We start from the raw sequence: 72089 nt of genomic DNA on the forward strand, positions 1-72089 counted from the left end.
CTATCTCCTCCTCCTGGCTCAGGATTTTGGGCTCGTTTTCCGGTGTTTCTTCTGCGTCTTCTTCGGTTTCCTCTCTCTTCACTCTCGATTTGCTTCACGGTTTTATCATCTCAGTGGGCGGGTCTTCCTGAGGGTGATCAAAAAAGATGAGACCGCCGCCCGTATTCCTGTTTGGGGCAGTTCTGCTGCACTGTTTGAATTCTCGCCTTCACAGGTCAAAGGCTGATCGGACGCTTCCTTACAGGGGAGTTCCGTGGGGAAACAGCGATGGGAAAGACAGAGAAGCCGTGCCGCCACCGTTAAGAGTTCCACAGTCGGCGCACCTCGATTGTCCTCAAATTGGTGTGCAAATTGACGTCACCAGTGTACCTCGGCGAGGTCACAATCAATGCGTTTTGGCGTTGTTTTTCCAGACTATCCCTTCATGCACCCCCGTTATGGTCGGAGCGCAACAGCGTCGCAGAGTCTTGGCATCACCACCGTGAAGCAGCAGGATGTCTGGGGCTGCCAGACTGGAGGGCTGCGGCCGCGGGTCCCGGCTTCAGGCCTCTGCATGGGCCTCAACACACAATGGCAAGGGGAGTGAGAGTCAGCTTATTGACGCTGCAGGCAGAGGGGCTGCCACAGTCAGGGGTACGCTGCCGCTAACAGCCGTTCCATTGCCGGCGCTCCCCAATTCCCAACAGCTGCGCCCTCAGGTCATGAAAGTATCTCAATTGTGGGGCTATGATCGCCCCGCTGGTCTTTGCAGATAAAGCCCCCTCTGGGCGTCGACGGTGAATCGGGGTCACAAAATTGCCAAGCCGCCGTGCGTGTCAGATTGAAGGTCCCACCTCGGGCCACAGCAGGATGCAGGCGCATGAGGACGTTAGCGATGGGGTAGGTGGAGTGAGAGGCTTCACTCTACTAGTCGCGCCGCTGACATTTTGTATATCATGGCCGGCACGCACTTTCTCTCTGCAGCCTTGGCACCCTCTCACCGTTATGCCGCTGCACCTGTGATGATGTTCCCACCTTCCCAGGTCTTCAGAGCTTTGTCGGGCAGCGCCGGTGGTGCAAAGTGGCAGCGGCGCCCCACCAGGCGAGAGTGGGTTGGCTGGATCCCATGTGTGGGAGGCTCCGCTACTGTGGGCGCCAGCCTCAGGACTCTGTGTAGGCCACAACTTTAAGATGTTGATCACTCCCGCAGTCTGCACGAACCATGCACCGGAGCAGGCCGGATGGGCTCCGCCGTCGATCCAGCTTCAGGGGCTACTGTCGAGTGTCACGGATAATAGATCAGGATGGTCCAGGGCTAAAACGGGCGATCGAGCACGCGGCCATCTTCAGTCCGGGCTTGGCCACGCCCCCAAGATGCATATTTTTGTAAGCCTTTTGGTTAGCCACCATTGTTTTGATGACTTAACCCTTCTTGGAATCTTAACTGTTTGAGGGCCAAAAGAGGAGTCGAAGAGGAATTCATTATAAATGACTAGACGCAGGTTTGGACTGAAAAACAAAACCAACCTTCTCTAAAATGTTCAAATCAGAAGCATTCTGGAGGAGGGCATGACTAGAATGTGGCCATGAAAGTATGATTGTGTCATGGCTGACCATCTGTTAGTGTCCCAGGCCATAACGTATCCTCAGGATCGAACTAATGCTCTATGGGGGTCCACCTCTCAACCGCCCCAAGTCTGGATAAGATCACACACAGACTAAAGGGTGATTAAGCGGGGGAAGGGAAGGATGGGGACAGCAGGGAGGGAGATCTATAACGAGCCACAAAATGAAATGGAATTACTACTCGTTCTCACACTACTCTCTATATCTATTCTCCCCTGATACCCATACTTCCACTGACCTGTAAAGGAAAATGCACAGGCAGGAAATACAGGGGGTGTTGAGCGGGCACCTCTAATCATCATACACAACACTGCAAGACATAAGGAGGTCTGTCAGAACATGTCCTACAGTCCTACGGATGTATGATAATAACACCACACCATGACCCCCGGGGTAGGCTACCTGTGATAATGAGAAACTAACTGCTGCTTAACCAAGGCACTCTGTCTTAGACCCCCTGTGAAGGAATATAGAAAGGAACAGAACAACGTTGAGCAGCAGCATAAAATAGTTAACGAATCTTCAGTAAATGTACATCAGGCATAGCACTCCAACAGACAGCAGTGTCCACAAATGATACTTGGCATCAAAATACGAAAAGAGTTACGTCACTCTCCCCGTATGATATCACACACTCTATTGTATAGTTAATAGGCTCCACTATATTTATATCTGTTTTCGTGTGGTAAAGACTTTCCCCCGCATGAGCTTTAAATATTGAGGAAAGCTTGCCAACATAGGGAAATCTAAGCACACAAAAATTTAAAACGAACAATGCCAGAGTCTCAGGTCAAAATAAATTAAGGTATCGCAAGAACTCAGAGCATTCAGGAAGTCTCAAAGGAGCAAAGTAAAGTACTTAAGGAATCCAGTTGGGAACAAAAATAAAGCGGTGCGCAAGGCAGTCTTACCCAACCAAGAACCAACTGGAACTGCAGCCAAGAACACTCGAGCACGGTAGAATAATCGGCAGCATCCTTTTCCTGCTGCCTCGCTATGTCCGCATTTCTGTGTCACGTGAGACGCACCACAGACTTGGCGTCTGACGTGACACGCTCTCTTGAGGCTGCCGGGAAATTTAGTCTATTACTGCCTCAGCGCGTGCCTGCGCGATTATAGCTTTTGTGACCTTTAACAGTACATCCCCTTCCCAAAGAGCACAGGTAGGAGCAAGGGCTGTCAGGGCAACGCTTGTAAAAGGCAGCAACCAATCTAGGTGCATGCCCCATGGACTCTGGCTCCCAAGAGTTCTCCTCGGCACCATACCCCTTCCATGCGATCAGGAACCATAGCATGACCTTGGAATCAAGGATCCTCGCCACCTCATATTCCTCCTCCTGATCAACCCATACAGGAGAAGGTCTAGCCTGTGCCGGACCAAACGCAGGTTTCAACAAAGAGACATGAAACACAGGGTGTATTCGCACATGGGAGGGCAAAGCCAAGTTCACGGCCACTGGGTTAATATGTCTCACTACTCTGTAGGGACCTATGTACCTGGGATTGAACATACTATATCGTCTGAAATGGATGTTACGTGTAGAGAGCCACACTAAATCCCCCGTCTTGTACATGTGCCCTGGACGGTGATGTTTGTCAGCTTGTCTTTTGTACACCCTTTAGCATGGTTTAAATGTTTCTTAGTATTCAACAGCACTTTCTGTTTGTGCCCTATCCTCTCCTGCACTTCAGTAATACGTTCACACCTACCAGACGCTATGAAGGTACCAAAAGGAGGGTGGAATCCATAGGTACTATAGAAAGGAGAGTGTTTTGTGGAACTGTGTTGTGCGTTGTTGTATGCTATTTCAGCCAGCCATAACCATCCCAACCAAGCATCTGTGTTGTTGTCGACGTAACTACGCAGGTATTGCTTAAGTGTACAATTCAATCTTTCTGTCTGCCCGTCTGTCTGGGGATGAAAACTAGTAGACAGAGCAGATGATATGTGTAATGCGGAACACCAGACTTTACAGAATTTGGCCGTGAACTTGTAGTGTAGTTCCTATTTTCCCAATAGGCCCTGCGCATTGGAATAACATATAGACGTAGAAGTGCGGTCTTCCAGGTCTCTACTGACTATGTTAAACTTAATTGGGTTTGTTACCAACTAGCTCAGAGGTTACTGGAAACTTTCTTGACTGAATAGGAAGTGATCAGCTTCCCTGGCACAGACAAGAAGGGATTCAGTTTTCCAACAACCGCATAAACATGACAACTTTGCTCCTTAGAATGAGAGTCAATCTCTAGAGTCGTGTGAAACAGTAGACAGTTATTTTACTCAGTCAGTTGTGCAGATTACTTTCACCAAGATGCAGAGAATAGAGAGACGGGCGTTTTCAATAAAAGGTATTATTTATTGAACAGTCTTTCTTCTCGTGCAAGAGAAATGAATTGCCACAATTGCAAGACTTGTTATTATAAAAAAGTGCGTACAGTAAAATGAGGATTGCGAAATAATACTGTAAAAGCATTGATATGGTTTCTTAGCCATACAATGGTTAAAATGAATAAAATATATACATTCATATATACATTTAGCTAACATACTCAACTGGTGCTTCTAACTACGCCTACCCCAGTGTACCTGACCTAAGCTAATACTTGGGAGGGAGTAAGTAAGTAGTAGTTTTAGTTAAGTTGGTTTTGCCAAGGTTTGCTTCAAGAATTCTCTCTAAGGGTTTAGTCAACACCATACCTCTGAAATAGAATGTTGGAGGTCTTGTATCTCCTTCCAGGACTCGATATCCCAGTCACTCGCAAGAGTAGGCTGGATTTTCTCTGGATTTTCTCGGCAGGAGAAAAGACAGCGTCTCTTTCAGCGCGTCGAGGAGGAGGAGGGGCAGCGTCCGTGGGCAGCTTGCATCTGCTGGACTCTGTAAGGGGACAGCTGTTCTGCTCCTATGTTCACCACACCATCGCTATCATCGATGTCATTGAGGCAGCGGTTGCTTAAGGCAACGTTGGTAATATTTATACCTGAAAGGTGCCTTGTTTGACGTACGTTTTTGGACATAAGACGTCAATAAAGATGTCAGTAGGAAGTGATCGTCTCTCAGTACTCATTAGAGTTCTATTACTAATCAAAACATAGCAAGCGGGGTTTTCCCAGGTTGCTGAGTTTTATCTTGTTGAAGAACTCGGAGTGTAATCTAGGAATCATAGATAGTGGCTTCTGCTGTGTCATTTGCTCTAATGAGCTGCAGAGCTGCAGAGGAAGAGATTCTGAAATGTGGCTCTGATCATGTTAGGCCAGAGACGAGTTTCTGAAATATTGCTCTTGATCGTTTATGCCATTATAGGGGTATAAGTGGATTATAGCCGTATAGGGGCATAAGGTCACAGTATTGATCGGGGTCCTAGATTAGAACACGAAACCCACTCCACAAATTTATGTCCATCAAATTACTAAAAACTATAGCAATAAGATGCATGTGTAACATTACCCACCCCCAAATACATATCTGCATTTGAAATGGCGTATTTGAAATACATGGAAATATTGGTACTGTACGTCTTTAAGCATAGAAATCATTCAAAATTGTAGCATATGTAATCAGTGAACGATTTTGCGAAAAAATTACACATGAAATATCTCTTTATACAGAAAAGAAGTGCGAGATAATTTCATCACATAGAAATGCATTTGCTGTAACATGTGCTAGAGGCTGGTGTAAAGTTATTATGTCTCTAGATTTACCTAAAAATAGAAGTTCTGTTCTTTATGAATAGGTCTACTTTAAGCAAAGAATTTTAGTGCCAGAAAAAGGTAAATATTTTGAAAAAGTGTTCAATTAAAATTTTTTGGGATGAACGGGGGAATAGAGTTCCAACGCTTTTCAGTAGTTTTTGTTGATCAAAACTGAAGGCCGAATTCAGAGTTCCTGGGAACGCTGTGTGTCAGAATGTTTTTCAAAAATTATTGTTTCTGTTCGGGGGAGAACATCATATCAGACAGGCTCTTAAAGAATTGGTCTACAAAATCAGGTGACAGTTCGACCAAGTTCGATAGTGCTGTAACTTGGCAGGTGTGAGAATGATTGCTATCATCAAAGTCTGGATCAGCAATGCTCACAGAAGGTCGTACCTGGGTGATGTTGCTTTTATTTCTCGCTCCACTGTTACCACCTAGTCGTAGCACAGGAGTCTCAACGAATGCCGTCATCAGGATTGGTAGCCGCTGGGGACAACACAATGCGTGAGCCGTTACTGGACTTAGCAAAGTATCGATATCCATTGGTACTGCTGATGGAAGTGCAAGACAGGTGTCCAACACGCATTCATCTCCTCATAGCATACATCGAAGCACAGGTAAGATGCAGGTCTGCCATATAGGTCTGAATGAAAGAAACCAGGTCATGTTCAGATCTCTCAGCCTGGCCAATCCAAGGACTCTAGTTATTCGGTCCCGGTAGCGTATTGCTAGGATCGTTTCGTCCATTCCTGCCGGAGTCATGTCTGAGTTTTGGCTTGCCATATCGGAGCAGGAGGGTCAAAAATAAAATGCCTGCTACAAGTCCCAAAAATAGGGGTATGCCGCCAAAGACTGAATGGACAAAATTAGGAATGATTCCTAGAATTGCTTTGAATGGTGTTAACAGTCCCGTAAAAATGGTCTTAAATACGCCTGGGATGCCTATAGCACTAGACATGTTAAGAATTTGGCTAAGCATTTCTGTGAAATGCACAGGGCAATTTGTTGATAAAAGGTCATGAATCTCTGATGTTGTCCTTGCAACTAGGAGATCATACGTCTCTTTTGATGACATGATGGGCACTGTTGTCTGCAAAAGCACAGACTTCATTCTGCTTAAAGTATCAATTCGTATAGAAGAGACATTCAACGAAGGCCATACGGGAGTCTCCGTGTCTCCAGGGCCGTTTGGAAACAATGCTTGCATACAGCATTTGACCATGGAAGTTACAATTAAGAGATATGCTTTCCCTGGCAAAAGGCCACAACAGCTGTGATCCGTTATTAGAATGTAACTCCCATTCGAGAGCTGCTTAAAGAAAGGCTCTATCTGCGTTGCAGGTGTGACATGTTGGTGGCATGAAAGGTTGTTTGAATTTCCTTCACAGGCTCCGTGTAAATTAATACCTTGGCACAAAAGTATACCACTTAGTGAATGTTTGCAGTTTTCACCACTAAGAAATACATTTTTGTTGCTGTCACTATAGCATGTGTGTGTGTATGGTAATTTCCATGCTGACTTAATGTATCCTTTACCCAATCGTTCATACTGGCCAGTAGGTATGTATTCAAGGCAATTTTTAAATCCGAAAGTTGTTATCGGAATTGTGATAATCCCGTGTATTATCCATTCAATGACAGGACTTTCTGACATTGTCAAAGGTAATCTCTCAAGTTTTTCGATGCTCAGGATTGTATAGTCTGCTCCTTTCTGTGCCAAGCTGATTTGTTTATCAGTAAGGTTAAAGATGGAAAACAATGACATTGTGTTGATTAAACGCCAAGGCACATAGCCTGAACGAAGATTTTGCTAACTGTACAATAGAACGCAATTGCGACTGGCCATGCTGTAACATTAGCAAGTCTTTGTCTATTATATCTATGGCAGATGATACAATACTGTCCAGTGAATATATTCTGGAGGACAGAGTCATTAACCCATTGTCCATAACAGAAAGTGATTTTTCCAAATTAATACGATCAATTTCTCGTATTTTTTCAGCTGTTTCAATTTGTGTGACTTTCCAAGCCTCGTTGTAAGCCACATATATACTGGTCGCTATGAAACGCTTTTGACGCTGTTTGCGAGGTCCCAGAATAAAACCGCTCAAATCAGCACCATCTTTAAGTAAAGACAAGTGTTGCTTAATTTCTGCCAGTGTGGATGATCCTAGCCATTCGAGGCAGAGTTTCCCTACACTGTATGTTGTTACTATCCCTGGATGTTGTCTCTGGGAGTATCTAGGGTCTTGTCTGGTCATTGCTAACCCCTGTGTTTTATTCAGGAATCTATTTTGACAGTTATTCGTGTCAATAGGCCAGATTAACCACTTTTTCCAATCAGGATGTGTTCTGTTTAGATGTAAAATTTTAGATACGTCTATCTCAATATCTGTTGTTGCATTATCAGGTATTGGCTTCGGAATAGACGGTTTGTTAAGGTCTTTAATCTTAGCTAGGCCAAGACAGGTTGTTTGTTGAATTGTGTTATTTAAGAACATTATTTGTTCTGGGATCATGCAGGCTCGAAATAATGCTTCTAGACCTTGTACCTGCCACTCTTTTGTACCCCAGATGGATTTTGATTTAATGTTATTTCTCCAATAATCAAAACCAAATGTCATCATTTTTTCATAAAATGCTTCTGAATATATCAAGTTAGTATTTGTCAGCATAGTTTTCAACCCCGTTTTATCCAACAGTTTATAATAAAATGTTTCTGCATTACTGGTGTTAAACCCTGAGAAGTACTGACATTTCTCATAGAATGTTTTCGAACTGCTTTTAGGTGGAGTAGCACAATGTTCCCATTGGTTATATTTAAAAACATTTCTAGGTTGTGCAGGTTTATGCAAGTAATGGTCACCATAATGCGAGAAGCAGTACATCTGTTCATAACTAGACGAACCTTGTAAGTAATCATGTTCTCTAAATCTTGGTGACAACACAAAATCAGACATCATATTATTAATACTTTCAAAATCCCAATTATCAGAAAATGGAAACCTTGATCTGGTGAGGATATTTCAGGATTTCGACCGGACCAAATACTTCATAGTCAGTTTTGTCCCATACTACCCCCCGGGTATTGGAATGACTGTGACATTTACTGTTGACAGTTCTCTTTTCTTCACGTGGGATGATCTGTGTGGTTTTAGGACTAAGTTGATGTTCTGACTTGCTGTGTCCATTGTATTGTAATAAACCTTCCTAAAATTAAAACTAAAATTAGGCATAGTAGGAGTATAAATACCCCTGAAATAATCCAATGCTCAATCAATGGTGCATCCAGATATACTTCTTTGATTTGTTGAAAGAGTTCTGTTGCTTTTTCTTTAAAAGTCTTTGTTTCTGGCATCTCTTCGGGGTCGGTTTGATCTTCAGAAAAGTTATCGAAGTGGATGAAGTAGCCAGAGGCAGTTCTGTCAATTGTTGGAATTGTTCTTTCAATTTGTCTTTCGGTAGCACATTCTGATGCCACGTCATTGTAGACTGGTGTTTCTTGACGAACTGTTTAAATCTGTGTTCCAAGTGGCACGAGTTCCATGGCATTATTGCATAGTCCCTCTCTGTGTACTGCAGGCTTATCGAATGTGATTAGTCTTTCAGTTTGAACCTCTTGGATTGTTGCAAGTTTGGGTATTCTGTTGTTTCTCGGGAGTCCACTGCTCCAGAAGAGACTCCAGCGGATCCAGAACGCCTCAGCCAGACTCATCCTCGACATCCCACGACACAGCCACATCTCCGGACATCTGAGAGACCTGCATTGGCTTCCCGTCAACAAAAGAATCACCTTCCGCCTCCTCACCCACGCACACAAAGCCCTACACGATCAAGGCCCCAGCTACCTCAACAACCGCATCAACTTCTACGCTCCCAAACGACATCTCCGATCAGCCAGCCACGCCCTCGCCGCCGTCCCCCGCATCCGAAGAATGAAAACGGGAGGAAGATCCTTTTCCTACCTGGCCGCCAAGACCTGGAACTCCCTACCGACCGACCTGCGCCTGACCCAAGACCACCTCTCCTTCAGGAAGAAACTCAAGACCTGGCTATTCGAGCAGTAGCAGCACTCCCCCCCCCCCTAGCGCCTTGAGACCCTCCGGGTAAGTAGTGCGCTATATAAATGCCTATGATTGATTGATATGATTGACCGGGCCTACTGTTCATTATAGGCCACATGCTTGTGGTTTTACCAGGTCGATAGATACAACTCTGTTCTCCTTTTTACCAGCAAGGGGCGGTAGTACTACTGATCTTGTTCCGTTGATTGCTAAGACAGGTACTGCTTTTCTGTAAGAAGGCCCAAATTCCTTCTTCACCGCTATTTTTTCTCTGACTAGATCCCCAATCTTTGGAATCCAGACAGGCCTTGCTGGGGCTGGTGGTGCCTCGTCAGTGGTAGCTGGCTGTTGCTTTAACTTTATGTTGCTTAAGGATTTTCTTGTTTCATTCAAGTCCTGTAAAACAGCCAAATGGTCTTTGATGTCAAACTCTGTATTCTTATCTTTTACCACTGATACCTGACTATCTAAGTCCTGAATGTACATTCTAATTCCGAACAATAGTTCATATGGGCTGAAACCTTTTAGAGAATTTCTTGGCAAATTGTTAAGACTGATCTGGACACTTATTAAATGTTTGACCCACCCATCACCCCAACCTAATACCTTCGCTGTTATAGATTGCTTTATGTCCCGGTTTTTTCTTTCTACCACACTGTTCCCTTCGGGGTGTGACGGACAAGAATACCGCAAGCCAACGCCCATGCTGGCCATGGCCTCCTTATAAGCTCGAGAGCTGAAAGCAGGACCCTGATCAGAATGGAACATGGCAATTGCGTATGTGCCGATAAAGACTTGCAGATCTTTTATAACCCTTCTGGCGTCAGCCGAGTGCTGGGGCCCTATTTTTTAAGTGAGTTTAGTCTAAAAATTAATAGGACGCTGGATGGCATGTAGACAGCATTACCCTGTCTATAAATGGTAACCGGGCAACAGACTGAACTCGTTCATTACTGCGATCCCTGTCACAGTTGGGACAGTTCTTCACATATATTTGGTGTTGCACGCTCATCCCCGGCCACCAGTATACTGATTGTAATTCAGTTAGCGATTCCTTGATCTTTTTGTGCCTCGGATCTTCACCCATGTGTGCGTCTGCTATTAATAATTTTCTCCGGTTCATGTTTGGAATTACCCTATCCCCCACTCCAGGGATTCGAGCAAAAGGAACGGAGTTTGCATCAATTTCTATGCATAATTGAGTGGATAGTTCACGGGTAGTGCTGCACAGTCGCCTTCTACGGACGTTTTTACTGCCAGCATGGTTTCCCCGTCTGTGTATTTTTCTGAACGCTTTTTTGTGGCTACGGAAGCCGGTTTAGTTGCTTCCGCTGTGGCTGTATTAGCCAATGAATTCCCTGCAACGTGAACACCATCACTTTGATGACTCAGAGTGTGTATCACGTGAGTCTTCTGTAGTTCTTTCTGTAAAAGAACTACCTGTTTCCAAAGCATTTTATGCTTTATTGTGGCACCTGTGTCATCTTTGTAATCATTTTGAATCCAACTCTGCAACTTATTATTGTAAGAGTTGACGCAAAAATGCGAATCGCACACTATTAGTGTCGGGAATTCACGTTCTGCATTTTCAAGCGCCATCTTTAAAGATCTGATTTCAGCTCTTTGAGCCGAACAGTTTCTAACTGATTCAGTGTTAGTTCTTTTCGGTCGAAATTTACCGCACAGCCAGCGACCTTTAACAATCGCGCAGGCTGCATCGTAGGTTTTGTTCTCTACGTTGTAATGCTGTACGAATCTGTCTGTATAGATTATACAGGCGTACTGTGGGAGAGGCAGAAGTTCGATTGGCAGAGGATATTCTTCTTCATAAGTCAAATCATTCAGTTTTTCGAATTGTGGGGCGAAATAGTATTTCACATCTTCGGCTCCAAGAGAATTTACACACTGTATCCATTTCGGATCCAGTGACACTGTAGGCAGGTTTACTGGGCTGAATAGCGGATTCCGCTGTGAGGACATTAATCCTTTTGCCATGTGCTAGTTCTCGTTCATTTGCTAATGCAGTTTCTACTGCTTTCACAGTATTTTCTGTTGGACTGAATGTTTTTTCTGCTTGTGTGTACAAGTGTGATTTGTAAGCAATTGATACCTTTTCTCCCTCATTAGAGGTCAGGTACGTGAATCTGCATCTTCCTGGGATGACTCGGATTAAAAGATTACGCGTATTGTCACGTGTATCTAATTTTGTTTTTGCTAACATGTCTGTTTGCAGTGATCTCAAAATTTCTGTGTGTTTTTGAGTCCAAGTGATTGGTTTAAAATCAGGTTTAATTAGTTCATAGAGAGGTTTAACCCTCTCCGCATAATTTAGAATGTAAGTTCTTCCGAAATTCAGGAAACCTAGAATCGATTGTAAGTTCTTCAGCGTTTTTGGTGCTTGGAGTACAGCACACTTCTCTAAGAAGTTGTCCGCTAGGCTTTTTCCTTCACTTGATAATTCATATCCTAAAAATAGTACTGTCAGATGGGCAATTCTTGACTTTTTAAAGTTGAATTTGTAACCCTCTGCAGCGAACCCAAGTATTATGGTGTTCACTCTTTTCAAGTGAGTCTCCAAGTCGTCATCGGTTAGATAGATGTCATCGACGTAAGATAATGCCTCATCATCACACATTTGTAGTAACTCTGTTACTCTGGCTGAAAATAGTCCTGGGCTGTTCTTGAATCCCTGTGGGAGCCTACAGAAATTTTTCTGAGACCCCATTACTGAGAAAGCGGTCAAGTATCTGCTTTCTGGTGCAATGTTTTGACAAAAGAAACCATTAGATATTTCTAATGTCGTTTTATATTTTTTCCTAACTATGTTATTCATTAGTGCCGCACTATGCAAATTTTGTACTGCAAATGTTTTGCAACATGCGTTAAGGTGTCTGTAATCCAAGACTAGACGATATGAATCGTCCGGCTTGGAGACAGGAAACAAAGGATTGTTCATTTGAGAGGTGCATGTTTCAATCACCCCCTGGTATTCAAGTTGATCTAAAATCTCCCTGACTTGTTTTTTAGTTTCTTGCTTAAGGGGATACTGCCTTTGTGCAGTCGGTTGACTTTTTAACTGGATTTTGTGAGGAGGAGAGTCCTCAACCCATCCTGCATGATTTTTATATAATGCTGGTGCCTGGGCTACTGCCCATTTCCTTGCATAAGTATATTTAGTGTGAATCGGAATGTGATTCGAGAAGGCAGGCATAATCATTTCTTCGCCACGAGGGCACTCCCTGACAAACTCTGGGGGCCAATCTTTTTCAGCTAACAGAATGTCATAGCCTTTTGAGAGTTTATCCCAAAATAGACCCCTTATTTTCCTAGTCTTATCACCCTCTATACGCAGTCTTATTTCATGGGGCTCGCTAAGTCTGGTGTCGGCAGTTTCTACTTGAATGTATTCATTCGTGTCCACTGTCTCCAGATGACTCATCAGGATCTTGCGTGCTACGGTGATTTCTGCTGCACTGTCCAGCATTGTCTGTGCCCACTCCCCGTTTTTCAACTGTGTCCTCAGTATTCTCGGCATGTTCGATTACTCTAATACTGGCTACCTTCTTTCTTGGAAATTGAGATTTTTTACTTTGAGCAGGTTCCTTGTCTTTGGACTTGGTGTGCTCTCCTGGGTCTGACCGTCCTCTTCTTTCCGATTTCTGAGAAAAAGATCGAGAGGGACGTGTATCAATACTTTGATATCTATCAGGCTTCTTCAAATTATCCCTATTGCTAAGGTTATATCTTTTCTCGGAGGGCTCCCTCTGGGGAGACTGGTGTTCTCAAGTCGGAGTTCTTTCCCTCCGTCGAGGAGACCTTCCTCTGGACTGGAAAACTTTTTCTTTGGGAGTGGATTGTTTATTTCCATCCCAGCTCTTTTTAGGAGTGTTTGAATTATTTTTAATAAATAATTTTTCAGGATTTTCGAGCAGTTGGGGCTTTACTGGTTTTCCACCCAAGCTGTCTCTACCTAGTTCTTCATAACATTTTTCTATAATTCTGGCAAGCTCAATTGGTTGATCTGTTATATCTGTTTCCTTCAACTTCTGGCGGATCGCCACAGATGCTGCTTCTCCTTTTATATTGGCTAATAATATAGCCGAGACCTGCTTGAAGTCTTTCAGTAATTTCATACCAAGAGTTAAAGCAGGTTCTGGACCGTATTTTTTCTGAATCTGTTTTAGCACTTCTGGTATTACCGTCATTGACGGAACACCATGTGTTTTTGTGTAAATGGAAGCAAAGACTGTACCCCAAGTGTCACAGTCCTCCACGTGTGGTGCGACCCCCATTGGAAGGCAGATGGTCAAGATTCTGTGTTTCTCAATAGGGGTAGTATTCGGAAATACTGCCTCTATTCGAGTAATTTTCTGCGCTAACCAGAAGGAATTTGTTCCCGTTTTATGGGTGTTTTACCAAGACATGATTGTATGTTCTGTGGTGTAATTTTATTGGTGTTCCCCTGATGAGGGGTCAGCTGTGGTACATTAACAGCTGTTTGGACTGTTGCAGTCCGCATTACATATTGGACTAATTGTCTATGTATTTTAATTAATGTTTTTAGCTGTACTAACAGCTCTTCTTTTGACATTTTTACAATGTCCGGATGTGGTGTTTAGCTGGGTATAACCGACCACGTTGCTCCTGGTCTACCTAGTGGACCGAGCCTGGTAATATGATCATTGTGTTTTAGGGCGCCTTTAAACCAGAGCAAATGCTCTTGGAATTTTAATGGGATTTCAATCTCCTCGAAAGGAGCGTACTCTTCCGGTGGATCACCTATTTTGTAATAGTGGAACTCGTGTGTTGCAGCGTTTGCTGCTGGAAATTTTTTCCAAGAATAGAATACCTCTGTCTGCCGATATTCGTGTGCCTCAATCACAAAGACGACTGTGCCACCTTGTCAATTAACCAGCCGTGATAAAAGTAGAAGTTATCCATTCTTGGGCCTCCTTGTTCCCTAGCAATTTAACCACATCATTGCTACTGTATATTCCCGCTGTGTGCTGCCATTTGCAAAATCCCATTGTTGGTGACAAGGTCAACTCGTCATAAGCACAGCGCAGGTAACACCCATGACGAGTTGACCTTGTCATATGCATCGAAGGGGTTAAAAGGAAAGTAAAAACACAGGGTGGTAGTGATAAGAGAGAGGATAACTTAAAACATATTGTGCAAGATAATTTTTCTCATCAACCCTTTTATTCTACACTCATTGTCAATGGTATTGTACGCATAAAAGACAACCAACATTCCTAAACCTCTATATTAAAATTTAATTTCATCCCCCCCTTAAAATTAGAATCTGTTATGAGGTGCATTAAAGATTAAAAGGAGTAGGGGGGTGCATTAGCAGGACCCATTTTGATTAAAATTACGGTATGCTAGCAGAATGAATTTTGTAAGTTTTATGTTTAAAGCAGTATTTCCGGGGGTCAAAGTCACCATAATCGCTTGCCTACAGGACCGGACACCTAGCCTATTCCATCCAGCTTGTCTCTGATTACATGATTGGGTGTAGTTGGAAGTTGGGCTTTGTGTATTCCTCCTAGATAGCCACACACAATGGGAGCATAGGTGTGTATCAATGGGCCATCGCTGCCAGGATGGAAGTGAGGAGCTGTACACAGTCTCACCTGCACCTTCACCTGAATAGGCTGTGTCCTCTCCAAACACAAAGGGCAGCATACTCCCCCTGTACTGGAGTTTGGAGCCAGGGCAAGAAGGAGAGACCTTTGTGCACTTTAAAGGCATATCTTTGAAGTCTCCCCCACCTTAAAAGCACCACTGGGTATAAGTACTGGACCTCAAACACCACCACTTCTATACCTTTATGGACTTCTGGATGGATACTCTGCCAGGGAGAAGGACTGCTGTGCTGCTGAAGGATTGCTGCCCTCTTGCTTGTGTGAGAAGGACTGAGCTTGCATCACTTTAACCTGTCTCAGGTACATAACAGGCTTCCAAACTACTTACAGCTGCACCTGGACTCTGCCATCTGTGAGTCTACCCGGCCAAATGGTGCCACTTCAGTCCTGGAGCCCTGGAAGTGGGCCTAGGGTGCTTGCCAGTGAAAACAACAAGTCTTCTCTGCTGTGCGTCACATCCCCGCAGCAGAACTGGAACAGCTCCTTGGTTGTACAATCTTGTGGTGGATATGCTCAACTATCTGCACATCTATTTGTCAGTTTTCAATGTAATCAACCCCCAGAATGATGAATTTCCTATTCAGTGGTACTCTCGTGGCGCTTAATACCCACCCACCTTTGGTATAAATCCACTTAGCTGCAAAACAATGCAGTCTAGTACAATTAATCAAACAATGCACCGAAGCACATTCAATACTGTTACTCTTATCCAAACAAAAAGTCTCTTTGGTCAGCAGTCGTTTCTTTACAGTCGTCGACTGAAGTTCAAACAGATGATGGTACACAAGGTCCTTTTTATTTTGACAATAAACACAAAAGCTGCATTCGACAGTTGTTTCGCCCTCCTGGACTTTTTCAAAGCTGATAAAAGTAATACGAAAACAATTGTCACTGATGTGCTGCAGGTCAGCAAGGAATTCATATCTCTCAAACCACCGTTCCCAAAATGTCTTGTCACGCCAAGAGAAGGTTCATTGATTTTCATGTAAATTTTATATAATGTACTCCAGTAACAAGAGATCCAAACCAATCATATGTTGCATCCCCCCAAAAATACCAATGTATTTATGAGTCGCTGAACCCTGATAAGTCTGCGTGTAACTACTCCATCATGAATCCTCACGGATGCCAAATGTCTCATGCAATTTTTGTCTCCTTGGTTGAATGGCACGTCCCGAGCAGAACCGCAGCATTGCCGCTGCTGCATGGATTGGACACATCACAAAAGACTTGCATCTCTGCCGCAACCTGCATCTTGAATCCGACACATTGCCCTAATAACTGCTGCTGAGCGGCGCCTTTCCCGATGCAAGCTCCTCACATCTCTCATTGAGGGTAGCCTCTATGATAACGTTGAAATTCCACATCGCAAGTTCACCACTCATCAGAACCGATGTATCTCGTCAACTGCGCATCACATCCTTGACACCGGACTTTGCATCGCAAGCCACGTCAATGGGATCCTCAACATCAACACACAACAACCCTGCACTGCAGTCTCACTACATCCCAATACTGATGCATCGCCTTGGCTGCGCAATTCATCTTCGACGTAGATCCACGCAACGCTCCACAACCAGGATTTAAGTACTCTGTTCAGTGAGCCTAACTGGGTCCCTCTAGCCTTCCCACTCTCAATCACGGTCATCCTAAACTTGTGAGATTGACCCTGTCTGTCGCGACCAGATATCCCGCATAGTGCTTTTTGCTTTTGGCTCTATTTTTCACTATAAACCTCAAAATTCTATATCTGCTCTCCTACTAATTGGGTTATTGTCATTTTGGTCTTGTTTTATTTATTAAAATCAGTTATTTTTCTAAACCGGTGGGGAATTATTTTGTGTGGTGTTTCACTATTTTACTGTTTGAAGTGTTGCACAAATACTTTACACGCTGCCTCTAAGTTAAGCCTGACTACCAGAGGGTGAGCTCAGGTTAATTTGGGGTCCGCTTGTACCTTACCCTGACTAAGATTGTGGTTGCTGCTTCACCATGCCCCAGTCAGTCAACGACTCAGTTTGTGACACCATTCACCTCTGAAAGCGGCCTCCTAGCCTGCAGCTCACCTGGAAAATGCCAGACTGGCAAGTAAAGCCCTGGCTTTATGTGTCACACCTAGACCTTGAGCTGTGGTCTCCATGGAAAGCATATGGTAGAAAATTACCGTAAAGTTGTGAATCTGATGCCCTGAGAACAGACTGGTTTTCAAGTCAGGGGTCCTCAGTTGGACCTGACGAATGAATGACAAAGTTACCACCACCAGGATCTCTGCATTACTTGGATTAAATCGGAGATTGGGCAAGCGCATTCAGTCTTGAGTCTTCTTGATACAGAGTCCTGGCGGGCTTAAGCAATTTTTGGCAGGCATAATAAGATTTATCAGGAGTATGAGGGCATTGAAATAGGATACATATTCCATAAGATGCATCAGTAGTACCATACTAGAGGTGGGCGAGCCACAGACGGCAAGGGAATTGGCTCTCAATTGTGCAGCAGGTGCAGTATTCCAGGGCTGTGAGAGGCCCAATGCATCCTAAATATATAGCTTTCTTTTGCTATTCAACCACTTTTTTTGTGGGGGGGGGGGCATTTAATTACTTGTGTGAGGGCCAATTTACATCATTACCATACCACCACCGGAAGAAGATGCCTTTCCCTCTCTCAGCTCAAGGTCTCCTTGCAGTCTTGAGACCAAAAGGAGCTTTCACAAGTTGCACTTCATTCTCAAAGCCCCTGACCTCCACCTTTCAACTGCCCTATGCGGATTCATTTGGGCTGATTGGGCATATTCCCTGGAGTACTGCCGCTGCCCCAACCTCAGTTTGTGCGCAGTAAAAGTTGAACTATCCTTGCGCAGCTGGGTTCTGTACTTCACCTTTGTCTCTGAGAAAACTTTTAAATCTTGGGAGAGAGCTTTGTTTGGCTAATACCTATATCTGCTTTTACAGAGGAGTTGAACCTCTCCTGCATCGTTAAGTCTGGGAAAGCCAGAGATAGCACAAAAATAGAATATTTTCTCTTCTCTTAGTACTTTTTTTCTAGAAAGACTTCTTGAGTTAGCTTGGTTTAATATGTAAAGATTGTATTTATCAGGGTGTACTAACTTAGCTCCTGAAAGAAACACAATGCATCTTGACAACATGCATCAAGTTGCTCAGTAGATGTGTAACCAGGAACCGGGTTTAAAAGCTGGCTTCCCCGCTTGGTCAAATTGAATGATCTTCTGCAAACTTTAGAGCGAAATCTGTGATCAACTTCATTTCAGTGCGTGTGCTTAGTAAAAATCTCACTTATTTAAGTTTTAATAGACAGTAATGTTGCTCTGCCCACAAAAATATTATTGGCTATGTATACTATGCACATGACAAACTGACATCTTTCGCTTACTGATGGCAGTATCCTCAGGACATCATAGGTAGTGAAATGTTCATGTTTAAAAACCTTTACTTTTAATTAATATCAATGCAGTTATGTTACATACTATACTGAAACACAAGTGCTCAAGATGTAATCTAATTTTAATTTTGAAAAGTCTTTATCATGTTTTACTTGACATTTGCTGTGCTTGTTCTTTGGCTCTTAGAGGGAGGCCAGCTTCTGGCTTTCCTCCAGTGGCGGCTTTTCCGCTAAGACGGAGGAGCGTCGCCCCTACTGCTTTTAAGCAGTGCAAATAATGGAAATATATCAGTTTCATTTTATGTTTTTTGTTCTGCTCTGTGGGCGGATGGGGCTGCTCTCCTCTCAGGGCAGGGGAGCAGTGGTTTGCCCACTCCAAGTGCGCAGTTGTTTGGCTGGCCCAATGGGGCCGTCCAAAACAGTCATGCTCACTTTGCATGTTCTCCATACAGGCTGCATTACAGCCTGCATGGAGAACATGCCCAGGCCCCAATTTCTTGGCTGATCGCCGATCCAAAGTGCTCAGACCAATCACAACCCTGCATTGCAGCGTTGTGCATGGTCATGGGAGCCTGGGTGCTTCCTGGTTCTTGTTCGACGCAAGCGGACTCCTGATGCAGAGGAGAGGCGCGGCGCCGCTAAGATAAGTTGGTATTTTTTTTCTTTTTACCCTCTCCTCTCTTCTGCCCTCACCCCCCACCCCCAGTCAGTACCAGACACCACTGCTCGCCTCTCAGTTCGAATTTCCTCTATAATATACAAGCTCACGCTGTTTCAGATGAAACAAGCAGAAGCTCTCAACCTACATATGCCCTCACCAGCCCTTGTATGTTAAACATTCTAAGCATGTTTCCCTACTCATGCAACAAAGCTAAAACTTCAGAAGGATATAACTTACATGCTTCGGGAAGCTCAAAATTAAAACAGCAATAATCTCCACCCATGGATGGTGATTCACTAAAATGCCTGGGGTAGCAGAAGTGACATCACACACCCTTGACCTTAATAACATCACAGGAAGTGACATCATCATGACCTTTGACCTTATATTGTTACAGGAAGTGAGGCTACAACCTTTAGGGTACTTATTTGGTAAACTTTGGGAAGTTTACTCCTTTCTCTTTTTATTATATAAAAGAGTGTGTGTTTGTCTGAAGAGAATATAGTGCTACAGAACATTGATAGTACTGACAGCCTAACTTAGTCACACTACAAAAAGCCATAACTTAAGGGTTCCCCAAGTGAAATGCACAATGCAATATCTATTAATAGAAAGTAGGACGTATTTAAGGTCACATGTATTAATTGATATACACCTTATATTGAATATGATACACCTTATATTAAATGTGAATGTATTATTCTAGATTGCCAATACAATTTAATTGCAAATCATTTTCAAGGCTTTTCCACTTGTGCAACTCACAAAGGTTAAGTTTTTCCCACACACTATTTTTCGTGTATTAATAGAGAAACAATGCGGTAATTTGAGCAAAAATGTGTTTGCTTTGTAGTTAATTTTGATCCAATTAGAAGAATATGCATTGCACTGCTGACATTATTTATTTGACAAAACCTGAATGTAAAGCCCTGGTTGCAGAGAAAGTAAACAGGGCTCATTAAGATGCCCCAACCCTCATATTCCATGGGTGCCCTCTTAGGCAAAACACACCATACAATAGGCTAGTGCCACAATGTTTCAATTAGTGCTGTCCATATACCATAGGTGACCATTATGTCAAATATTACCTCTTGTATATTAGGACCAACATTTGGCCATGGTTGAACTCCCTGCAGTGTGTCATGGTTGTCTTCTATCAAGTAAGGAATTACAATTAGCCAGTGCTAGCATTTTGCAATGAGTACCCCTATGCCAAGAATTTCCCCTGGTACTCTAGCAACAGCATTTTTCCATGGATGTCCCCATTTACCAGGTATAGCTCTAGCATGTTAGTCTCAGTATCATGCTAAGGATTGTCTCTAGTATGGTAGCACAAGCATGTTGCCAGGGGGCTCCATACACCAAGAATTACCTCCAGAATGCCAGAGCCAACTGCAGACTTGCTAGCATAACACCACATTCTCTCTCATACTTACTTACATTAACTCACTCATTCACTCTCACTCAGATATACATTCATAAATTATCACACACTCACTTGGACTTACTCATTCTTTCTCACAAGTCCTAGATATTCTCACATTGACTCACTTATTCTCATTCTAACTTGCATTTAGTTTTACTCATACTTTCGCATTCCCTCAAACTCACTTGCACACAGTCTTACTCTCATGTGTTTATTCACACTTAATCCCAGTCTCTATGTGGCATTAATTCTCATAGTTATGTTCTCTCACTGTAACTCACTCACATATTAATGGCCATTAACACTGCCTCACACTCTCTAACAGTCTGTGTGAGAAGTTAGCCTGGCATATGATGTCCACTATTCTAGTGGGCACCTTGCACCAGTCTAAACGACCCTTATTGATGGTGGTTGTAAAGTCAACCTTATAGACAAGCTATCCTAGTGGTAGCAGGGACCAGCAGTCTTCGGCTAAGACCTCAGAGAGCATGTGAAGCAAGCTGTTTTACCAATTATAATCCCTTGAATACCAAATGAAAGGACACCACACAAGGTATATATCAAATATAAATGTATTTATTTCTAACACAATCCCTCTGAATCGTTATGAGGTCAGAGATCGAAGTACATCACAAGTTACTCAATTAGCATACGATAAGTTGTACAAATACAATTTTGCCCTAGGGGCCTCACAAACCATATACTAAGTGAGTGGTATAAGAACCACTTCAGAAATAGTGAATAGGCTTAGGGCCTAGGGAATCGCTGGGGCTACACTAGACAACCAAAGGTTAGGCAGTAGGAGACCCACGGGAGACGCGTGCAGTATCTAAACACAGTTGCTAGTTACCATTGACTTATAATGGAGAACAAAGAAGTTACAAAGTTACTGTTCAAGGGCACTTCCGGAGGAACTACGACAAAACCCCTTTAAACTAGGGTACTTGGAGAGTCAATACCCACGGGAGCACTGGAGTACTCGAGTTACCTCAACCAGGGAAGCCGGGTGCATAGGTGTCTTTTCGTGTCTGGTTTCGTCGATACTTTCAATGGAGATCTGCAAAAAAAGTGCTGCAGGCGGCCAGTGGAAGAGTGTCCGGGTGGATCCAAGGGTGGATCGAAGAAGTGAAGAACCTGAAAGCAGAGGGGACAGAGTCTGGGTCACTAGCCAGTGACCAGGAAAGAACCAGGAAGGAACCAGGCGATGTCGCGATGATCTCAGTTGAAGAGATAAAGCTTGTCTCTGCAGCCACAAGGACCAGGAGGTGCTGACGAAGACCAGGAGCTGGATTCGAGCTGTCCCACAAAGGATCTCATTGACTGCGGTGTCGGTATCCAGATTGGACCCAAAAAGGCTTGGCAAACGCAGTCCACGCAGGAAGTGAAGATTGGCTTCAGGTCAGACCAGCAAGGTCTGAGGGGCTTATCCTTTGCAGGGAAGCTGGAGCAAGCCTTGAGCAAATAGGAAATCAGTTTAGTTTTAAAGGTTTGTCTTCGGAGGGCTCACTATCCAGCGGGCTAGCAACCGGGAAGACGCATTGAGCTGAAATGCAAGAGCAGGCCCCATGCAACACTCTTGGAGTGTGGAGGGCTGAGCTTCAGTGCAAATGGCGCTCGGGTTTGGGGCTTCTCGTACCCCAATGCACAACTGCAAGGGTACCTAGGTAGTTGCACTGTTAGCAAAATGCAGGATGTCCAGGGTGTCTGGTCCCACATCTCTCTTGTCCGCCACAGGTCTCAGCTTTGCAGTGGATGTGGGTCGGAGTCAGATTAGTCTGAGAGTCTAGTTCCTGTGTCTCTGAGTCTTCGGGTTCCGGCGGGAGCGTCGACAAAGCAGACTGGCAAGTAACTGGTGGTGCCTGTTTGCACAGGTTGGTCACTCCTTGACCACAAGGGAGATGTCTTCAGTCTTTTAGTCGGAATAGAACATCGAAGGTTCAAGAGTTTTGTATCAGAGTTTCGTTCCAGGATAATCTAAAGTCTGTGGACACAGCTCCTATCTTTATACTAAGAAAATGGGCTGGATTACCTGCTAGGTCCCTCCTGTGGGTGGACCTGGGAAGGGGGTGGTTACACCCCTTTCCCTTTGTCCAGTTTCACACCAGAGCGGGCTGGAGTGCCCCAGCAACTGATTTGAACCGGGCTATGCACGGAGCACCTTGTGTGCCCCAGGCAGTGTCTCAAAAAGCATCTTTCCATTCAACCCACCCTGCCCCAATACACTACAGGCTGTCTGGGGAGGTGCTAGCACCTCCCTCGACAGGAAATCTATTGTACAGGCTTCCCTTGCTGGAGTTTCCCCCAGCAGCAGGAGGTCAGACTTGTGTCTGTGGCAGCAGCATCCAATTTGTAATGCTGGGGCTCTGTTTAACTTTAACCGGGTAAAGCAGTAACATACATGTCTTCTCCCTCTAGAAGGGTGGAATGCTACCCCCACCACCAGAACTGGTGGGGGGTAGTATTCCAAAGTGTTTGAGACCTTACACGACATGTTTTGATAAAGCCAAACCAAAGTTAGCATTAACCGCGAGCATTATAATGCACTTAAGAGTATATGGTATGGCTCCACATAGAACAGCTATAAGGAGATGGTTCTGAAAGCTGCAGAGGGGCTCAGCTCCTGCTAGGGCACCCTCTCACATAAAACCAAGCACTCTGCCTCCAGGATTGTCGAGGCCTACCATAGGAGTGACTTATAGGTTACTATGTGCCTATATATAAGGTAGATATAGATATACTATATCTAAGTAAGGGGTGATTACACCACCTTACCAAAGCTGAGTGATCAGCCTGTGGTGTCAGTTTGGATGGCCAACCTGGGGTGGCATAATACATGCTGCAGCCCCTGGTAGGCCTTGGATGCACCTATGCCCTGGATACCTATGGTACACTAAACAGGGGCTCACAAAGGTGACCCAATACCCAATAAGGTATGTACCTAAAGTACATGGTATCAATTTAAAGAGAGAGAACAGCTGGGCTGTGGGTCTGATTAGCAGGCCCACAGCCACACTAAAGTCAAAAACCTAGAGAATCACAGCAATAAGTGGGGGTGACCATAGGAAGTAGACCCTACTCTCCTACACTGGGTACCTATGGTACACTATACATGGACTCACAAAGGTGACCCAATACCCAATCAGGTATGTACCTAAAATACATGGAGTCCATTTTATAGGGAGAGCACATAGCCTGGGGCCCTGAATAGCAGGCTCCCAGGCCAACTAAGTCGAAAACCAGCAAAACACTAGGCAAAAAGTTGGGGTAACCATATAGTCAGATATCCACCTTCCTACAGTCTGCATACTCATTCTTATTCATTCTCACTAACAAACCCTCACTACCAGTACCTTTCTCACTCACTAATGCTCACTCACTCTAACTCACGTTAAGACTCGGCCTCACTGCTTTTTCACTCACCACCAGTAACTCACTCTCTCTATCACTATAACACACACATCCTCACACACACTCTATCTCACACAAATGCACTCTCACCTGCACACATAAACACAACATACATTTAAAGGCATTTACCTTACCTCAGCTATCAGTGAATATCTTGTTCCAACTCTTTGCAGTACTTTATTTTATTACTCTGACAGAAAATAAAAAGCTATTAATTATAAGTATACTAAAAATGGGCAGAAAACAAGGAGGTGGAGCCCGATAACCTTGAGGAAGATTACTGATTACACTAGTTCTTTCTTGCATGTTTCCCTCTCCCTACCTCTGTCTGTTTCTGATTTTTCTCACACCAGTCTCTCTTCATTACTTCTCTTACTACTGTCTCCTTATCTTCCACTCCCTTTGAACTGTGTGTCGCACCTAAGTATGGGCGAATTTTGCGAATCTCACGTTCGTGAATTTTGCGGATTTGCGAACTCGCAATCCGCAAAATCCGCGAATTCTCGCGAATTTGCGGATGTTTTTTTTTGTGTGTTCGCAAGGATTTCTGCCAGTTCGCGAGGGTTTTGTACCAGTTCGCAATTGCGAATTAACATTTCGGCTTGCAACGGTCGCGATTATGTTGTTTCTACGTCTGGTTCATCATCACAGGTTCCCAGCACCCTCTGTTTCACCACTGCCACCCTCTGTTACATCAATGCCACCCTCTGGTTCATCATCATTGTAGATTATGGGGGGGGAAGCAAGCACACCAGCCCTGCTTCAACTGACATGAATTAATTTGGGGTTAGTTTATTAATGTGTCACTGTTTTAAAATTCCAGTCTGGCACCTGCTTCCTTATCTGTAATTTGCTTTCTGTTGCAGTGCATTTTTTTTTCCAGGACCTTTGTGGCCTACTTGTAGCTATTCTATGAGCCTGCTGTGAGGGTCAGAGCAGGGTCATACAATTGTTGCAACTAGCAACTGAATTCTGGAGGGGCCCCAGTCAGGAAGCACTACAGGGAATTGTTACTAATGATGAGTTTGAACTCTTGCACCTGCCGAGTGCTTTCAGTTTTGCAAAACCCGTTTTACTGCAATTTTGCGGGATTTGCGGGGCACGAACACTCGCGAGATCGGATTCGGAAGCCGCGAATTCGTGCGAATATGCAATTTGTTTTTTTGCGGCGTGTTAGTTCGCAAGGTTTTGTGCGTTTTTGCGAGCCGCTAGTAGCGCAAGGCGGGAAGTTACCCTCGCGGTCGTTCAAGGGCGCGGCCATCTTGTTTGCCTGACGTATTTCCGTTTCCGGGCGCGAAGTGTAATCTCGCAAAGTGTGCGGCTCGCCAGTACAGTTTCGCGAGTGTTCGCAAGGAAAATCTCGCGCGAACTTACCCGCGCGGTCGTGAACGGGCGCGGCCATCTTGTTTCTCATTCATTGCTATGGTTCTGGGCATGGTCTTTGTATCCTCTCTAAATCTCTGCCATCCTTTGCTTGTTTGAAGTTTTTTTTGATCTATTTTACTTATTATCTATCCCTCTATTTTTCTAGCCCTATATTTTTGTGTTTACTGCTACTTTTGGTTAATTTTAAACTACTTTTTTAAACTCTTTTCTTTTCTTCTCTTCCCTATTCTATTTTCTTTATTCCTTTCCGCCCAGACCATGGTGAAGGGAGCCGGGAAGCATCCCGAGAAGGGGAAGGGTCCCGCACCCCGTGTCCGGCTCCCGTGCGGGCGTTTGAGGGGGGAGGAGGTCGTACCCAAGGAGATCTTTACCCCGGAGGAGGTGGGCCAACTCATTTTTTATGTTCAGCGCCGCCTCCCCAGGACCATCATGGGAGGCGGCAAGATCAGCGCCGGGTACGGGGTCCGGGAGCGCCGGAAGCGGTGGGAGAAGGTGTGCCAGGCCATTTACCACCACTCTCGGGTCTGGCGCACCTACAACCAGGCCACCCACCGCTGGAGGGATGTCCTGACCCGTGAGCGAGATCTGCTCGACCTCCTTGGCCTTGAGATCCCCGGGCTTGGTGAGTAGTAGTAGCTATTTCTTTACTACTATGTTTTCTCATGCTGTGTTATTATATTGCAAATTTTTGTTTTTTACCAAGAGCAATAATGCTGCTCATTACATTGTAGGTAAATTATATTTCAAAATCTTCTGTGCATTTCAGGTACACTGCTCTCCTTCTTCTCAGTAGTGTTGCTACTATGCTTATTTGTTTTAGATTTTGTGTTCATTTCATTGGCCTGTGAAATTATGTATGAGTGTAGTTTAAAGAACTGCGTAATGCTAGTACACACTAAGGTTCAGATTTTTAATTACCGGCGCATCCCTGCAAAGTAGCAGGGATGCGCCAGTAATTGTGCGTCACGCCACCATCACCCATGGTGCGCCGTATTTACAATGCGGTAAATAGAGTGAGCAACCCAGTAAACCTTTGGGGGCTTTGGTAAAAATATTGGATGGGTAAAATTGCCTCCAAAGGAGTTTGTTATCTTTGGTTGAGTTGACTTAATTAAGAGACTGAGTTAAATGCAGGTAACTTAATTATCCTGAGCAAAATTAAATCCAGTTAATTTTAAAAAAAAAACATATTCATACACTTATGACTGGTTAAACATGACAATACTTTACAGTGAGACAAAAACAAATAGACATGTGTATAGGCAAAAAAGCAAATTTTATCAAAATTAGGACACAAAGGGAAATATACAATGCAAAAGGAAATATGCAAAACAGGGATACAGGATATATGTCTGAAAATAAATCAAGATCTCTGTAAGGCCTGTTAGCCGCCTATCCAAAATACAGATTAAAAGAATTTCCTTTTGGATAAAGCTGAGAGTCGACGTTTCGGTCTTTATGGACAACTCTTCAAGACCATCATCAGGACAGTAGACAGTAAATATTGTAACTCCCTTAAAATGGTAGTTTTGCTCCGTGTATTTGGAGAGAAGGCGCTATGTAGGGCAGCAGAGTTACGGCGGTTAGATTCTGACTACGCGGATGCTTTTCGAACAGACTTGTCCTTGTCGAATGCATCACTAACTGAGGCCCCCTCTGACACTTTTGCGAGGAGCGAGCACAAAGAAGGAAACCTTTGTTAGCAACTCTGAATGCGCTTAAAGATTGTTCCACTTTGATCCATGTATACGTTCTGAAATTTTCCTTGCGACCCTCGTGCAAGTGTATATAAGATTCGCCCAAGGAAGCGTTAAGAAGTCTTGAAATAGACACAACGTTTCTGCCCTACATAGCGCCTTCTCTCCAAATACACGGAGCAAAACTACCATTTTAAGGGAGTTACAATATTTACTGTCTACTGTCCTGATGATGGTCTTGAAGAGTTGTCCATAAAGACCGAAACGTCGACTCTCAGCTTTATCCAAAAGGAAATTCTTTTAATCTGTATTTTGGATAGGCGGCTAACAGGCCTTACAGAGATCTTGATTTATTTTCAGACATATATCCTGTATCCCTGTTTTGCATATTTCCTTTTGCATTGTATATTTCCCTTTGTGTATGAATATGTTTTTTAAAAAAAATTAACTGGAATTAATTTTGCTCAGGATAATTAAGTTACCTGCATTTAATTAAGTCAACTCAACCAAAGATAACAAACTCCTTTGGAGGCAATTTTACCCATCCTGTATTTACAATGCGGCGCACCATGGGCCCAAAACGTCACCAAAGCGTTACGCATCTGTGCCGTAAAGGCGGCGCATTGCTGGAGTTGCGTCGCAACGATGGTGCAGCTCCATCAATGCTCTGGGGTGCCCTATCTCCCCAATGCTGCGTCAAGCCGTACGTCTGCTTCAAGCAGGTGCAGGGTTTGAGTCACGCATCATTGTCCTCAAAGTGACTGATTGAAATCTTGTAGATTTCCCTCAGCCACTTTTAGGATGCGTTCCTGCGCAGGAACGCCCTCCCTTGCGCCGGAACGCCCCCTATTGGCGCAGGGCTTTACAACGTGATGCATCTCCCATATGTGTCACGTTGTTAATATACGCCGCACCATTGCGCCTCTTTTGTGCTGCCGCTGCGTCACAAAAGTCACGCAGCAATGGAGCAAAAGAGCCGCAAGGGGCTTCTAAATCAGCCCCTACAGACTCAAGTCCAGTCCTTCCTTTGTACACATGGCGATAAGAAGAAATAGTGGTGGTGGATTGATAGTTTGAGTATTTTAATGACTGGTTAATGTAGTAGGAAACTTTAGTGTTGTCGCTGATCTTCAATCACGATGGACTTTGGCTGTCACTTCGCGTGCTGCGGACTGCTGCCTGCCAATCCTAGGCAAACCTTTTTAGTACTTTGTTTAGTGAGTTACATAAGGTAATTTCCAATTCGACGGTCCGCAAATCAAGCAATACTAAAGTAATAACGTAGTCGACCACATGAGATTGGTCAATAATATATCCCGTGGAGTAGTTGTCTATTTGCTATTTCGCCCAAATTTTTTGTTAGTTCTTTTGAAATGTTTGATTTGGTTGACAAATATCATCCATGTTTTCTGTTTTTCTTTCTTTCATGTTGTACATCAGCTTCCCCCAGGGGCAAGAGGAGGACACAGGAGGAGGAGGAGGGTGCTGTTGACGATGCAGGCCAGGACCGGGCAGGAGAGGGCTCCTTTGCTGGCCCCAGTAAGTTTTAATTTTAATATAGAGTACTTATTTTTTCCTAGCGTTCCTCATTCGATTTTTTCTAAATCGTCTTTGATCTTCTTGTAGACAGGATCTAAATTCTTATCCTGCCTCGACTTTGACTCCGTGTGGTATTACTAGATTATTCTTATTAGTCTGTCTGTGTAGCTAACTAAGATTGCACATTTGGCATTTCCATTGGACTCCCATTCTAGTCAGCAATAGCTCTATGCACTGAGTGCAGTCCTCTGGGATTGTCCATAATGTCTTTTCAAGTATTCTAAATGTTTATGCTTTGACAATTGCCAACAATAAAAAGGTGAATGACCACCAAGAAAGAATAAGATACTACTTTACTTTTGGTTTGGATAGGAGGAGAATCCATTCTACTACTGTTGCAGGGACAAATCTGCACAAACGGAACTATGGACACTAAATAATGCATTGCTTAGCTTATCAATTATAATAGGTGCTGTTAGACTTTCCACATACCTCAGTGATAACAGACTTTGTAGTTGAACTCCCAATCTCCTTACTGACTAGATAGTGTGGCAGAGTCATTTAGCCCCCAAAGTCACTGATGGCAGAGGCACAGACTTATGCTTGCAAAAATTCCAAAACCTTTAGCTCATCCACTCTAGTCTGGAGGACCAAAAACCACAGAGTCTATTTGAGTTTAAAAGCTTTATTAAAAGTAAACACATTTATTGAAATCAAGTTTGTCATAAAAGTAAACGTTTAACTGGAAATGGAAAAGTGCTTAGTGCTGACGATTAATTGGACACATTTCTTGTGGTCGAGCCGAGCTCTCACCTGGGTTGAACTTGATCCTGCTCGTGTTCTTAGAAGTCAAGCTTCTGTCTGTTAGGAGAAAAAGTGGTGCGTGTTAAAAATAAAAAGCAAGCATTCATCAGTTGTGCCAAAAAGTGCAGCAAGACAACAGCCTTCCCTGGAAAAAGGGACATTTTTACTTTACAGTAGACAGTCACAAATTATTAATTTGTATACTGTTTTTTTCACATTTCTTTCTTCCTCCTAGACCAAATATTATATAGTAGTGAGTGGTGTATTCTAACATTATTAAATGTACTTTGTAGGTGGAACATCTGGAGGCGGGGCCAGCGTCGAGGTGGTGGTGGCATTGGACGAGGACAACTCTGGGGAGGAGGCGGTGGAAGTGCCGGACAAATCTGTGGGGGATGACACGGTGGTGGCGTGCAGAGGTAAGCTAAACATTCCTTACTCATTTGAGATTGAAGACTGCAGAGTGTGCTTTCTGCACGGGTGTATTAGAAATAAACCAGGTAGTAGCCTCCTCTAAATGTACTTCGACTTAGCTGTGAAGTTTTTGGCGAGAAGAATCCCAATCAGATCTGAGGTGAACTTGATGGAAGGGATGAACGAAAAGCGAAAGAAGGGTGTAAGTAAGTGTGGAAGGACGAGAAATGTAATGATGACTGGCAAAGAAGAATGATATGTGTTTGCTTGGTCCCCGAGGTGGCTGGGAAGGAAAGAATATGGTATGGTGCATGGCTGGGTGAATGATGAAGCAAGGATGGGTGTAAGGAGAACAGCCTGGGTGGGTGAAACAGAAACTGTATGTGTGCATATACTTTGAATGGATGGATGCCTGGATCATTCATGGTACTATCTGACTCTTAGATAGCATATGTGTATCTAGAGAGAGTAGACGGTCACTGGATGAACTAAGTGTTACTTTGAAGAGCATGTAACACCGCACCCGCACGTCCGTTCCAGTGTAGGAAAGGCAAGGAAAAGAAGTTGTAATTTTGTCCAAATACTACCATGAATAGTAGCAGTAGTTTGTATTGCAACTGCAAGCACAGCATATATCCGGTTATTACGGTGGACACTCCCTACCTCTCTTAATAACTTTAGTTTAGTAGTAGTACGTCATTCATGTGTGGGGGTATCACTGTTCACTCAATAATAAGCAAAGCACCTAAAGTCATCCCATATGTCATCAAATACATCCCATGTGAAGTGATAGATAATCAGATTATTTAGCTTCTTTATTTTCCTTTTCCAATACTCATTTGCACTGTAGGGTGAAAGCTAAATTAATTAAGCAGTAGCCCTTTTAACAGAGTATTTTCAGTGCCACCCGTACTAGAAAAGTAAGAGCTTCACCACCTGCATGTACTGGACCGGTACAGTAACGCAAGTCTGTCTCACTCACCATGGTGTGCGTCTGTTTTTCTCGGGTGCAAGTTCACTGCGCTGGCATTATGCCGGCTTGCATAAGATAACGTACCAATTTTCCTAAACAAGAGAGAAGAAGAAGAATAAGACTGGTGTACTGTCATAGTCGACTGTAATGGAAGTCCATAGTGCTTGTAGAATTTGTTCCTTAAACTCCCACTAATGTTAGAGCAAGGATGAAGAAGTCGGAGGTTACATAGATACTGTCCTCAATAGTTATGTACTGTGCTTTCAATTTGCTACTTGTACTGTGACAACTTTCTGCTCAATCATTTTGTGTTAATCTTAAGGAGCATTGGTTACAGACTATGTCTTTCTTTCTTCATGTAGTTGCTCCTTCCAAATCCAAGACACCATCAAGGAGGGAGGAGCTGGCTCGAATGGCCCGGCAACGGAGGCTGGATGCCACTGTCGCTGAATATCGGCGGCTGGTGGCCCTGGAGGAGGAGGAGATGCAGTCTGGTACAACAACAACGTCCACTGGGACAGCTGCATCCTCCTCCGTGCGGGCTGCCAGCCAGCGCAGTGCTCCAGTGTTACGGAGCCGGGCTACCAAAGCCAAATGCCAACGCCGAGCAGCAAAGACAGCAGCTGCCCCCCATAGGATTTGCAAGGCACACCGGCGCCACTTATCCCTCAGACTGTCCTACCTGGAGCAGGAGGTCCTGAACTATAAGAACTTGGTGGAGGGCCTCCGCTTCGAACTTGCCACCCTCCGCAAGGAGCATGATGCCCTGGCTGCTAAAGCCAACAGCACCCTGCCATAGTGTCCCTTGCCCCTTTTTTAGAGACTTTTGGGGGTGGGAATTGGGAGTTGGGTTTTTTGGGGACTTTTGAAGGACAATCGTTGGGGTTAGGGAGGGTCTTGCGGGAGATTATTTTGTTAGGGCTATAAAAATATACTTTTTGAAACTTTATCTGACCATACCTGTTTTTTACTGCTTTTGAGTCTGGTGGGTGGGGGTTTAACAGTAAGTTTGTTTTCCTGAATAGTCCTAGGACTTTAGTAGTACTACCGTCAATCTCTCGTCTCTCCTAATACTCCATTATACTACCTCCAACCAAACGCCTATCTTACCTGTAATTTCTGTTTGCAAGTAGAGCTAGGCCCAGGGCTGGCTCCACGGGAAACAGCGAATAAGGTTGGCAATCCTGGGCGGATAAAATTTCCTCATAGCGGTGGTACTAGTGGTGTGACACAGTGGCAGTTGCATGCCTATGAAAAAAAAGAAAATGAAATCTGGTTTGTCCTCCTGAGCAATACAACGGTACAATAGAGAATATAGCAGGTGACAGTACACTAGAACAGTGCCACATTGTAGCCTAACAAATGGTAAAGTATAACTACTAATTTGGTTGAAGTTCTTTGACATTAGCCATGGGTCTTTGTCAAGCAGAGTAAGAATATATCCTCGGATTTCTTCACCAGCCTGTTGGTATCACCTTATCCTCCCCAGCAAGTGTGTGGATTTATTGCTGTAATGCTGTAATTTAGTCACACATCAATCAAAACCACACAGCCCGGGGGAAGAGGGTTAGGGTTTGAAAAATGGATGGGTACGGGGGTTTTTGGGAAAGGTTTTGGGAGACAAGAAAAAATAGCACAGCATGGACAAAGAATTGTGAACATAAACAAATCTTTGGGTACAAACCTATCCATCAATCTTTGAAAGTGCATGCACTACTGCATGCATGTCAGTGAAAAGTAAGTAGTACTTTCGACAACTGTGGAAGAAAGAATGCGACAGTACAGGGCGTGTGTGGAAATATTGATAACTATATTCAAGATAAGGTCTCTGTTGCCAGATACCTGAGAGCCTTCCTGGTCTCTATAAATCCATTCACAACACTCAATGGGGTTGGTCAGGAAGGTATAGTAGATAGAAAAGGAGAAATTGCTCTTTTTCTAGGTGTCCCCTCACTCACCAGGGTTGCCCCTTAGTGACATGCTTCATCATTGGGGCCATCCCAGTCCTCTACGGGCTGGGGCGTGCTGCGACTTGCAAATTACGTAGGAGCACTTACAAATGACTATGTGTGGTGCAGATGTGATAGTGGAGTGGACTAAGTGATGTGTTAAAGGATCAATTTAGAAGCAGAGAGAGATCCAAGAAATGCAGTCACAGTCATAGAAAGAAACAATGGATACTGTATCTGTATGTTGTTGTAGTTGTCCTGTTGAATTTGGTAAGTAAGTTGCATGCAGAAGAAAATTCCTCTTATTAGCGGCACTCCTCCATTCCATCTGACGCTTCGTCCATCAATGTTGGTGACCAGAAGACACCCTGTCCACTGCCTGCCTGGCGGATGCTGAATTGCGGCTCGCTAATGTGAAGCCTGACTCCATCCTTTTTTCCCCATTGCACAGACTGAAACCCGGCCTGTAATTATTCAACGAAAAACAGGAAGTGATATAATATTACAACACCACTGATAAATAAATATAAGGTATGTAGGCTGTGGAGTGCAAAAAGTCACACTTTGATTTTCCTAGTAGACAGTACAATATTTTTGAAAGTGCGTACTCTGTCTGAGTCACCTTTTGAAGGATAACTAAGTATGGGCAAATTAATGTAGCGGATCTTTCCTCTCAAGCTAGGTGTACTGTAAACTGTGTTTTAGAACAAAATTAGATCTTCCCAGCAATGCTCCCACCCAGACCCTTACTAAAGCCAGTCGCAAAAATGTAGAAGACCCCCAATCAAATCTCAAAAAACGAGGCCTAGCAGAAAACTGGTGACAAAACGTACTTTGAAAGTAAAAGTAGGCCCAAATACCCCCTTACCCACCGTGGATTGCATTCAAACCACTTGCAAGCAACCAAGCAAAAGTATCCATAGCCAGCATCGCTCCAAGACTCGAAAACCTCCCCACCCAAACACATGCAATAGAAATACTGCTAACCCTAACGAACCCTAAGTTAAGAATAGTGGCAAAGGCTTTCTTTAACTATGCCAAATCCCCCTTTTCCAACCATGGATTTTCTTCAAATGACTTGCAACCAAAATTACACATTCTCACAAGTGCTCTAAGACCCCAGAACTCAGTTGAAAAAATCTAGAACACCCCGAAACACATGCAATCCTGCTGCTAGGGCTAACCCTAACGAACCCTAAGTTACAAAAAGTGCCAAAAGGCTTTTCCGCGTGGATTTTGTTCCCAGGAATGCCCCAAGACCCGCCAACCCACCCGCCAAACAGCATAACACCCCCAAACAGGCCAAAAGCAACATCTCCTACTTACAATATTTCTCGGCCTTCGGTCCAAACGTGCTGTGTAGCTAGGCCATAAGTCCGGTTTGCCACCACGGATTTCCTGAAAAGCAAATGCAATCAAGATTAGAGTGTCCCAGCAGTGCTCCCAGACCCCGAAACCCACCCACAAACACCAGGAAGCCCCCCAAACAGGCCCCCGAAAACGCTACATTGAGCAAAATGTCAGAAACAGCAAAAAAAATCGGCGTGGATTTTGTCCCAACCACTTCTACCCGGTATTAGACCTTCCCAGGAATGCCCCAAGACCCGCCAACTCACCTGCCAAAAAGCATAACACCCCCAAACAGGCCAAAAGCAACATCTCCTACTTACAATATTTCTCGGCCTTCGGTCCAAATGCGCTGTGTAGCTAGGCCATAAGTCCGGTTTGCCACCACGGATTTCCTGAAAAGCGAATGCAATCAAGATTAGAGTGTCCCAGCAGTGCTCCCAGACCACGAAACCCACCCACAAACACCAGGAAGCCCCCCAAACAGGCCCCCGAAAACGCTACATTGAGCAAAATGTCAGAAATAGAAGAAAAAAAAAACGGCGTGGATTTTGTCCAAACCACTTTTATCCGGTATTAGAGCTTCCCAGCAATGGCCCCAGAGCCGTCAACCCAGGAGAAAATGAGTAAAAGACCCCCAAACAGCCAAAGAGCAAAAGTACAAAAATGGGGACTTAGTCATTTTTTTCCAAATTTCCCAAATCACTCCCCGCGCTCTCTGCAGCTAGGCCCTAACTCCCCTCTGCCACCATGGATTTGCTTCAAACCTCTTGCAAAGTAAAGTATCCATAGCCAGCAGTGCTCCCAGACCCCGAAACCCACCCACAAAAACCAGGAAGGCCCCCAAACAGGCCCCCGAAAAAGCTACATTGAGCAAAATGTCAGAAATAGCAACAACAAAAAATTCGGCGTGGATTTTGTCCCAACCACTTCTACCCGGTATTAGACCTTCCCAGGAATGCCCCAAGACCCGCCAACCCACCCGCCAAAAAGCATAACACCCCCAAACAGGCCAAAAGCAACATCTCCTACTTACAATATTTCTCGGCCTTCGGTCCAAACGTGCTGTGTAGCTAGGCCATAAGTCCGGTTTGCCACCACGGATTTCCTGAAAAGCAAATGCAATCAAGATTAGAGTGTCCCAGCAGTGCTCCCAGACCCCGAAACCCACCCACAAACACCAAGAAGCCCCCCAAACAGGCCCCGAAAACGCTACATTGAGCAAAATGTCAGAAATAGAAAAAAAAAAATTGGCGTGGATTTTGTCCCAACCACTTCTACCCGGTATTAGACCTTCCCAGGAATGCCCCATGACCCGCCAACCCACCTGCCAAAAAGCATAACACCCCCAAACAGGCCAAAAGCAACATCTCCTTCTTACAATATTTCTCGGCCTTCGGTCCAAACGCGCTGTGTAGCTAGGCCATAAGTCCGGTTTGCCACCACGGATTTCCTGAAAAGCGAATGCAATCAAGATTAGAGTGTCCCAGCAGTGCTCCCAGACCCCGAAACCCACCCACAAACACCAGGAAGCCCCCCAAACAGGCCCCCGAAAACGCTACATTGAGTAAAATGTCAGAAATAGAAAAAAAAAATTGGCGTGGATTTTGTCCAAACCACATTTTTTTCCGGTATTAGAGCTTCCCAGCAATGGCCCCAGAGCCGTCAACCCAGGAGAAAACGAGTAAAAGACCCCCAAACAGCCAAAGAGCAAAAGTACAAAAATGGGGACTTAGTCATTTTTTTCCAAATTTCCCAAAATACTCCGCGTGCGCTCTGCAGCTAGGCCCTAACTCCCCTCTGCCACCATGGATTTGCTTAAACCTCTTGCAAAGTAAAGCATCCATAGCCAGCAGTGCTCCCAGACCCCGAAACCCACCCACAAACACCAGGAAGGCCCCCAAACAGGCCCCCGGAAACGCTACATTGAGCAAAATGTCAGAAATAGCAACAACAAAAAATCGGCGTGGATTTTGTCCCAACCACTTCTACACAGTATTAGACCTTCCCAGGAATGCCCCAAGACCCGCCAACCCACCCGCCAAAAAGCATAACACCCCCAAACAGGCCAAAAGCATTATCTCCTACTTACAATATTTCTCGGCCTTCGGTCCAAACGCGCTGTGTAGCTAGGCCATAAATCCGGATTGCCACCACGGATTTCCTGAAAAGCAAATGCAATCAAGATTAGAGTGTCCCAGCATTGCTCCCAGACCCCGAAACCCACCCACAAACACCAGGAAGCCCCCCCAAACAGGCCCCCGAAAACGCTAAATTGAGCAAAATGTCAGAAATAGCAACAAAAAAAAATCGGCGTGGATTTTGTCCAAACCACTTTTATCCGGTATTAGACTTCCCAGCAATGGCCCCAGAGCCGTCAACCCAGGAGAAAACGAGTAAAAGACCCCCAAACAGCCAAAGAGCAAAAGTACAAAAATGGGGACTTAGTCATTTTTTTCCAAATTTCCCAAATCACTCCGCGCGCGCTCTGCAGCTAGGCCCTAACTCCCCTCTGCCACCATGGATTTGCTTCAAACCTCTTGCAAAGTAAAGTATCCATAGCCAGCAGTGCTCCCAGACCCCGAAACCCACCCACAAACACCAGGAAGGCCCCCAAACAGGCCCCCGAAAACGCTACATTGAGCAAAATGTCAGAAATAGCAACAACAAAAAATCGGCGTGGATTTTGTCCCAACCACTTCTACACAGTATTAGACCTTCCCAGGAATGCCCCAAGACCCGCCAACCCACCCGCCAAAAAGCATAACACCCCCAAACAGGCCAAAAGCATTATCTCCTACTTACAATATTTCTCGGCCTTCGGTCCAAACGCGCTGTGTAGCTAGGCCATAAATCCGGATTGCCACCACGGATTTCCTGAAAAGCAAATGCAATCAAGATTAGAGTGTCCCAGCATTGCTCCCAGACCCCGAAACCCACCCACAAACACCAGGAAGCCCCCCCAAACAGGCCCCCGAAAACGCTAAATTGAGCAAAATGTCAGAAATAGCAACAACAAAAAATCGGCGTGGATTTTGTCCAAACCACTTTTATCCGGTATTAGACTTCCCAGCAATGGCCCCAGAGCCGTCAACCCAGGAGAAAACGAGTAAAAGACCCCCAAACAGCCAAAGAGCAAAAGTACAAAAATGGGGACTTAGTCATTTTTTTCCAAATTTCCCAAATCACTCCGCGCGCGCTCTGCAGCTAGGCCCTAACTCCCCTCGGCCACCATGGATTTGCTTCAAACCTCTTGCAAAGTAAAGTATCCATAGCCAGCAGTGCTCCCAGACCCCGAAACCCACCCACAAACACCAGGAAGGCCCCCAAACAGGCCCCCGAAAACACTACATTGAGCAAAATGTCAGAAATAGCAACAACAAAAAATCGGCGTGGATTTTGTCCCAACCACTTCTACACAGTATTAGACCTTTCCAGGAATGCCCCAAGACCCGCCAACCCACCCGCCAAAAAGCATAACACCCCCAAACAGGCCAAAAGCAACATCTCCTACTTACAATATTTCTCGGCCTTCAGTCCAAACGTGCTGTGTAGCTAGGCCATAAGTCCGGTTTGCCTCCACGGATTTCCTGAAAAGCAAATGCAATCAAGATTAGAGTGTCCCAGCAGTGCTCCCAGACCCCGAAACCCACCCACAAACACCAGGAAGCCCCCCAAACAGGCCCCCGAAAACGCTACATTGAGCAAAATGTCAGAAATAGCAACAAAAAAATCGGCGTGGATTTTGTCTCAACCACTTCTACCCGGTATTATACCTTCCCAGGAATGCCCCAAGACCCGCCAACCCACCCGCCAAAAAGCATAACACATCCAAACAGGCCAAAAGCAACATCTCCTACTTACAATATTTCTCGGCCTTCGGTCCAAACGTGCTGTGTAGCTAGGCCATAAGTCCGGTTTGCCACCACGGATTTCCTGAAAAGCAAATGCAATCAAGATTAGAGTGTCCCAGCAGTGCTCCCAGACCCCGAAACCCACCCACAAACACCAGGAAGCCCCCCCAAACAGGCCCCTGAAAATGCTACATTGAGCAAAATGTCAGAAATAGCAAAAGAAATCTGCATGGATTTTGTCCCAACCACTTCTACCCGGTATTAGACCTTCCCAGGAATGCCCCAAGACCCGCCAACCCACCCGCCAAAAAGCATAACACCCCCAAACAGGCTAAAAGCAACATCTCCTACTTACAATATTTCTCGGCCTTCGGTCCAAACGCGCTGTGTAGCTAGGCCATAAGTCCGGTTTGCCACCACGGATTTCCTGAAAAGCAAATGCAATCAAGATTAGAGTGTCCCAGCAGTGCTCCCAGACCCCGAAACCCACCCACAAAAACCAGGAAGCCCCCCAAACAGGCCCCCGAAAATGCTACATTGAGCAAAATGTCAGAAATAGCACCAAAAAAAAATCGGCGTGGATTTTGTCCAAACCACTTTTATCCGGTATTAGAGCTTCCCAGCAATGGCCCCAGAGCCGTCAACCCAGGAGAAAATGAGTAAAAGACCCCCAAACAGCCAAAGAGCAAAAGTACAAAAATGGGGACTTAGTCATTTTTTTCCAAATTTCCCAAATCACTCCGCGCGCTCTCTGCAGCTAGGCCCTAACTCCCCTCTGCCACCATGGATTTGCTTCAAACCTCTTGCAAAGTAAAGTATCCATAGCCAGCAGTGCTCCCAGACCCCGAAACCCACCCACAAAAACCAGGAAGGCCCCCAAACAGACCCCCGAAAAAGCTACATTGAGCAAAATGTCAGAAATAGCAACAACAAAAAAATCGGCGTGGATTTTGTCCCAACCACTTCTACCCGGTATTAGACCTTCCCAGGAATGCCCCAAGACCCGCCAACCCACCCGCCAAAAAGCATAACACCCCCAAACAGGCCAAAAGCAACATCTCCTACTTACAATATTTCTCGGCCTTCGGTCCAAACGTGCTGTGTAGCTAGGCCATAAGTCCGGTTTTCCACCACGGATTTCCTGAAAAGCAAATGCAATCAAGATTAGAGTGTCCCAGCAGTGCTCCCAGACCCCGAAACCCACCCACAAACACCAGGAAGCCCCCCAAACAGGCCCCGAAAACGCTACATTGAGCAAAATGTCAGAAATAGAAAAAAAAATCGGCGTGGATTTTGTCCCAACCACTTCTACCCGGTATTAGACCTTCCCAGGAATGCCCCAAGACCCGCCAACCCACCTGCCAAAAAGCACTAACCCCCAAACAGGCCAAAAGCAACATCTCCTACTTACAATATTTCTCGCCCTTCGGTCCAAACGCGCTGTGTAGCTAGGCCATAAGTCCGGTTTGCCACCACGGATTTCCTGAAAAGCGAATGCAATCAAGATTAGAGTGTCCCAGCATTGCTCCCAGACCCCGAAACCCACCCACAAACACCAGGAAGCCCCCCAAACAGGCCCCCGAAAATGCTACATTGAGCAAAATGTCAGAAATAGCAAAAAAAAAATAGGCGTGGATTTTGTCCAAACCACTTTTATCCGGTATTAGAGCTTCCCAGCAATGGCCCCAGAGCCGTCAACCCAGGAGAAAACGAGTAAAAGACCCCCAAACAGCCAAAGAGCAAAAGTACAAAAATGGGGACTTAGTCATTTTTTTCCAAATTTCCCAAATCACTCCGCGCGCGCTCTGCAGCTAGGCCCTAACTCCCCTCTGCCACCATGGATTTGCTTCAAACCTCTTGCAAAGTAAAGTATCCATAGCCAGCAGTGCTCCCAGACCCCGAAACCCACCCACAAACACCAGGAAGGCCCCCAAACAGGCCCCCGAATACGCTACATTGAGCAAAATGTCAGAAATAGCAACAACAAAAAATCGGCGTGGATTTTGTCCCAACCACTTCTACCCAGTATTAGACCTTCCCAGGAATGCCCCAAGACTCGCCAACCCACCCGCCAAAAAGCATAACACCCCCAAACAGGCCAAAAGCAACATCTCCTACTTACAATATTTCTCGGCCTTCGGTCCAAACGTGCTGTGTAGCTAGGCCATAAGTCCGGTTTGCCACCACGGATTTCCTGAAAAGCAAATGCAATCAAGATTAGAGTGTCCCAGCAGTGCTCCCAGACCCCGAAACCCACCCACAAACACCAGGAAGCCCCCCAAACAGGCCCCCGAAAATGGTACATTGAGCAAAATGTCAGAAATAGCAAAAAAAATCGGCGTGGATTTTGTCCCAACCACTTCTACCCGGTATTAGACCTTCCCAGGAATGCCCCAAGACCCGCCAACCCACCCGCCAAAAAGCATAACACCCCCAAACAGGCCAAAAGCAACATCTCCTACTTACAATATTTCTCGGCCTTCGGTCCAAACGCGCTGTGTAGCTAGGCCATAAGTCCGGTTTGCCACCACGGATTTCCTGAAAAGCAAATGCAATCAAGATTAGAGTGTCCCAGCAGTGCTCCCAGACCCCGAAACCCACCCACAAACACCAGGAAGCCCCCCAAACAGGCCCCCGAAAACGCTACAATGAGCAAAATGTTAGAAATAGCACAAAAAAAAACGGCGTGGATTTTGTCCAAACCACTTTTATCCGGTATTAGAGCTTCCCAGCAATGGCCCCAGAGCCGTCAACCCAGGAGAAAACGAGTAAAAGACCCCCAAACAGCCAAAGAGCAAAAGTACAAAAATGGGGACTTAGTCATTTTTTTCCAAATTTCCCAAATCACTCCGCGCGCGCTCTGCAGCTAGGCCCTAACTCCCCTCTGCCACCATGGATTTGCTTCAAACCTCTTGCAAAGTAAAGTATCCATAGCCAGCAGTGCTCCCAGACCCCGAAACCCACCCACAAACACCAGGAAGCCCCAAAACAGGCCCCCGAAAATGCTACATTGAGCAAAATGTCAGAAATAGCAACAACAAAAATCGGCGTGGATTTTGTCCCAACCACTTCTACCCGGTATTAGACCTTCCCAGGAATGCCCCAAGACCCGCCAACCCACCCGCCAAAAAGCATAACACCCCCAAATAGGCCAAAAGCAACATCTCCTACTTACAATATTTCTCGGCCTTCGGTCCAAACGCGCTGTGTAGCTAGGCCATAAGTCTGGTTTGCCACCACGGATTTCCTGAAAAGCAAATGCAATCAAGATTAGAGTGTCCCAGCAGTGCTCCCAGACCCCGAAACCCACCCACAAACACCAGGAAGCCCCCCAAACAGGCCCCCAAAAATGCTACATTGAGCAAAATGTCAGAAATAGCAACAACAAAAAATCGGCGTGGATTTTGTCCAAACCACTTTTATCCGGTATTAGAGCTTCCCAGCAATGGCCCCAAAGCCGTCAACCCAGGAGAAAACGAGTAAAAGACCCCCAAACAGCCAAAGAGCAAAAGTACAAAAATGGGGACCTAGTCATTTTTTTCCAAATTTCCCAAATCACTCCGCGCGCGCTCTGCAGCTAGGCCCTAACTCCACTCTGCCACCATGGATTTGCTTCAAACCTCTTGCAAAGTAAAGTATCCATAGCCAGCAGTGCTCCCAGACCCCGAAACCCACCCACAAACACCAGGAAGGCCCCCAAACAGGCCCCCGAAAACGCTACATTGAGCAAAATGTCAGAAATAGCAACAACAACAAAATCGGCGTGGATTTTGTCCCAACCACTTCTACCCGGTATTAGACCTTCCCAGGAATGCCCCAAGACCCGCCAAAAAGCATAACACCCCCAAACAGGCCAAAAGCAACATCTCCTACTTACAATATTTCTCGGCCTTCGGTCCAAACGTGCTGTGTAGCTAGGCCATAAGTCCGGTTTGCCACCACGGATTTCCTGAAAAGCAAATGCAATCAAGATTAGAGTGTCCCAGCAGTGCTCCCAGACCCCGAAACCCACCCACAAACACCAGGAAGCCCCCCAAACAGGCCCCTGAAAATGCTACATTGAGCAAAATGTCAGAAATAGCAAAACAAATCGGCGTGGATTTTGTCCCAACCACTTCTACCCAGTATTAGACCTTCCCAGGAATGCCCCAAGACCCGCCAACCCACCCGCCAAAAAGCATAACACCCCCAAACAGGCCAAAAGCAACATCTCCTACTTACAATATTTCTCGGCCTTCGGTCCAAACGCGCTGTGTAGCTAGGCCATAAGTCCGGTTTGCCACCACGGATTTCCTGAAAAGCAAATGCAATCAAGATTAGAGTGTCCCAGCAGTGCTCCCAGACCCCGAAACCCACCCACAAACACCAGGAAGCCCCCCAAACAGGCCCCCGAAAACGCTACATTGAGCAAAATGTCAGAAATAGAAAAAAAAAATCGCCGTGGATTTTGTCCAAACCACTTTTATCCGGTATTAGAGCTTCCCAGCAATGGCCCCAGAGCCGTCAACCCAGGAGAAAACGAGTAAAAGACCCCCAAACAGCCAAAGAGCAAAAGTACAAAAATGGGGACTTAGTCATTTTTTTCCAAATTTCCCAAATCACTCCGCGTAGCTCTGCAGCTAGGCCCTAACTCCCCTCTGCCACCATGGATTTGCTTCAAACCTCTTGCAAAGTAAAGTATCCATAGCCAGCAGTGCTCCCAGACCCCGAAACCCACCCACAAACACCAGGAAGGCCCCCAAACAGGCCCCCGAAAACGCTACATTGAGCAAAATGTCAGAAATAGCAACAACAACAAAATCGGCGTGGATTTTGTCCCAACCACTTCTACCCGGTATTAGACCTTCCCAGGAATGCCCCAAGACCCGCCAACCCACCCGCCAAAAAGCATAACACCCCCAAACAGGCCAAAAGCAACATCTCCTACTTACAATATTTCTCGGCCTTCGGTCCAAACGTGCTGTGTAGCTAGGCCATAAGTCCGGTTTGCCACCACGGATTTCCTGAAAAGCAAATGCAATCAAGATTAGAGTGTCCCAGCAGTGCTCCCAGACCCCGAAACCCACCCACATACACCAGGAAGCCCCCCAAACAGGCCCCCGAAAATGGTACATTGAGCAAAATGTCAGAAATAGCAAAAAAAATCGGCGTGGATTTTGTCCCAACCACTTCTACCCGGTATTAGACCTTCCCAGGAATGCCCCAAGACCCGCCAACCCACCTGCCAAAAAGCATAACACCCCCAAACAGGCCAAAAGCAACATCTCCTACTTACAATATTTCTCGGCCTTCGGTCCAAACGCGCTGTGTAGCTAGGCCATAAGTCCGGTTTGCCACCACGGATTTCCTGAAAAGCAAATGCAATCAAGATTAGAGTGTCCCAGCAGTGCTCCCAGACCCCGAAACCCACCCACAAACACCAGGAAGCCCCCCAAACAGGCCCCCGAAAACGCTACAATGAGCAAAATGTTAGAAATAGCACCAAAAAAAAAACGCCGTGGATTTTGTCCAAACCACTTTTATCCGGTATTAGAGCTTCCCAGCAATGGCCCCAGAGCCGTCAACCCAGGAGAAAATGAGTAAAAGACCCCCAAACAGCCAAAGAGCAAAAGTACAAAAATGGGGACTTAGTCATTTTTTTCCAAATTTTCCAAATCACTCCGCGCGCGCTCTGTAGCTAGGCCCTAACTCCCCTCTGCCACCATGGATTTGCTTCAAACCTCTTGCAAAGTAAAGTATCCATAGCCAGCAGTGCTCCCAGACCCCGAAACCCACCCACAAACACCAGGAAAGCCCCCAAACAGGCCCCCGAAAATGCTACATTGAGCAAAATGTCAGAAATAGCAACAACAAAAAATCGACGTGGATTTTGTCCCAACCACTTCTACCCGGTAGTAGACCTTCCCAGGAATGCCCCAAGACCCGCCAACCCACCCGCCAAAAAGCATAACACCCCCAAACAGGCCAAAAGCAACATCTCCTACTTACAATATTTCTCGGCCTTCGGTCCAAACGCGCTGTGTAGCTAGGCCATAAGTCCGGTTTGCCACCACGGATTTCCTGAAAAGCAAATGCAATCAAGATTAGAGTGTCCCAGCAGTGCTCCCAGACCCCGAAACCCACCCACAAACACCAGGAAGCCCCCCAAACAGGCCCCCAAAAATGCTACATTGAGCAAAATGTCAGAAATAGCAACAACAAAAAATCGGCGTGGATTTTGTCCAAACCACTTTTATCCGGTATTAGAGCTTCCCAGCAATGGCCCCAGAGCCGTCAACCCAGGAGAAAACGAGTAAAAGACCCCCAAACAGCCAAAGAGCAAAAGTACAAAAATGGGGACTTAGTCATTTTTTTCCAAATTTCCCAAATCACTCCGCGCGCGCTCTGCAGCTAGGCCCTAACTCCCCTCTGCCACCATGGATTTGCTTCAAACCTCTTGCAAAGTAAAGTATCCATAGCCAGCAGTGCTCCCAGACCCCGAAACCCACCCACAAACACCAGGAAGCCCCCAAACAGGCCCCCGAAAATGCTACATTGAGCAAAATGTCAGAAATAGCAACAACAAAAATCGGCGTGGATTTTGTCCCAACCACTTCTACCCGGTAGTAGACCTTCCCAGGAATGCCCCAAGACCCGTCAACCCACCCGCCAAAAAGCATAACACCCCCAAACAGGCCAAAAGCAACATCTCCTACTTACAATATTTCTCGGCCTTCGGTCCAAACGCGCTGTGTAGCTAGGCCATAAGTCCGGTTTGCCACCACGGATTTCCTGAAAAGCAAATGCAATCAAGATTAGAGTGTCCCAGCAGTGCTCCCAGACCCCGAAACCCACCCACAAACACCAGGAAGCCCCCCAAACAGGCCCCCAAATATGCTACATTGAGCAAAATGTCAGAAATAGCACCAACAAAAAATCGGCGTGGATTTTGTCCAAACCACTTTTATCCGGTATTAGAGCTTCCCAGCAATGGCCCCAGAGCCGTCAACCCAGGAGAAAACGAGTAAAAGACCCCCAAACAGCCAGAGAGCAAAAGTACAAAAATGGGGACTTAGTCATTTTTTTCCAAATTTCCCAAATCACTCCGCGCGCGCTCTGCAGCTAGGCCCTACCTCCCCTCTGCCACCATGGATTTGCCTCAAACCTCTTGCAAAGTAAAGTATCCATAGCCAGCAGTGCTCCCAGACCCCGAAACCCACCCACAAACACCAGGAAGCCCCCCAAACAGGCCCCCGAAAACGCTACATTGAGCAAAATGTCAGAAATAGCAACAACAAAAAATCGGCGTGGATTTTGTCCCAACCACTTTTACCCGGTATTAGAGCTTCCCAGCAATGGCCCCAGAGCCGTCAACCCAGGAGAAAACGAGTAAAAGACCCCCAAACAGCCAAAGAGCAAAAGTACAAAAATGGGGACTTAGTCATTTTTTTCCAAATTTCCCAAATCACTCCGTGCGCGCTCTGCAGCTAGGGCCTAACTCCCCTCTGCCACCATGGATTTGCTTCAAACCTCTTGCAAAGTAAAGTATCCATAGCCAGCAGTGCTCCCAGACCCCGAAACCCACCTACAAACACCAGGAAGCCCCCCAAACAGGCCCCCGAAAATGCTACATTGAGCAAAATGTCAGAAATAGCAACAAAAAAAATCGGCGTGGATTTTGTCCCAACCACTTCTACCCGGTATTAGACCTTCCCAGGAATGCCCCAAGACTCGCCAACCCACCCGCCAAAAAGCATAACACCCCCAAACAGGCCAAAAGCAACATCTCCTACTTACAATATTTCTCGGCCTTCGGTCCAAACGCGCTGTGTAGCTAGGCCATAAGTCCGGTTTGCCACCACGGATTTCCTGAAAAGCAAATGCAATCAAGATTAGAGTGTCCCAGCAGTGCTCCCAGACCCCGAAACTGACCCACAAACAGCCGGAACCCCCCCAAAGAGCACCTCAAAGGCAAGCAAGTGAGCAAAAACACCAAAAAAATTCCGCCTCGGATTTGGGCCAAACCACTTTTATCCGGTATTAGAGCTTCCCAGCAATGGCCCCAGAGCTGTCAACTCACCTGCAAAGAGGTAGAACAACACCCCCACAAGTGCTGAGTCTTTCTTCATTGGGCGTAAACCAGCCCTCTGCTTTGATGGAAATAGGAGTCTGGAGGAGGAGGATAGAGGAGCATGTTCTTGTGAACTTGTGAACCTGAGGAATGCAGACTGTGGCACCTTCAAATCAATTAGCAAACAAGTGAAGACAGTTGTGCTGATGGGCTTGTTTTTGTGATTATGTGATTAAAGTTTGAATTATATTAACTGTGCACAACAAAGAAAGACAGACACACAGGAATAAAAGTGAATAAGGACGAAAAAGAAAGTTATTGATTCGTTGTCTCATTTTCAGGGCTCGGTATCACGGTCCATGAATAAGAATAAGGCTTCGCCATCAAACTCTGCGAATTCAGGCAGGGTGAGCTCAGTGTCACCTGACAGAGAAGAAATTCCCTCATCTATGTTGCTGTCCGCCTCGTCTTCATCCGGCACGCTTTCTCGTTCTCTGAAATCTGGTGGTATGAGGTGCTAATTCATCTTGATCATTGTTAACCTCTCCACATTTTTGAGCGAGAGGCGGCTCCGTTTGGAAGATACAATGCCACCAGCAGCACTGAAAACACGTTCAGAAGACACGCTTGCGAGTGGGCAAGACAAGTAGTTTAAAGCCAGGTTGGAGAGCTGTGGCCACAATTCTTTTTTCCCATGCCAATACGCCAATGGGTCAGCATTAACATAGACCTCTGTTGAGTCATTCAGATAGTCCTTCACCATCGAATCAAGGTTCTCCTCCAAGGTTCCTCCACTTTGCTTAGCTGTTGCCGTGACCTTTTGAGAACCAAACCCAAGCCGAGCTAGCCAATCCTCTTCAGCCTCCAATGTTACTGTTGTGTCTGGTGGTGCAGATGATCCGGTTGCTGGTCTCTTTAACGGCTGAGAGGTCACTTGTGCCGCAGCCACAGGTGCAGAAGTGGATTGTTGTGACTGGGGATGGCCTGCTGATGCTGATGTACTGCCTTTTCCTTCAATTTGCTGCCGTTCTCTTTCAAACCTCTTGGCTGAGGAGGCTATCCACTGTTTGTACTTTATAACATCTTCATCAGCAAAAGGAAAGAATGCTTGGCCTGCCAGCGCCTTTTTGTAGCGTGGATCCAGAATAGTAGCACAAATGTAATGCTGGTTTGAGTGGATCATTTTAAGACGTTCATCACCTGGTAGGTGCTCTAATAATTCCGAAAGGAGCAACGATGGATCCATCGCTTGTCCACAGATAAACAAGGCCTTAACGAGGATATCCCATGGCATTCGCTGTAGGACATCAGGGTCCTTGTCCGTTCCCTCCTACACACCACTCGCCCTACACACAGGCTATATTATTGTGAATCTTCCAGCTGTGTCATTTCAACATTAGTCCCTGTTGCCAATAATACACTAGAGGCAATGCAACGCCATACACCAAATAACATACCCCACGTGCTATGTTTAGCACCCTATGTGTGCATACTCACCACTACGTAGAATTCCACAATGGACTTACAACCACACTGTTCTATACATGCCCGAGGCGCACTCTACTCCCAAGATACAAGATGGCCTACGCAATACACTTCCCAACTAGGCTACTTAACAGTACAATAGTAGTCTTTTTGCAAAAACCATAAGCACATATGCGACTAAGGTTACGTGATTTGGTAAAATATATGGGGGATGTTTTATCCCTTAAGTATGTAATCTATAGGCACGACCTAAATCCATCATGCCACCAACATTACGGGATACGTAATTAAGTACCGCTCCAATATGGCCGCCACATTACACCCCTTAACCACGTGACCTACTAAGGAGGCGGAGACGCGTCGGAACACGCCGACCTGTCATACGCGCTTTAAATTACCCCGGCCGCCGAGCTCACTCATCTACTCGAGCTCGGCGGAGAAGGGTAGGTCGATCTGCGCGGATACAGGATGATTGAGGTGAGTCTCAATAGACAGGGGTTCTGCCAAGGGTAACACTTAGGAAGTCCTGCGCTCCTTGGAGACACATTTTCTAAGCCTAAACCAATCCTCATTCCCTGGCGCCATGTTACTTTATTTCCTCAGCATAAACCTTGGGCTCTCCCTGATGCCTAAATCCCGCCGACCCCTCATGTGGCATGTAGTCCTCAACCTTTAGGTGAGTGGGACTTACGTGTTTTCCCATTTATTTACACTTTTGGGACACAGTGTGTGTTTGTTTTGGTTTAGATGCATGTATTTACATATGGTGTTGCGAATAACATACTTGCTCGTTTTTTATAAAACAGGAGTAGCCAAATCCTCAGAATCTGCGGTTAATTAATTTTTTAAGTCTCTTCTAAAAAACTGGTTTTAACTTGTTGCTTTTAGCCCACATTTCACCACCAACCTCCTCACAGGCTCAACAGTTGTGTGTGCTTCTCACTGGGCACTCTGCACACAGACTTTGTTGCAAGGCATGCTTCCTCAACTCTAAAAGCATGCTTTACTATTTAAACACTCTGGCATTGACTGGAATTACTGACATGCACAGCAGCATTTAATGTTTTTCCTGTTTTCTCTCCCTTATGTCCAGGCATAGGAGTACCCACAGAGGTAACATAAGACATACATGACACTAGCATGTTTGACACTGCACATTTATACGGTCCTGATGAATCGCGGGTGACTAGACCCACAGCGTGAAACATGTCGACCCTCATCACCTTTAGCCTCATCTAGGGTCACCTGACCTAACCTGTTGACTCTTAGTGAGCCTAACCCCTCGTTTTAACTGCAGCCAGGGGACCCCCAGAATAAATTGAATTCCGGTACCCCTTGCTACATTTGAATACCCCGCACACCACCACACCTAGCTCGGTCCACACACCCCCACCTCACCATAAGGCAGTTGGAAAAAGATCTCCGCCAAAGAGCCCCTCTTTGAGGTGAGCCCGTCGGGGATTGCACCGCCTCCCCGACGAGGAGCAACTGCCGATGATGAAGCATGACATCCTTCGGGGTGTGTGAGGCCATTATATCCAACAAAATGGATGCCCCAGGATGTTACTCTAACATCTGTGGTCATGCCAGCTAAACACTTCCCACACTTCCCATAGGAACAGTACAGCGACCTCTTTTGTTTCCCTAATAATTTCGCAGCCAGAACAAAAGGGTCTTGGTTTTTTTCATCTTTTTCAAACACAGAACACACCTCCTTCAGTTGGTGCTCCAGCATGTACAACAATGGGATAGCTTTTCTCAAATTACAGTCCTCCTTGCTGACTGCACGCGTGAAGAACTCAAAAGGACGAAGCATGCGTGTCAGGCTTTTAACTATGTTCCATTGCGCCGCACCCATCCTCAGGTCTTCCTTCTGAGCTGTACCCTCTGTTAAGAAATAGTGATCGAGTATCGTATACTGCTCATACAGATGCTCAAGCATGTAGAAGGTTGAGTTCCAACGTGTTACCACCTCCTGGATGAGTGCTTTCACTGGCATTTGACGTTCATATAGCAGGCTCCTCAGATGCTTCCGGGCCTTAAAAGAATGGCTGAAATGGTTGCACATTTTTCGGCAGGTGTCCAGTACGCTGCACTGTCTTTATCACCCAAGAATTTTTTGACAACCAGGTTTATACAGTGCGCCAAACACGGCACTCTGAAATAGTCACCCAGCTGCATGGCCTTAACTATATTGGCGCCATTGTCCGTGGAAACATAACCAACCTGGCGTTTTTTCTGGGGACAGCCAGTCAAGGACCTTTGTGTTAAAGACATCCAAAACGTTTTGTGCTGTGTGACGTTTCTCCAAACCAAACATGGCTAGTGTTGCATGTTTCCGAGCAGCTTTAAAAACAATGTCCGGGTCAATACCGGCGTTTAGCTTTGCTTTAGCCCCTGAAAAAGAGACCCAGTGTGCAGTGATGCACATGTAATCAGCGCCTGCACCACTGGTCCACATGTCTGTTGTCAGATGTATAGTGTGAACAGCACTCTTCTGCAAAGCTGCCCCAATCACCTCCAGAACATCTTCATGTAGTGCTGGAACCGCAACTCGGGCAAAACAGAACCGGCTAGGAACCTTCCATTTAGGGCAGAGCGCTGCCACTAATTCCTGAAAAACAAACCCTTCTACAAAAGAAAAAGGGAGAAGGTCCAGAGCTAGCATTTTAGCCAGCTTAGTGTTATACAGACGTGTCAGTGGGTGGTTGCGTTCATATTGCGCTTCTGTAAACAACATCTTTTTAATGTTGCCCTGGACCAAGGATTTACGGAATGATGATGATGATATCTTCGACCCAGTTACGCTCGCTGATGAACTTTTTCGCATTGGTGTCTCACTCTCTCCCACACTCTTAGTGTGGCTCACATGGGGTGTGCTGCTGACAGGGGTACTGGGTGTAAGTGAAGTGTTTGAATCGTCTTCTTCCTCCTCGTCATCATCAGATGAAAAATCAACGTTTTCATTACGTGCAATTCGGGCTTCCTTGATCGCCTCTAGGTGCGCAAACCATTGGACAGTGTGCGTTCTCCTAAGATGACCTCTCTGGCCTCCGGTACCATAGTTGGTACCAAACTTACCACGACTAACTCGAAGCTTACAAATGCTACAAATGGCTATGTTTTCCTTTTTTGGGCAAACACTAAAGAAGTCCCAAACTGGAGACTTGAAATGTCTTTGGGGGCCGGAGGAGGCGGCGATACTGGTGGTGGTGGTCCTGCTGCTAATGCCAGATGAAGTGGAGGATGTGGATTGCTGAACTTCAGTACATTTTGCACTTTCACCACCACTAATTGAGGTCGAGGTGGATGGATGTCCCTTCTTGCGAGGAAGAAATATGGAAGCGGTAGGTGTTGGTGTACTAATTAACTCCAAATCCAATGATTGTTGTATTTCCATTGCCTCCTCGTCGACATCATCATCATGCTCAGCAGCTTCTCGGGATAGGGTCAAAATGTCTCTTTGCTGCATGCCCGCTGGGGCTGCAGTGACCTTTATGATGACTGGCTCGTCGTCATCGTGAGAGGCTTCATCAGCAGCAGTATCCGTCTTTTCTTGTTGAGCCTCATCACACTCCATAGCTATGAGTTTTTCGACGACCTTCTTTTTACGCTTAGGTACCTTTGTCAGATGATGGTGTGCCTCACTCTCAGACGGCAGTGGTGCTGGTTCCCAATTAGGATCCGTTTCATCAGAAGGAGGTGGGCTTGAAGAAGATGTAGACACCAACCTTGATCTTTTCCTTGCTAGGGATGTGGAAGACAATGAATGATCATCAGGAGGAGTGGCTTCCAATGATACCTCGGCTTGATTGTCGATTTCCTGATGTGCCCCTACTTCGGGAGGAACAACTATTGTGGGCACTTGTGACCCTCCATGCACCTCTGCTTGCGCATCTCCTTTTGCTGCCTCTCCTTCCACATCTACTTGGGCTTGCACATGGTGTTGTTGTTGCGGCTGTGGCTTTCAACACTTGTCAGATGAGTTACAACAACCTGTGTTGATTCAGGGACATTGCTGCTACTTTCTTGCGATGAGCCAACATCACTGGTCGATGGTGATTGGAGAAGTACACTGACTGCCTCTGAAGCACTCAAGGGCTTTGACTTAAGTTGGCGTGGTGGTGGAGGCACTGAACCCAATGGAGCGGGGGTGCTGCTCCCAGCTTGGTCCCCAGCAGATCCTGCTGCTGCTGCAGGCGTACTTTTTTTTATGCTCCCAAAAAACGCGGCGGCCGGCACACCAGCCTCCTTGGTAACTTGCTTCTTCTGCTCCTTACTAGCAACTTTCTTGCTAGAGGAGCTACGGAGACCTTTTTTTGGGGCCATCTTCTTCAGAGCAGGTCAGACAGCAGGCCGCAGTTGCACGAATTGTAGAGTTGTCTGAGGCCAGACGTGACGTCGCGTGACGTTATGCTGCACACACACACCGCTGCAGGACTTCTTCCTGGCACTGGTGGTTCTCTTGAGTCTTGTGCACCTAAAAGCAATGGAAGACAGAGGAACATCAGTTCAGTTATACACCCCAAAAAAATCGAAAAAACCCAGAAAAATCAGCACAATCCCATGCCCTCCATGATGCTTAAATTCAAGACACCCCACAGAAAGACTAGGCACATGCAACACTCACTAGTCACTACCCCTGGTGAAAAGGCGACAACAACAGGCCAAAAAAACAAAAATCACAGAAAAATCAGCACAATCCCAAGCCATCCAGCCCCTCCATGATGTTTAAATTCAAGACAATCCACAGAAAGACTAGGCCCATGCACCACTCACTACCCCTGGGCCTAATGGATGAAAGCTAGGCAAAATGGGTGCAGGCTTGAGAACACTGCCTGCATTCTGAAGGACTGGGCTATTCTAAGGCCCAGCGGTGCCAGGGGACAACACCTGAAACCTTCGTGGGTTACCTATTCCGGCGTACAAATGACAGAGACACGGGACTAGGAGACTGCTTCAAATTGCCACTGTGGAACGCTCCTTTTATACATATTTCTGTCATAGCACAACATGGTGAACAAAAGGTTACAACTCAGTTCCCACAGTAAACTTCAAAAGGGTCGCTTTCATGTATTCAGAGTCCGGGAATATAATTACAGTAGCATCGCCGGTTCCCAACTGTAAAAGTACGTTTCTCATCATTAGTACATTCCATTCCGGCTGTAAACGAATTAAGGAAGAAGTCAGAAACAGGTGCAAGGGAAGACAAAGATAGTCCACAGATTGAAAAGAGTGTAAGGAGGGTGGTATCGGAAACACGATTGCAGGATCAAAGGAGACATGCCTAATGAATGCACAGCTGAAACAATAGACCGGCACGGCAAGATGAGCCTTGAGCGGGGCCATCTGCCTTTGCCGTATCATCCCCCTCGTCATAAATACACCCTCAAAGGAACACGTGTCTTCTGCAAGAGCTTGGGAATCCCAGGGTCACGAAGCGGACAGTGTCCGTTTGCTGGCTACTTGAGGGCAAGAGACAAAATGGCTGCCGTATCTAAAATGGAACCCGTGGGCTCAGATGAAGAAACCCACGAATAAGACGAACGGTTCAGATCAGCGTAGCGAAAACGCGTACACCCACTAAACTCGTCATTTGCGGTTCATAGATACCAAACTCATCCATATTCGAACGAGTCGAAAACACCACTTTAATCGTCACGGAACCTCAATTCAAAATGGCCCCCTCCATCACAGCACAAGGCCAGAGCCTGTAGCAGCACTCAAAATGGCCCCCAACCACATGGCCTGTCCACAATAGGCCAAAAAAACGAAAATCACAGAAAAATCAGCACAATCCCATGCCATCCAGCCCCTCCATGATGTTTAAATTCAAGACAACCCACAGAAAGACTAGGCCCATGCACCACTCACTACCCCTGGGCATAATGGATGAAAACTAGGCAAAATGGGTGCAGGGCAGGCCTGAGAACACTGCCTGCATTCAAAATGCCCCCCTCCATCGCAGCACATGGCCAGGGCCTGTAGCAGCACTCAAAATGGCCCCCAACCACATGGCCTGTCCACAACAGGCCAAAAAAACGAAAATCACAGAAAAATCAGCACAATCCCATGCCATCCAGCCCCTCCATGATGTTTAAATTCAAGACAACCCACAGAAAGACTAGGCCCATGCACCACTCACTGCCCCTGGGCATAATGGATGAAAGCTAGGCAAAATGGGTGCAGGCCTGAGAACACTGCCTGCATTCAAAATGGCCCCCTCCATCACAGCACATAGCCAGGGCCTGTAGCAGCACTCAAAATGGCCCCCAACCACATGGCCTGTCCACAACAGGCCAAAAAAACGAAAATCACAGAAAAATCAGCACAATCCCAAGCCATCCAGCCCCTCCATGATGTTTACATTCAAGACAACCCACAGAAAGACTAGGCACATGCACCACTCACTACCCCCTGGTGAAAAGGCCACAACAGGCCAAAAAAACGAAAATCGCAGAAAAATCAGCACAATCCCATGCCATCCAGCCCCTCCATGATGTTTAAATTCAAGACAACCCACAGAAAGACTAGGCCCATGCACCACTCACTACCCCTGGGCATAATGGATGAAAGCTAGGCAAAATGGGTGCAGGCCTGAGAACACTGCCTGCATTCAAAATGGCCCCCTCCATCACAGCACATGGCCAGGGCCTGTAGCAGCACTCAAAATGACCCCCAACCACATGGCCTGTCCACAACAGGACAAAAAAACGAAAATAACAGAAAAATCAGCACAATCCCATGCCATCCAGCCCCTCTATGATGTTTAAATTCAAGACAACCCACAGAAAGACTAGGCACATGCACCACTCACTACCCCCTGGTGAAAAGGCCACAACAGGCCAAAAAAACGAAAATCGCAGAAAAATCAGCACAATCCCATGCCATCCAGCCCCTCCATGATGTTTAAATTCAAGACAACCCACAGAAAGACTAGGCCCATGCACCACTCACTACCCCTGGGCATAATGGATGAAAGCTAGGCAAAATGGGTGCAGGCCTGAGAACACTGCCTGCATTCAAAATGGCCCCCTCCATCACAGCACATGGCCAGGGCCTGTAGCAGCACTCAAAATGGCCCCCAACCACAATGCCTGTCCACAACAGGCCAAAAAAACGAAAATCACAGAAAAATCAGCACAATCCCAAGCCATCCAGCCCCTCCATGATGTTTAAATTCAAGACAACCCACAGAAAGACTAGGCACATGCACCACTCACTACCCCCTGGTGAAAAGGCCACAACAGGCCAAAAAAAGAAAATCGCAGAAAAATCAGCACAATCCCATACCATCCAGCCCTTCCATGATGTTTAAATTCAAGACAACCCACAGAAAGACTAGGCCCGTGCACCACTCACTACCCCTGGGCATAATGGATGAAAGCTAGGCAAAATGGGTGCAGGCCTGAGAACACTGCCTGCATTCAAAATGGCCCCCTCCATCACAGCACATGACCAGGGCCTGTAGCAGCACTCAAAATGGCCCCCAACCACATGGCCTGTCCACAACAGGCCAAAAAAACGAAAATCACAGAAAAATCAGCACAATCCCATGCAATCCAGCCCCTCCATGATGTTTAAATTCAAGACTACCCACAGAAAGACTAGGCCCATGCACCACTCACTACCCCTGCTCATAATGGATGAAAGCTAGGCAAAAATGGGTGCAGGCCTGAGAACACTGCCTGCATTCAAAATGGCCCCCTCCATCACAGCACATGGCCAGGGCCTGTAGCAGCACTCAAAATGGCCCCCAACCACATGGCCTGTCCACAACAGACCAAAAAAAACGAAAATCAGAGAAAAATCAGCACAATCCCATGCCATCCAGCCCCTCCATGATGTTTAAATTCAAGACAACCCACAGAAAGACTAGGCACATGCACCACTCACTACCCCGGGTGCAAAGGCCACAACAGGCCAAAAAAACGAAAATCACAGAAAAATCAGCACAACCCCAAGCCATCAGCCCCTCCATGATGTTTAAATTGAAAACACCCCACAGAAAGACTCAGTGCACCCACCACTGAGTACCCCTGGGCAAAAGGCCCCAAAACAGCCCAAAAATCGAAAATTCCAAAATTGTAGTTGCAGCAACTGTAATGCCCCAAACAAACTTACTTGTGAAATTTCTAATCCAACAGTGAGCCAAAGAAAGTCAAAAAGGCCTCAAATCCAAATATCCAGCAGCATCCACAAAAAGTAATCCTTCCAGCTCCAGATCCAAATGAAAAGTGACCAGGAGATGGACAAAGCACTGGGAGGAGCCTGCTGGACAGGAACAGGAAGTTGAAGACTGTGGGGCACTTCCTTCCTCCCACCCCCTCCCCTCCCCAAAATGGACTCCTCGCAAAAAAAGTGCAGGCAAATGTCAACCTGAGGAGTTATTCAGATAAAAATCATCATTTCCAGAAGGTTTATGCTGCTTGCTGGTGGATTTCTTGTGCAGAATTGCAAATTTTATATTTTTGCGCGTGCGAGATTGTTGCTGCTCGCCGCATCTCCAAGCTCGCAATTGTGAAGTACCGCGATACGTGATCAAGGCGTACTCGTGTTGACAAACTCTCGCTGTGCAAGTTGGCAAGCCGCGATTACGTAATCGCGCTCGCCAAATTCCCGCGGGATCCCGCAGCAAGATCCAAAATGGCGCAGCACTCGCAAAATATCAAGAAAAATAACTCGGCAAACGCTGAATGACGGAAAGTAAACGCCGTGCGCCGCAAAATTGTATCACCAAGAAAAAAAAAATCCGCTGCGTGCGAATTTGCGGATTTTGCGGGAAATCCGCAAATCTCGCGGATTGCGAATTTACCGAAAATCCGCAAAATCCCGAGCGTAACGGATTTTCCGCCCATGCTTAGTCGCACCTTTCTCTCACCTATCACCCCTTTCTCTTAGATGTCTCTTTTTTACATGTCCACCCATCAGCTCTCTTTCTAGACTTTCTCTTTGGCACACCTGTCTCTTCCTCTAATTCTCTCTTTCTTATCTGCACCTTTCACATTTTCCGACTGCCTCTTCCCATGCAGGCAGTTAAGAAAGCAGGCATGTGCTGTATGAAGTGACTTGGGGGAAGAGCAGTTGAAGCCTGTGGCCACAGCCTTTTATATGAGTGTGTCCACTATTATTGAAGGCCGCTTTTATTCGAACAAGCTGGGCTAACACTCACATCCTTCCGATGAGCCGTACATGCTACTGTGCCCTAAAAACCATTCTAAAATGTACTACTAATCCTTCCCACCTCCCCAAACATTTTCACACCCCAACATTCCAACCCCCTTAACCAAATGTTATGATTTAACTTTCTTGTGTGCTCAAAAGGGGCGTGGCTTGGCTGGCTGCAAGATGCCCGCACTCTGAGTGGGCTCTGCCTGCCAAGCTTTTCTATCCAGCATCATGCTGCGGACTGGGGTGGCTCTAACCATCCACCCCTGCCGATCCTGACCCCCTGCATTACTGGGCTCCTGTTGATCCTCTTGCCGGCATCCGCGCTCTTTCAGGCACCGAGCTACTGATGGCGACATTGTCCTGTGCGTGTCTGCCAGGCCTCCCTAGCGGCGCGCAACCTGGGGCTCCAGCGAGGTGCTGTGGAGACGCGATCCTGCTTGGACTGCATCGCCGATGCTGGGGCGTCTCATCACCGATTCCTGCTGCCCATCGGATGTCTTGGCCTGGTAGGGCAGTGCAGTGTGTGTGGCGGTTGGCTGCGGGGTTGGAAGTGCGTGTGTCGTACCGAGGGGGCCTGAGGTCGCATCCCTCGCTGGTGAGTGCTAGCTTTGGCGCTTATACCCTAACTGCCTTTCCCGTTTGGACCCAGGCCCCACGACATGGGCCGCACACTCCGCACATCTCCTCGCTGCTCTCTGACCTCCCCCAGTTGTGTGAGCCCATCGCTGCAGCCTTGACGACCTGACCTCATTGCATCAGGGCCCTCCGGTTTTCCACTTGCTGCGGTGGGGGGGCCACCCTGTGACTGTGGGCTCTTTTCCGGGGTGCCACTTTCGCCGCTTTTGACCTCCAGGCCGCCTCCTGTTTGCTTCACTGCCCTGTGACCTGCTACCTCACCACGTCATTCTCTAGTGGGGACCCGAGCTTGCTCCTCCTCCCCTCTACCTCTGATGGTCATCTTCCACGGACTCCGGCTGTGGTGCTGCACTGCCCCTCATTTTGAGTACGCGCTGGCTGCTTTGGTGCTTCGCCCAGCGTGCCCCTCATTTGCTGCTCCTGCCTGTGTGTACTAGTGCCGCTGGTTTGCATCCTTCCTTCTTCGCAGCCCCTTGTCTGGGTATTGGCTCTAGCTGTGCTCGCCAGTCGCCTCCTCCACCGCGTTTATGCTTCTGAACGGCCTTGTCGTGCCATGGACTTCTTACCTGCATCTGCCCCTCGGTGTGGTCCGGGGTGACTCGGCTGGTTGGGGCGGCTCAGGCATGGGAAAGGTGGACCCCAAAAAGCCCAAGCTGGTATTTGACCTGTGCAGATCACCTCGGCAAGACGGCGCTGCTCTGGACATTGGTGAACTTTCTTCCTCATCGGAAACCTGCCATACGCATGAAGATGACCTTAAAACGTTCATGCCATATATGAAGGCTTCAGTTTCAGGCATCGCTGCTCACCTTGACCAGCTGGCAGCCCGTCTGGACACAGTCAAGGCCAGGGTGGACTCTCATGATGCACAGCTGGCCCAGGCGGAGGCGAGGGTCTCGGATTTTGAGGAAGCCATGGCTGGGGATCATCAGAAGCTCCTCCAGAAGGATGAAGTGTTGGAACTTATCAAAAACAAAAATGAGGATTTGGAAGTGTGCTCCTACAGGAGTAATCTTCACTTCAAGGGTGTGCCCGAATCCTGCAACATCAGAAAAATGGAGGACTTTGTCGAGCAACTTCCTCGAGAGAACTTTGGTGATGTTCTGTCCTCCGTCTTTATTGCTGAGCGGGTGCACTGCTCGTTGGGTCCACAGCCGCCCCCCGGCCTGCCTGCTCGCCCAATCTTCGCTAAATTGCATAACTTTAGGGACCGTGATGGGATCCTCCGTGCTGCCCGGGATAAAGTGAGATCCGCCATCAGGGAAATTCTCTTGCCCTTTACCCTGACTACACAATGGCAGTGCAGGCCGCCTGACACAAATTCCTCCCGGCCAAGAGGTTGCTCCAGAAACATGAAGTCTCCTACTCCCACGCCTATTCAGCCACACTGCGTGTCAAAAGTGGTGCTCATATGCATATTTTCACCGAGCCGAAAGCTGCCCTGGCCTATGCGAAGAAACTGGACAAGCAGCAGAGCTTGCCTCCACCTAGTTCCAGCCAGAAGATGGGGTGGCACGAGTGATAATGACTGACTCTCACCATTGTTCCCCTCTTGACTTCACCTTTTGCAATTACTGATGGCCCTCGAATGTTCATTGTTGTTTATTTTCTGCTATGCTTTGTTGTGATTTTCCCTTGGTGCAGGGAATGCTGCACTGTATGGTCTCTTGTACTACAATAATTATTGTCCGCTTTTCTCTGTGGCTTGGCCACCCTGTACTTGTGGCGGGAGTGTACACCTGGTAAAGAAATGCCCCCATGGGATGACTCCATTTTGTCCTTGTGAGTTTTCCTTCCCCAGTTGGGGTTTCCTTGGATGGGTGGGATTGGGATCTCAACCTGATTGGGGGGTTGGAGTGGGTGGCGGCTTGGAGGGGTGCTATGCACTTTGGTATTGCTTCTTTTTGTTCTTCCTTTTCCCTGTTGGGATTCTCCTGGGTGGGCGGGGATGGTTTTTCAACCAAATTAAGGGGATAGGGTGGGTGGTTCATTGGGGTTGCTGCCTCCTCCTCGAGGCTTGTTGTTTTTTTTTATTATGATCTTCTCTGTTATATGTCATTTGTTGCTTTGACTTCAGCACTGCACATCCCTTTCTGATCACATCTGACTTTCTCTTTGCATCTGTTTTTATCCGTCATTTGCTTCCCTGGCATAGCGATATGATGGACATCACACTCTGGACGTGGAGCGTCCGCAGTCTCAATGACCATCGTAAGGCCTGTTTAGTACATGCCCACCTCACCCGTCATCAGGTTTGAAGTCTGTTTTATCCAGGAGACCCACCTGCTGCCCGCCAATTCTCCAGGCTTCTCTCTAGATATTGGGGCGAAACTCACTCCTCCTTCTATCCTTGTTATTCTCGCTGGGTTTCCTTCTTATTGCGTAAAGGCCTTCCCTGGCATACATCTCAGGTCATTGTGGATCCTGGGGGGCGGTTTGTTATTTTATGTGGCACCCTCCTTGCCCAACCCCTGATTCTTGCAGCGATATATGGCTCCAACTCTGATGACCCTGACATCTTTGCACAGGTTCCACTCCGGATCTCCGACCGACCCCTGCCCTCACCACGTCTTTAACAAGGCCGACGCTGTCATCGCAACCCACCTGCGGGACATCATCAACACCTCCTTCAACACCGGCACCTTCCCGGAGAGCTGGAAGCACGCCAAACTCAGCGCTCTACTAAAGAAGCCATCAGCCGACCCCACCGACCTCAAGAACTACCGCCCCATCTCGCTGCTCCCGTTCCCTGCAAAAGTCATAGAGAAGACCGTCAACAAGCAGCTGGCCGCCTTCCTCGAGATGAACGGATCCCTCGACCTCTCGCAGTCTGGCTTTCGGGCCAACCACAGCACCGAGACCGCCCTGATCGCAGCCACCGATGACATCCGAGCCCTGCTTGACAACGGAGAAACAGCAGCCCTCATCCTCCTAGACCTCTCCGCGGCCTTCGACACTGTCTGCCACCGTACACTAGTGCAGCGCCTCAGCAACGTCGGAATCCAGGAGAAGGCACTGGAGTGGATCATCTCCTTCCTCGCCGGAAGGACACAGAGAGTCCGCCTCCCCCCGTTCAGATCAGAAGCCACCGAAGTCATCTGCGGCGTTCCTCAAGGCTCCCCACTCAGTCCAACCCTCTTCAACGTCTACATGAGCCCCCTCGCAGACATCGCACGCCAGCACAACTTCAACATCATCTCCTACGCCGACGACACCCAGGTGATTCTCTCCCTCACCAATGACCCCGCCACCGCCAGAGCCAACCTCCGCGAAGGGATGAAAGAGGTAGCCGAATGGATGAAGAACAGCCGCCTGAAACTGAACTCGGACAAGACGGAAGTCCACATCCTGGGATCTTCACCCTCCGCCTGGGACGACTCCTGGTGGCCCCCCGCCCTAGGCAACGCACCCAAACCAACAGACCACGCACGCAACCTGGGCTTCATCCTGGACTCCTCCCTCACCATGATCAGACAGGTCAACGCCGTCTCCTCGTCGTGCTTCAACATCCTGCGCATGTGATAGAGCGCGCAGGTCACCCGGCTATACAGACTGCCAGATTATAACGCATTCAGGCCCATGTATGCGTTCTCAATACCCCAATTTACAAGTCGGGTGATTTTACACACTACTATCAGCCTTGTGGGTGTGTCTCCTATGACACTTCTAACATGATACCTGACTTACCACAGGTATTTACTCCTCCTAATGGACCAGGAGCACGAGAATAGGTGATAGGATTTCAATCTATAACACTCTATTTATTCAATCAAACATTTGATGTATTTTAAAATGACCACAGACACCTTAGGTATTTCAAGGGTTTTTATATAGTAATTTAAAGAGACAGAATTATGAGACAGATGCTGATAAGGACATCAGTGAGCAATATCAAGAAGATGAAGTAGCCATGCAACAAGGCTAACACCATTTATGGGATACCAGAGTTTCTAATGGTAGGGTAACAGGGAACATGCTAAAATTTAGACTTAAACTAGGGACGACAAGTTCAAACCACACAAGTCAGTGAATTTATATAGCCTATGAGTAATGCAGCCCTACTCCTATTCTGTCTAGCTAAAGTCTTATTGCGATTTCTAAAGTTTACCACGCATTAATAATTCAAGGAAAACAGTTCAAATATCATCTAAGAGAAGGGAAACATAGGAACATGCTATAAAACAATTTGCAAATGCATCAGATGAAAGACCAGAGCAAAAACATGTGCATAGAGGCTTTATTAAGAGCAAAGAAAAAGGGATAGAATGACGGACACCCACAGGTAATATTTACCTAGGCAAGAATGAAGACTAACCCTGGCCACGGGTCAGTTTCGGGAAGGACGAGGACAAGGACCCTCAAGGAAATTAGGATACCAGTAGGTGAGCAGGTTGCAGCTCACGGAAAACCAGGACAGGATACCCCTCAGGTTCTGGTTCAGGACTGGGCTCACCAAAGGGCACGACCAACCCCCACAGCTTCTGAAGCAACGCCTGCGTTACCCCTTCACTGCACGGAATCCGCCAATAACCCCGATTGGGTTTTTGAATCCCCAGTTAAAGTGCTTCGCCAGCACTTAAGACTATTTCCACCCCTTGGAGTTTGTGGAAAATTCGGACAGAGCGCTCCGCAGCTCTCTGTATCAATCACCTATAGAGTCGTGGGGTCAGTGACAGGTCTGCTACTCGGACAAGTCGGACAATTTCTCCCTAACTGACTAGGCTAGTTATACTCTTCTGGGGTTCCCAGACCACCCACAAATGTTGCAATATTTGGGTCCCAACTTGTGATTGGTCAGGAGAAATGGTTAGGTCACCTTTACCTCCCCAAATTCTGTATTCCCACAATGAATATTAATTTTTAATACCCGCCCTCCTGTGTACAGGTTCCCAAGCATAGGAATATGGAAAAACAATGGTTTACTACATCAATTGATACAATGTTGCAAAGCCTCAAGGTAAGGTCCGCATCTAGGTAGGTTTCCCAGGCGCATCTTGCTTCAGGAGCCAGCTGGCTGAGATTTGCTTCTGCGCAGTAGGGATTTTCCCTTGTCACGTGTTGGGGTCGGGACGGGATTCAAGATGGAGTCGGACTCTCATACTCAAGCCAATGTATGCGTGTTACATGAACAGTAAGCGAAAACAAATTAATACCACAGCAAAACAGAACACACTGTACACCATGTTTTCCTACACTGCACCCCTTACTGTGTAATATCTATAGCATTTAATGATTAGTGCAAAATAGACAGTAATGCGAAGCTGCATCAGCAAGCGCATGGCATGGTTAAAACAAGCGGGCAGGTCAGCTACACTGCGCATGAGCGGACTTTTCCCTCCAAAAATGCGAGTGCGTCACGTCACATGGGTATGACCGACGCATGCGCAGACTCAATTTCTGCAAAGCGGCCATTTTTAGAATGCAAGCGGTGTTACTATTAGTAAACACATAGGCAAGCGTCTCTGGGATACCCGCGTGTACTGGGAAAGTGGATTATTAATGACAAACAAAAATGGTTTAGTTTTATTACAAGTGTACTCGAGGTTCATACATAGAGCTTGTTGCGTTAGGCGCAAACTTCCACTCCATCAATCCCCTCTTTGATGATATTTACTATCATCACTACTTAATGGAAACAGATGCCAACTTTCATTTTACATGTCACTCATTTCAATATCCACAAACTTATTATTATGTCGTTTGTCTGCAGCTTTATTTGGGTGGGATTCTCTAGCTTTTTTATAGATCTGACTCCTTAATTATTCTAATTCCAGTTTCCACATTTCGCCTCACTCCCCTCCTATTTACAGTGTACCTTTTTCTGCATTTCTGGCATTTACAGCAAATTATTATAATGAACACAATCAAACTTATTCCAGCTATTGGCATCAGTACTTTACCTACTAGACTACGGCCTACATTAGTAAACCAACTACCTACAGACGAGAGACCATCAGTTAGTATCTTCCAGGCACTGTCAACCTCCAATGGTTTGAGTTCTTTTTCCAAATTAGTTATATTTTGCACATATTTTTTAATTTCAACACTTTTGTCTGGAATGTAAGTGCAACAATGTTGCGCCCTCAGCATTCTACAGACTCCGCCCTCTTTTGCCAATAAGGTATCAAGAGCAAGACGATTTTGTAAAACCATTGATCTGATCGCAACCATTTCAGTATTGACCAGCAGGAATCCAGCAGCAGTGTCAGTTGATAACCGATCCACTACTGTAGACAATTTGCAGATACGGTGAGTATTCAGAACTACCCCCATTCCAGGTATCAGTGCACTAAAAATATCACCTATAATTTCTCCTACACACTCACGCTTACTACGCACTAAGCCATTAGTGTCTTCATTGCTTCCAGCAGCGTTATTCACATGGTATATCTTCGGGAAGACAATGCCAAAATAGCAGCTTCCATACCAGTGATCCGGCAATTTGAAATAAGCCTTGTTCCCACATATATAATAAATTCCGGGAAACACAGGTTCTGACCTATTTTTGAAACCCCAACCTCCAATTACCTTGTAATTATGGTCGCATTCGCTGGAACCGATGAATACATTGTTATAGTAACTAGTCTTTTCACTATGAAGACAAAGTTTCCCCTTTCGTTCAAAATCCAACAACATCGCAGGATTCGCATCGCCATTTGAGGTGCCTTCCATGTTTTCAGCCCATTTAGGGGTTTTCTGTTTCTCATCATTAGCCTTTCTTTGGAAACTCTCCCTTCTCTTTTCTGCCATTTTTAAAAACATATTTTCCTGCTCTTGCAATGAGCAAGTAAAATTTTCTCTTCGAGCTTCATGTAAGTCTATGTCACCTATAGTCAGGAAGTATTCTCCCATGTATCTAGTTACCTCGCTTTTAATATGCACAACGTTTAGGTTCCCTCGAACAGGTAGTTCAGAAAAAATCACGTCAGTGTTTGAATAGTAGTACTGTAATGTGCTTCTATAAAACAAGCTTGCTAATATACTACAGGAAATCCCATAAGTCAAGGGCAAATGGTGATAAGTCACTCCTTCAGCTACAGAGGTAGGTAGCTTCATACAGACATAACAATCTTCTATTTCCATAGCTTCTACGTAATGCACTAAAAGATTTGCAAAGACATTTAGATGTGATCGATTTCTCATGTGGTGAAAATGTAGTTCATCCTCATCTGGTGCTTCTAAGTCATGTCGTGTTTGTCTTAGGCTAACAGAGTTGTCCAGTCTTTCTACACTTCGTGGTGTCTCTTCAGTATTTACAACTACTGGATTCGAGTTCATTGGTTTAGTAGGGTACAGGTTAGGGTCTTTACTTATCATGAAAGGTATAATGACTGTTAGTCCTATCCAGATTATTATAACTATTGCTACACTGCATAGGCATATTTTACAGCAAGTTTTGCAACAATTCCTTACTGGTCTCCCATTTACACTTGAATCAGACATTTTGGTTTCAGGGACTTTTTAACCCCTCTTTGTTTCGTTTCAAGAGGATAACACAGTATCACCTTTCAGGGTGGGTCCTCTACTTCAGAGCGGTGATCCTCTACAGAATCGTGATCACTTTGGTCACTTTCTTCAGGGTCATCAACTTCTTCCAACACCAAATAAGTCCATTCAGGACTTTGATAGTTCTTGTTGGATTTCTTGAACCTGATACTGCGTCTATTTTGTTGTGCCTCTTCCTTTTGTCTTTCGCTTGCAGCTTTTTTTCTGTCTTCTAATTTTTCTTCTACAGTCTTTAGTCTTAATTTCAGTCTCTTTATATATCTTGGTTTTGCCTGTTTTCTAGGCCTCTTAGTGGTCGAGGATACTTGGCCGTCCTCGGGAATTCCCCTGTTTTCACTTTGGTGTGGCACTATTGTGTTGGCAATGTCTTTTACCTCTCCTGTCTGACTAGGTCCAGGTCTTTCATCAGTTTCTTCTGCCTGGTTTCTAAACTGGCCTTGTTCAGGTATGGTCTGTATTTGATCTTGATCTTCAACCAGCTTAGGCTCTGGTTCCTGAACACGTTCGTCTGTTCCTATCTGTTCCTGTTCATGCACTTCTTCCCCTTGATTTTCTTCCGCATGAACTTCAACTTTAACCACTATCTGTCCCTTTCCAGCTTCTGAAGTCTCTGGAGGAGTGTCAACGACTTGGTCTGTCCCTACTTGGCCTATTTCCTGATCAGGTCTGATGTGATTCTCGTTGACCTGACCTTCTCCTTCCTGTCCTGTCTCACCCTCACTATCCCACTCTCTGTCTAAGTAGGAATATTTTCTGGTTCTTATTGGATCAAGAATCAGGTCGTCTGCTGGATACCACTCGTCTTGGCTGGTGCCGGTTTGTATCACTTCAGCTAGGTCTGGACCCTCATCTGGAGTCTCTTCAGCTATATCACCCCCAGCTTCAGCCGTCTCCTCCTGGGCTACCTTCTGTGGCTGGCATGAATCCACTTCGGCACTCCAGCACACTTTACAGCTGTGGTAGTCACAAGGATCACTTGCCTATTTTTCCCCCACTTTGGTCCAAGGCAATTCTTCCGGGTGTGTTTCTTCAACACCACCCAATCTCCAGGTCTGATTTTATGGACTGGAGTGGTTGGCCATTCATCAGCAGTCTCTCCAATCTGGTGAGAGATAGAACGCACTTGGTCACCCAGCTGCATGCAGTATTCTAGCACCAAATCATCAGAAATACTCAGCAGTTTGTGTCCAGGTACCCATGCCTTTCGCATTACTCTCCCCATTAGTACTTCATGGGGACTCAGGCCTGTTTTCCTGTTTGGGATGCTCCTTAATCCCATCAAAACAAGTGGCAAGGCTTCTATCCAGTTCAATTTAGTGGTATCACACATTTTTGCCAATCTTGATTTAATAGTGCCGTTTATTTGTTCCACTATTCCAAAAGCCTCTGGATGATATGCACAATGTAGTTTAGGCTCAATTTTGAATGCTGCATAGAGTTCCTTCAGGACATCCCCAGTAAAGTGCCCACCTTGGTCTGTTTCAATTGTCTCTGGGAAACCAAATCTAGGGATCAGCTCTCTAAGTAACAGTTTTGCCACAGTAATGGCATCATTCCTTTTGGCTGGGTAAGCTTCCACCCATCTTGAGAATAGGCAAACTATCACTAGGACATATCTGTATCCTCTACACATGGCCAATTGAATGAAATCTGCCTGTAATCTAACAAAGGGGCCTTCTGCCCTTCCAATGGTGCTCTGTCCTACCACAGTCCTCTTTCCTGCATTGAACTGTTGACACACCAGGCACCTCTGGCAGTGCTTATCCGTGATATTCCTGAATTTCGAATTGTAGAACACTTTATCAAACACACGGCACATTCCATCTCTTCCAACGTGATTGTCTCCATGAATCATCCGAACCATTGGACCAGCCATACAGTCTGGCAACACAGGCACACCATCTCTACTCACTATGATACCATCCCTGCGTCTGAGTTGACATTCTTCAGTCACCCATCTCAGTTTTTCCTCCTCGGATGCAACCTGTCGCAACTCTCTTAGTTCCGTCCATGAAGATACATTCTCAAACATCATAAGTTGGCAGCTGTTTCCGCCCCACAATTGGATTTTTAGGGACATTTTGTAGCGTGCACAATACTGCGCAATTTGGTCAGCATACCTGTTTCCAGCTGCCACATCATCCTTTCCAGATTGGTGAGCAGCACATTTGACCACTGCCAATTCTTGGGGTAATTGGATTGCTTCCAATAGTGTTTGCACCACCTTTCCATTTCTGATGGGGGTACCTGAGGAAGTCATGAATTCTCTTTGCAGCCATAGTTGGCCGAAGTCATGCACAACCCCATATCCATATTGGCTGTCAGTGTACACTGTTATTCGTTTGCCCTTCCCATGTTTGCAAGCTCTGGCCAATGCTATGAGCTCGGCCACTTGGGCAGATTTGACTTCACTCAAATAGGAAGCCTCTATGGTTGTTTCCAGAGTGACTACAGCATAGGCAGCACTCAGTCCACCATCCTCATGCCTCAGGCAAGAGCCATCCACAAACATCACTATGTCAGCACTGATAAGGGCCAATTCTTTTATGTCAGGACGAGGTTTAGTACTAAACTCAGTCAGATCAATGCAATTATGTTCGTATTCACCTTCCTCGCCTGTATCTTGGGCAAGAGGCAATAGTGTTGCCGGGTTCAAGATGTTACATCTTGAAATTATCACGTTTTCTGCACCAATAAGAATTCTCTCATACTTAGTCAGCCGACTAGGAGTGAGATACTGAGTCTTGGTTCGGGTTAACAGAATCACAACTGAATGAGGAACATAAACCGTTACGGGATGTCCCATGACAATGTTCTCACTTTGTTCCAGACTGGTGCGGGTGGCAGCTACTGCTTTCAGGCACCCCGGAAGCCCAGCAGCCACTGGATCCAGTGTGGCTGAAAAGTAGGCCACAGGACGTCTAGTCAGACCATGCTCTTGGGTCAAGACTGAAAGTGCACAATTGTCTCGTGTATCACAGAATAACTCAAAGTTCTTGGAATAGTCAGGCATTCCCAATGCAGGAGCAGAGCACAGACAGTTTCGCAATTTTACCCAGGCAGTCATGCTTTCATCATCCCAAGTGACTGGATCGTCTGCCCCCTTCTTTGTCATTTTTATCAGAGGTTTGGCAAGTACTGCAAATCCCACAATCCACTGTCTGCAATATCCCACAACTCCGAGGAACATTCTAACGTCCCTCTGAGTTCTGGGTAGTTCCATATCCCGAATTATTCTGATTCTCTCTGAGGTGACTCTCCGGATACCTTTCTCAATCTGGTGTCCGAGATATTTTACTGAATTCTGACAGAACTGCAATTTGTCCAGAGATACTTTGTGTCCACCTCTGCCGAGGTGATTCAGTAGAGCAATTGTATCAATAACACAGTCGCTTTGAGTTTTAGACGCCACCAATAGGTCGTCTATGTACTGGACCAGGACAGACTTCTTTGGCAGTACCAATGATTCAAGACACCTTTTTAAGATCTGATTAAAGATGGAGGGGCTCTCTGTGTACCCCTGGGGGACACGATTCCAGACATAGATATGACTGTCGAACACAAAAGAGAAAAGGAACTTGCTTTCTGGATGCAATGGGATGGAAAAGAATGCATGACACAAGTCTATGACAGTAAACCACTCCGCATTCCAGGGAATCTGATACAAGATCACAGCAGGGTTAGGCACAATGGGACAACAAGGTACAACAATCTGGTTTACCTTTCGCAAGTCCTGCACTACCCTGTACTTTCCACTAGGCTTTTTAATTCCAATTATGGGTGAGTTACAAGGACTGCTCAACACCTCTTCAATTATGTTTGCTTCTAACAATCTGTTTATTTCAATTGCAACTCCAGCTTTCACTTCTGCACTCATTTTATACTGTTTTGTTTTTGGGTAGGTAGCATTAGGTTTGATGGCTATTCTGACTGGATCCACATTTGCCATTAGCCCTACATCTTTACCGGTGAAATCCCATACTTCTGGTATCACCTTTTGCTGGAGTTCTTCCGGTAAATCAAAAATTGTTATGGGCTTTGCTTCGGCATTAGGCCATAACAGCATTAGCTTGTACAGGCCATCCTCATCTGGGGTCTGAATCTCAACACCTCTTGGCGTACAAAAGATGGTGCAATTCATTTTGCACAATAAATCACGTCCTAGTAAATTTACAGGACTGGAATCGCAAACCACGAACCTGTGCATTTCTTTGAAATTTCCTATAGAAATTTCCATAGGCTCAGTTACAGGAGTGCTAATTATCTGGTTCGACACGCCTACTACTTGGATTGCTTCTCCCGAGAGGGGTAGGTTAGGAACATCCGCTGTTCTCACAGTCGAACGGGTAGCACCAGTGTCCAACAGAAAGGTGACATCTTTTCCTTCAACCTTTCCTTCAATGTATGGCCCTGACTGGTCTACCGGCAGGGATGCGCCAAGCACGCACTCCCCTTCCTCCCCTCTCAGGCCCCGTCAGTATTGATCATCACAGAGGAATGTGTCATTCAACAAGAACTGTGAGGTTGCCTGATTTCTCTCGTTCTGTCCTTCCCACACTTCAGCCCTCTCATTCTGTGGGACTTGATTCTTATAATTAGGTCTAGGAGCTCTAGGTAAAGGAGGTAGATTTACCTGCTGCTGATTCTTTCGTGGCCCCTCTTTCTGCACCTGTGGATTTAAACCATTGATGGGGGCGTTACCAGATTGCAAATGGGAACACTCGTCTCTCCAATGCCCTATCTGCCCGCACCCGTGACAGGGAAATTTCTTCTTAGCCTCTTCTTTACTCATCTTAACTCGAGGCTTCCCTCCCCCTCCCGAGTTATTGTTTGGAGCATTACTATTCATTTTACTCAACTGTTTTTCTTGTTGCTCAGCCAATTTAACCTGTGCCCACATCACTTTCTCCTTCAGGGCCTTTTTCTTGTTCTCCATTTCATCCTCACAGTATTTAGCGTACTTGAGGACATCATCTATAGGCTTTCCCTGCCAACAGATTTTATTATCTCTAATCCACTGGGATATTTCTGGTTTTAGCCCTAGCACGAATCGGTAAATAAAATGAGTCATGTCTTTCATTTCAATATTATCGATTCCACTGTAGGTCTTGAATACCTGCAATAGTCTCTCATAATATGAATGGACTGTTTCGTTGTGGTCCTGAGTGGTTCTATCAATTCTGGTCCAATCAGTTTCCTTTGCCGGTACCTTTTTCTTTAGGAATTGTATGACCTGGTCATATTATCTCATCACCTCTGCAGAGGGGGCTCCAGTATGTGGGTCTCTTGGGAATTCCTCATTTGGCCAATTAATCTCTATTTTGCAATCGGTCCATAAATCTACTGGAACTACAATGTCAAAGAATCCATCTAGATCTTTCAACAGGCACTTCTGGACCTTCACAAATCGCTCTACCTGCCTGTACCATTCTACGGGCTTCTCCCTTAATTTTGGGAAATCATTGGTGAATGACACTATGTCATGTCGGGACCATGGGACATGTACATATTTTCCTCCTGGCACTTCTCTCATGGGACACAGTTTTTCAGCTTGACCGACTTCTTTTAGCACAAACTCAGAAGTTTGGGACTTCGTCCTACTCTCTTCCTTTTTCTTAGCCCACCTAGTTTTCCACTTGTCCAGATCACCCCACTTCTGCAACACACTCAACAACTCCTTTATCTGTGTTCTTTTTCCCGACACATTCATATTTTCTAAATCCTTGTCTGAAAATTCTGCCCTGTACGGTTTCTTTAGGACTTTGGATCGACTCACATCGATTCCCATGTCTGCAGCCGCATCCATTAGTTTTTCATGGAGTACTCTAGTGTTTCGGGTAAGGTTCTTACTGATAAACAGCAGCTCTTCTTCGCTAAGGGTGTTTAGCCTATCTAACCCCACATTCCCTGCCATTAGTTCCTCTATTTCTATCCTTAATCGAAAAATGTCCAAAGGTTTGGACATGGAAGGTTCTTGACTCACTTCCTTAGTCCATCTATCTAGCTCCTCCGGTGTCACCACCGTTGCACTCCGGATTCCTGATGTAGTTTCTATGAGGACTTCCTTGGCTTTGGTCTGACTCCCGGACCTAGCCCCACTGGTACTAGGCTCTCTTATAGGCAGATCCATTAGAGAGACTACAGACTCACACTCGCTTGCCTGGTCGTCGATCACAAGTGGTTCTTTTTGTGGGGGAACTGACATTGGAGTAAGGATCGGAGCTTCAGGACTAGTCTGCCTATCCCCATAAAGGGGTATAGCGGGACCAATGGTTACAGGTATCGTCAGAGCATCCGGGCTGGGATGTATCTGAGCTATCGTTTGAATCAGTTAATTCCGTTGTTTAATCAGAGCATCTCTCTCTCTTTCTTGCAGGACCCTCTCTGATGAGTTATCATGCAATACTTGAGGAACTAAAGGAGGGTAAATACTCGGAGCGGTGGGAACAGCTGACCCCGGTCTATCCTCGCCAAAAGGTCGATAATTTGGGACTGCTGTACTAGGTCTGCAAAAGTCATCACTATTGCTAGATTTACTGCAAACACCAGCTAGGTCTGTTTCACTCGCTCTCCTACTCCTACTCTGTTGGCGAAAAGGATTTTTCGAACTTAAGGATCCTGAAGCTTCGGCATAAGGTGGTGGATTTTTCATCAACAAATCCTCCAGATATTCATCCTCCGAGTCCCCCATAGCTATTAGAGGTCGACTCTTCTCTGTCTTTTTCCCACCTGCTTGCTCATTTACCCCAAACATCGGGAACAGCCCTTCAACCATCATATTCTGTCTCCACCGTCTCATCTTCTGTTCCTTGGTCTCCTTGAGTAATTTAGGATACCACTTGGTCACTCCCTTTTCCATTCGAGGCCTGTCTCGTTCTAAAGCCTCAATCTCCCACTCCTCTAAGGCTTCGTACTGTGTCAGTCTGGGTCGGGGGTGCAATTCATCCATTCGGGTTCTCAGATTAAACAAGTTTCTACCATTGAAGGTACCATCGAGGGGAAAAGCTAGGACGCCATCCTCTTCTGTGTATTTGACCCAATTCTCTAGCCACACACAGGTATGGTACCCTTTTTCAAACATCATGTATGAAGCGGGAGTATTAGGAGGTGGGATGATTACTCCTTCCCTAGTTCGAATGGGCTTATCCTTTTTGAAATAGTTCTTTATCTTTTCAGCAAATGACATTTTCCTCTTAACTCCGTACATATTGTGAGGTCTGCCTCTCCTCATCAATTCCCTATGACACCCTAAATTTCTGGGATCAGGCAAAAATTCAGGATACCACATACACCTCTCGACACAACCTACAAGCTCGGTTTGGAAATTTTTTGTTTACTTTTGTGCTTCCTATGCAAATACGTCTTTCAGTTCCCGT

This window comes from Lissotriton vulgaris, chromosome 6 (assembly GCF_964263255.1).
Source record: "Lissotriton vulgaris chromosome 6, aLisVul1.2, whole genome shotgun sequence".
Classification (NCBI taxonomy): domain Eukaryota; kingdom Metazoa; phylum Chordata; class Amphibia; order Caudata; family Salamandridae; genus Lissotriton; species Lissotriton vulgaris.